Here is a 68,746-nt window from a genome sequence, read left to right as displayed (position 1 = left end):
TTTTTTCTGTCCAAACTATCTTAAAATAATGCATTTTCCACGGAAAATAAAAGGAATAGCCGCCATGTTTTCATTTTGAGAAGCCTGCAGCAAGCAGTCACGTGACCCTTCGTCAGACCAATACAAAAGAATTGGGGGAAAAAACGTGAGCATCTCACAATTTTCAGGGCCAAATTGTGAGATTGTAACGTTTTGCATTGTGGACAAACGTGACTATGTCACAATTTGATGTGAGACTGGGTTGATTATATTCGCATGGCCTGATTTTACATCATATCCTGGTTTTGGTCATATTTGGGGTAAAATGTCTGCACGGACCACAGTTAAACGTGGGTTTTCAGCTCTCTTATTCTAAAATTAAACAGGCTTCTGATCGTCTGTTGGTGCAGCAGCCATATGTTAGGCTCCTCCATGTCTCTTCATGAATCTGCCTTTATTGATTTCTGCACTCGCTGAGTTTTCTCGACATTTAAGAATAGATCCAATGTGTTTTCTACATTCTGCACCTCAACTGCCTCTTAATGGAAGTGCTTGGAGGTGCATATGTGGCAGAAATGAACGTGATATTTATAGACATAATCAGGGAAATTACCTAGATCAAAACAAAATGAGTTGTAACGAACAAAAGAGGAGTGTTAAAATGTGTAACAACAGTATTTTCACATGTGTTCACCAGCTTTGGTATTCTATTAGTCAGGTTCAGCCTCCACTAATTTGGATGCTCTTGCAGTACCAAATGATAAATTCCAAATCCTCGTGTCCACAGATTTGCGGAAGCTTGCAGGCTGTCGATGGAGCCCATCTGCGTCAATGGATGAATAATAATGCAGGTTAAGAGGACAAATTGTTCCACTCATTTAGCTTCTTCCTTGAAGTGGGGTGAGTGTGAAATGTCACAAAGGTATAGGACCACAAAGGCCACCAGTTTAGTTATTATCCTCCTCGTCTGTGTGTATATGACAACTCGGGTTTCTTTGTTCGGTTTGTGGTTTGTTATCGACACGCTTCAGTTTTTACAATAAGGGTCACCTATTTTTAAACATTCACTTTAAAGTTTAAGTGGAACATTCAGGCTAAATTCATAAATGAAAATATATGGTGCCATTTTGGTTTCATTAATCTGTTTTGATCCCCTTATATCAGATATTGTGGCTGTTTTAGTTTTAGCATGCATTCACGTGGCACCGCTGTTCACATCTGAGATAACTGTGAACTCAGTGAAGTGAGATTCAGACCTTACGCTATGCTTCTCCGATCTGTTCTAACACATCCCACTTACCAGCACTGGATAACTGATTCTGTGGAGGGTGTGTGGGCTACAGGTCAACCCATGTCCACCTATACATCAAGACACTTGAGGAATTATTGAAAGGGATGCATGTGCACGACTAAGAACTCGGGATGTGTCTATGGTTTGAGGAACGTCAAAGAAGACTGCACACTGACACACAGGAGTAGTTTATTTAGACGTCCAGTTTAACCCTGTGAACCCCAAAGACTGCTGGCAGGTTTGTAAGGACTGTTGTGTTGTTTTGTTTTTTAAATCCCAAATCACATCATTTGTCAGAGCAAAAACAAAAAAAAGAAGTTTAAAGACAAAGAATCATCAGATTTTCAACTGTCAGAGAGTCCACAAATGCATCATTTGAGATATATGGTTCCATCAGAAAAATATCTTAATCTGAGCTTAAAATAATGAGATTTTAATCTAATAATTTAAGTCTACATTTCTCTGTAAGTATTTAATAAAAAATAAACATGTTCTCAGACTGTGTAAAAAAATAAAATAAAATTCCGTGCTCCTTGGTACACCCTACACAACAAACAATGTAGCGACAAAGAATGTGGGATTTTGTGGCTGAATTGGTGACAGTGATTAGACAGTGTAGATAGGTGACAAGAATGGAAACAAATTTAAAATGCAAGTAGTAAAACATCTGTAACATGTTGAGTCACCTTTGTTTTCAGTTTTGTTAACAGCTGTGGACTCTTGGAAAAAGGTATTTTTTGATTCTTTTTATTTTAATTTATGTAAAAGAAATGATAAGTTTTTTTTGGTTTATGCCATTATTATAGTAACATATTGAACAAAAGACATTTTTGAGTTCTCTGCACTTCTAGTCATACTTGTGCTGTTTCTGTTATTGCTTCTCTTTGTTGTTTCTAATTATTGTTTTTATTGTTGTTATTGCTTATACACACGTGGACAAAATTGTTGGTACCCCTCAGTTAAAGAAGGAAAAACCCACAATTCTCACTGAAATCACTTGAAACTCACAAAAGTAACAATAAATAAAAATTTATTGAAAATTAAATAATCAAAAACAGCCATTACTTTTGAATTGTTGATTAACATAATTATTTAAAAAAACAAACTAATGAAACAGGCCTGGACAAAAATGATGGTACCTCTATAAAAGATTGAAAACTATTTGACCAGAGTGACATGATTAACTCAGGTGTGTCATTTAATTGACATCACAGGTGTTTCCAAACTCATAATCAGTCAGTCTGCCTATTTAAAGGGAGACAAGTAGTCACCCTGCTGTTTGGTGAAAAGGTGTGTACCACACTGAACATGGACAACAGAAAGCGAAGGAGAGAATTGTCCCCGGACATCCGAAAAAAAATTATAGACAAACATCTTAAAGGTAAAGGCTATAAGACCATCTCTAAACAGCTTGAAGTTCCTGTGACAACAGTGGCTCATATTATTCAGAAGTTCAAGACCCACGGGACAGTAGCCAACCTCCCTGGACGTGGCCGCAAGAGGAAAATTGACGACAAATTGAAGAGACGGATCGTTGGAATTGTATCCAAAGAGCCCAGAGCAACCTCCAAAGAAATTAAAGGTGAACTCCAAGGCCAAGGTACATCAGTGTCAGATCGCACCATTCGTCGTTGTTTGAGCCAAAGTGGACTTCATGGGAGACGACCAAGGAGGACACCACTGCTGAAAAAAACTCATAAAAAAGCCAGACTGGAATTTGCAAAAATGCATGTTGACAAGCCACAAAGCTTCTGGGAGAATGTCCTTTGGACAGATGAGACCAAACTGGAGCTTTTTGGTAAGGCACATCAACTCTATGTTCATAGACTCAAAAACCAAGCATACGAAGAAAAGAACACTGTCCCTACGGTGAAACATGGAGGAGGCTCAGTAATGTTTTGGCGCTGCTTTGCTGCATCTGGCACAGGGTGTCTTGAAAGTGTGCAAGGTACGATGAAATCTGAAGACTATCAAGGCATTCTGGAGAGAAATGTGCTGCCTAGTGTCAGAAAGCTTGGTCTCATTCGCAGGTCATGGGTCTTCCAACAGGACAACGATCCAAAACACACAGCCAAAAACACCCAAGAATGGCTGAGAGAAAAGCGTTGGACTATTCTAAAGTGGCCTTCTATGAGCCCAGATCTGAATCCCATTGAACATATGTGGAAGGAGCTGAAACATACCATTTGGAGAAGACACCCATCAAACCTGAGACAACTGGAGCTGTTTGCTCATGAGGAGTGGGCCAAAATACCTGTTGACAGCTGCAGAACGCTCATTGACAAATACAGAAATCGTTTAATTGCAGTGATTGCCTCAAAAGGTTGTGCAACAAAATATTAAGTTATGAGTACCATCATTTTTGTCCAGCCCTATTTCATTAGTTTGTTTTTTTAATAATTATGTTAATCAACAATTCAAAAGTGATGGCTGATTTTGATTATTTAATTTTCAATAAATTTTTATTTATTGTTACTTTTGTGAGTTTCAAGTGATTTCAGTGAGAATTGTGGGTTTTTCCTTCTTTAACTGAGGGGTACCAACAATTTTGTCCACGTGTGTATTACTGTAAACAATGAACCCACAGTGAATAAAAATGTGGAAAAAGCAAATAAAAAGCTCAGAAACTGCTTGAGTTTCAGAATGTTAATAACAGCAGTAACATAAAAATATTACTTGCAACAGTAAACACTCTTAGCTGATAGTTATGTCTTTGCTTTCATGTCCAGTCTGTTGGATTTAACTAAGCTTTTTGTTTTAATTGTGAACAGGTCTCCCTCTTGCAAGACTTGTCTTTATTTCACATGCAGGTAAAATCATTCAAAAAACTTTCAAAGTAAATGTACTGGCCTTTACAGCTACTCAGAAACATCAGAGTGTTCAGTGGAACTACTAGATGAGTCACACTTTCTGTTTTATGTTCAATTAATGCAGAAGCAGAGAGGATGCATGGCAGGATGAGGCCCAGTGTGGTCTGCAGGGCCATGACTCCTTGATCACCCTTCTCTAATTAGTGGATGAGTTTAACAGCGCTGTGAGAGATCAGAGGAGTACGTAGAGAAACAAACAGGAAAGCGTGTGGGTAAAACCAGGTCACATCTCAATGGGGCATATTTCACAACTACAGAAGACAAATCACACGCATGATGTGTTGTTGTTTTGTGCACTGGCCAAAAACATGTGAAACCGCATCAACCGCTGACACAAGTGAAAAACTTTTTGTTTGGCCCTTTGGTCTTAAAAATAAATTTAAACCAAGCTTCTAAAACTGTTGTCACCATGGCCACCACAAAGCGCTGCTTATTCCTTCAATTCAGTGTATTTATATATTGAACATTTATTTAAATTATTATACACACAATAGGAGAAGAAGTAAGCTTTAAAGCTTGCTGTTTTGTTTTTGTTTTTTGTTTTTTTTGGTGTGGGCTAAAACACAGCTATGTCAGCTCTTCTTAGCTTAGTTCCAGCAAACTGTCTGATAGCATCCACCCATTATCTACACACCACTTAATCCTCATTAGGGTCATGGGGGGCTGGAGTCTGTGAGCAGACACCCTGGACAGGTCACCAGTCTATCACAGGGCTACACATAGAGACTGACAATCACACTCACATTCACATCTATAGACAATTAAGAGTTACCAATTAACCTCAACATTTTTTGGACTGTGGAAGCTGGAGAAAACCCACACATGGGAGAACATGCAAACTCCATGCAGAAAGATCCCAGGCCCAGCCCGGGATGCAACATGTTAACCACCGAGCGACTATCTAATAACATATTGAAGAAAAATTAGACTTGATTCACTTGGGAAATTTCATTGCACAACACACATCGTGCTATCTATTTTCCAATCAAAATGACAAAGAGTGGTGTCCTATTTTACCAATACACAACAAAATTATCACTTCTTGTCACTCTTCTCATTCTTCCACTTCTATTACTGCTCATTTTTCTGTTTTTATTTCTTCTGCTCTTCATTCTTCTTAGCCTACTTTTGCCATCTTCTTCTCCTTCTTGTCCTTCTTTTCTTCTTCTGCTGTTTATCCTTCCTCTACTTCTTGTCCTTCTTTTTCTTCTGTGTCTTCTGCTCATTCTTCTTCATCTACTTCTGTGTCTTCTTCCTCTTCTTCTTCCCCTTCCATTAATACATCTTCTGCTTCTTTTCTGCTTTTACTTCTTCTGTATCATATTCTTCTTCTTCCTCTTCTGCATCTTTTTCTCTTGCTTCTTCTTATCCTTCTTCCTCTGCTTGTTGTCCTTCTTTTCTTCTTCTCCTCTCCTTTGCCTGCTTCTTCTCCTTCTTCCTCTTCTATTCTTGCTTCTTCTTCTGCTCCTTATTCTTCTTCTGGGTTCCTTGTAAATACTCTCTTTCCATGGCTGTGTCCGAAATCGCATACTGACGTACTACTCATACTAAATGTGACGTCAAAATAAGTATGTAGTGCGTTCACACTGGATAGTATGAATAGATTGAGTACGTGAGAAATACCCGGATGTATACTATATCCGGAAAAATTTTAAGTATGCGCGGTGACCACACTAGTCATACTCAACCGCCCCATAACGCTTTGCGAGCTATCCACCAAAATGCAAGCCTCCGCGGAATATGTGGCCGGACCGCGGCGATTTTTATTTTATTTTATGTGGTTAAGTAGTCATCCTAATCACCCCACAGATTTGAGAAATAGGCATTTTCTGACCAACGTTTTAAATTTGTCAGACGCCTCACAACGTGCTACTGAATGCTAGCAGCTAGTTGCAGCAGCTCGCTTTGCATACAGAACAAGTAGCAGCTACCTCGAGTAGCCTGCAGCTACAACTGAAACGATTCGCATAATCTGGCTAATAACTGCATGAGGAGTGCCGGCTTGAAATTGCCACATTAATTATGCGACTGTTTGTTAGCATAAAATCGACCTGAAGCCGGCATTCAGCCGAGATATTTGATAGCCGTACTTCCGGTTTTTGTCGTTGGAGGTTTGAAATGCATTATGGGAAACGGAGTAGTATACTACAGTGTGAACGTCGGCATTCTAATCATACTTATAGTACGTAGTATACAGTATATACTCATTGAGAATGTAGTATGTAGTGCGTTAGTATGCCATTTTGGACACAGCCCATGTCTTCTCTTTCTCTGGTGGGCCTCCCCAGCCCTCCCCTGTTCTCGGCCCTGTCCTCCCCTGTTCTCGGCCCTCCCTCCTCGGCTCCGACAGGCGGGTCTGACCTCCTCTTATCCCGCCTCCTGCTCGGCTGCTGCCTTCTCTTTTTCCTAAAACGCTGATGTGTTACTAACTTCAGCCTTCAAGTCTGCAAAAATGTTCAATTTCGGATCTAAACTGCTGCTTCTGTTCCTGCTGGCCTTCCCCTGCGGACTCCTATCCGTCGGTGAGTGTTTTAATTTCACTTTTAACCAGATGTTTTAACTGGTCGCTGTACTTCTGTTACAGTGAAAAAGTTATTAGAGTAACACATTGACGTGGCACAGTCACTCAGCTGGACACACACAAATTTCCTCACCGCTGCTTTTGCTGCTACCACGGAAATACAGATGAATTATTCATTTTTACATTTGCAATAAGTGGAATAAGTTGTAGCTCGTCGCTCTGAAAATGAATGGAAATGAAAACAGCTGCTGGTTTCTGTAAAGTGTAATAATCTCATACGAGTAGTGTACAGTTAAATTTCACTTTCAGAGTGTTGGAGGGTGGTTTGAATTAAAGTTATAAAGTGTTTGGAGGTGAAACACGAAGCTAACGGCCCTCTTTTAGTGGGACACGTCACCATAGATAAGATGGGAACTTATGTTTGGGTTTTCTAGTTTCTCTTCGGCTGTTTTTCCCTGCTGACACATATTAAAATTGATTTTTTTATGACTGCCATTCATTTATAAATTGTTAACAAATTATCCAGTTTGTCTGCAGGCAGAGGAATAACCAGACAACAATCCGAATGAATCAACATGAAGTGCAATGTGTGAAAAATAATTCAGCGTTTTTAAATTGAAATGTCAGACCCAGTAAGCAGATTAATGCACTCAAAGCATCATTTTTACAAAGAAATTTAATTTGCTCATTGATTTGTCTTTGCTTTTGGCCATGGTTGTTTGCTCAATATGTTGAGTTTTCTGAGCGTTGAGTGATGATCTAACACTAGAAGTCTGAATAATAGGTCAGAATATTACAAAATATGTATTATTTGATCGTGTTAAATCCAGTTTTCAGTCATTTTCACAGTTATACCGAGCTCTCCCTCACAAAATAACAATCTATGCCGCTGGTGATATTGACTAAGTTCGCCAAACACCTTAATACAGACATAAATTGATGTATTTCAGTGATTTGCAAAAAGTACGGCCACTAAAAACATTAAGCTAAACCTATTAATGGTTATAATCACCTAATAATGCTAAAAGTTCAAAGATTACCACTTTAACGCCAAGAAACTACCCTTCATTATTACAGTGTCATAATCACTAAAATCCTACATGGTATAATCTTATATTGCAACATCTGAAATATACATTTCCAGCTCCCATATTCACTGCTGTGTCTTCTGACTTTTCAGGCCATGTTTCTGCAGACTCAGACTCTGCTGAGGACACCGTTGATGACCCAGATGCTGCAGTAGATGAGGAGGACGACGACGATGAAGATGTGCTCGTTGAAGAGGACAACGTACAAGCTTCAGTACGTACCGTGTCTGTAATCGTGTAGCAGCACAGAAAAACTGTGATTGCTCTCACAGGTGCTCATGTTAAGGTGTCACGTTATTTTGATCCTCAGGAAGGAGATGAAGAGGACCCGGACGAAGCTGCTGATAAACTGTTAACGTCTCACTCTGATGCCGATACGACCATCATCTTCACGACAGGAGAAGGTTTCTGTAGCTTTTTACAAACTGCAGCCTTCAGCTTCTAAAATGTGTTAAACTAAGAGATTGTTGACAAGCACAAAGTGAATTCAACACTCTGAGCTGCTTCTGTTTTGATGGAGTTCTAATTTAATATGTACGTTGTGTGTTTTTAATTACATGTCTGTCTTATTTATTTGTGTTTGTTGTACATTTAGAGTTTCCTGCAAATGAAATTGTGAGGTTCCTGGTGGGTTTCACCAACAAGGGAAGTCAGGATTTCACTGTTCAGTCACTGGAGGCCTCCTTCCGTTACCCCAAGACTTCCAGTTCTACATTCAGAATGTAAGTGTGATCTGAAGTCGGTGTTTTATCCAGTTTGTCAGTGATGCATTCATTTGGTGCTTTACTTACACTGTGAGATTTGAAAAAGTTCCTCTATTCTTTAATGTCTCAGTGAAAATAAAATTAAAAAATGTTGATGCTGTGACTTCATGAGACAATACCTTTGACATTCTTATAGATGATACAGAGGTTGGAAATAGCTGCACATGTGCGATAAAATCAAAGACACACAAGTAAAATCGCATTTGTTACACTTGTAACAAATGCGATTCTTGCATTTAATTTCTTTCATTTAATTTTCATGAAATCTCAGATTGCCTTTGTCTCACTCAGGTCTTGTTTGTTGCTTTCTTTCCTTTCACTTCACACTATGAATACTACTGAGACCAATTTTCTGTGTCAGGGTCAAAGATAACAGTTATTTATTCATGTTTGTGTTTGTAGTTCACAGCTCTGCCCCTGAACACTGTGGTCCAGCCTCAGGCTCAGGCCTCCTTCGAGTACTCTTTCATCCCAGCTCAGCCCATGGCCGGTCGTCCATTTGGTCTCGTTATCCTCCTCAACTATCTTGACTCTGAGGTAAAACATGTTGAAACCAGAGATTTATCTTTTGTTTGGTTGTTGGAGTTGATGCTTGATGTCTGTTTAGGTAGATTTTTTTATGCTGTGACTGGAGGCTTCTTTTTTTTTCATTTTTTGTTGTCTGTCACATTCTCATAAATGCAAATCTCAGGAATGCCTCAAGATAATTTCTTCAGATTTTCTGTCAACATTCTCTTGAACTCGAGGATGGACTGATTATAATTTGATGGACAAAGATTACTGTCACCTCACTGAATACATTTTTGACTATGCTCTAATTGTGACTAAATTTCAGACACGTGTAAAAGAATAAGATAAAATGTAAATAAAAAAAGGTCAAAAGGTAATTTCAATCCGTTTCATATTGCTCTGCAGAAGTTCTGGCTATAATTCTGCACCTTAACTCAGTAACCGAAGGAGAGATTGTGACCATATTTCACATTTGCTCTGATACTAAAGCCGTGACACTAAATTGGGTTGCCGACCTTGAAACGGAGGTGATTGTGTAGAGCTTCTGTGCTGTCGGTGTTCACGACGTGTGTGAAGCATCAATGTTTTAGAATTTGTAGCTTCTTTGCTGCAACATCCATAGTTGAAGCATCATCTAATGTCACAGATACACCTTCCTTTTCTATCAGAATCAGCTTTATTTTCCTTATATATATATATATATATATATATATATATATATATATAATATCTGTACATATAAATAGACCTCATACCTTTCATTAAGTCTCTTTACTACATATACTCTGAGTCTGAGCACACGTGGATGTAAGCGTACAATGGAACAGTAATTCTAGTTTTGGAGGTGAAACATTGCGTGATGATTTTAGGCAGTAACTGTCAGAAAGACTCTTCACAGCCCATCTAAAATTTTCATGATTCATGAATATTAAAACCTGAAGAAGCCATCGTCAGCAAAGCAGCTTGTCAACAGCTCTGTTGTTTTCCTCATTTTTGTATAATTGGGATTACTGGTGGCACCTTACTGTCGTTATTTCTCCCCGCTGAGCTTTCACTGCGATTTCCACACTATAAACAAGTGTTGAGTCATTTTAAGTTGATAGCTCCTCCAACTTACTGAAAGTTTAAGCTACTTAGAGTATTTGCTAACGATGTTTGCAATTGTTCTACAGGGCAGCGTGTTCCAGACTGCCATCTACAACCAGACAGTCACCATCACTGAGAAAGAGGAAGGACTGGATGGAGAAACGTAAGGATTCCCTCTGCTGAGTCTGTGTTCTATCCCATCTACATACATCCAAAAAATTAAAATGTGATTAAAGCAATTCTCAATATTATTTCACCGCTAAAATGCAATGAAGACTGCAAGCACTAGCGTGTCATCAAAATGCCTAAACCAGAGGAGGCAGTAGGTGGACGTATTGAACCAATTCCTGCGTCTCAGTTCAATATAAATAATGCATAAATCTGATTATTTTGCAAACCATTTATTTATTCGTCACGTCCCTTAAGCTTTTCCAGTTCTCTAAGGCTTCACAATCGCAGCTCTCCCAGACTATCATGGCACATGTAAAAACCTGTAAAAAGAGGTGTGAAATTGGCGCAAAGAGATTAGCTGTCAGGATCGTGCTGCTGGTGCAAGACACACAAACTGTCAGCAGCAAACCAGGCAAGTGGAAGAAAGCGTGTTCCTACCAAAAATCTCAAATTGAGGGGCAAATGTATCAGATTAGTTTTAATGCTGCAGATTTAGCTGAAGATAATACAGAACGATTTGCTGTTTTTAATGCAAGAAATAATTGTGTTTGCAGAGTGTTCCTGTACGTGTTCCTGGTTGGACTGGTGTCCCTGATGCTCTTTGGTATATACCAGGTCCTGGAGTCGAGGACGGTACGTGTTTGTCTTTTCATCTTCTCTGTTTTCATGTGAAGACATTTGGTGCACACATGACCGTGGAGGATGAAATCAGAAATCCTCTTTTGTTGTAGCAGTGCGAATATACAGAAATGTGTATGATGCAAATACAGTGAGATTGTAGCAGGGTAATGGATGACACAGATTAAAAATGAGATGTGTTGCTGACTTCCAACCTGTGTTTTGCAGAAAAAGAGGCTTCCTGTGAAAATAGAGAAGGGCACCGGTGGGATTAGTGATGTGGACATCAGCTGGATTCCTCAGGAGACTCTCAATGTCATGAGTACGTTCATTTTTATCCTCATGAGTAATACAGCTCTGAATCATTTTTACTTGACTCAATATCGCTTTCTTTTTACTGGTTTGATAAGGTGACCTTTTGGTTATGTTGCTGTTATAACTCCAGCAGCCTACAGTATCTGATCTTTGCATCCTGTCTTACAGACAAGGCTTCTCCTAAAACATCTCCAAGGAAACGAACCAAGAGGGCAGCTGGAGCAGATCAGTAAATTTGTCTGTTTCCATCCGTCATCATGCTGTCCATCAGACTCTCAGAGCTCCTCACTACACTTACACAATTCCCATTTTGAAAGGACCAACATTTCTGGAATTCAGTTTTCAGCCCGAGCAGTGAATTTAGGATGTTTGCCAGGATCTCTGCCTCTCAGTCTGATGCTCCTGCTTTATCACGACCACAGAGCGTCCTGGACTCCACTGCTTTTGTTAGAGTGCAGCAAATTTCAACACTAACGGGACTGAACTGTTCATTTTAGGAACCTTTTTTTTTTTATCACTGTGTGTATGAAAGGTGATATAAATATACCAAATAAAATTGGAAGGGATGCGGTACAAACTGCCCTCTAGAAGAGAGCTGAATTTATCCATATCAATGCTGTGAGCTCGTAATTGTATTTGATTTTATTGCTGTTTTTATTTAGAGGTTTGTTGTCTGCATTAATGGGATAAAATGGGATTTAAGACTTCAAACTATTTTATTTTGAGAACGAGACAAATCCCCATCATTTCTATCATCTAAACAACACTGTGCCTTATCTATAAACTGCATTTGTGTTGTTCTTGCAAAGTCTTCATTTTAAAAAAGACAATATTTAATTGAAAACTCTCCCACTGATACCCCCCGCATGTGGCCTGAGGTTTCTAAAGCTTTCGTTTCAAGGAGAAGTTAGTTTCAGAGTGGTGCAATGGCAGCTGCAAGCGCAACAAACATTAAAACAGTGTTCTCTCAACGTTCTGCAGGTTCATTTACCAGATTTTTTTCTCACCTTACTGTTGCAAGAACCTGGTGAAGAATTTGCAGACACTCTACCTGGTGTTAATGGTCTGGCCTTTCAGGTTTTATGCCAGTGTTTGTGATAAAACACCTTTTGTAAAACAATAAAATGGTGAACTAAATGAAAGTTGTCTCATTAGTCGCTCTCATCTGCATTCTCTAGCAGCTCGTGCCTTCTGCAGTAATGTTGATGCAATCTACTGTTTGCAATTAAACATCAATGGATGGTGTCATTTGAGGAAATGTTAACCGATAAATAAATAATCAAGGCTAAGCAACGGTAATCCAGACAGTCATGCAGTGCACAGCAGGTCAGGCTAAATGTAGAAAACAGACTGGAGGCAGATGGAAAGCAGCATAAACTTACCGCAAGCATTTCAGAATTCTTTAATGTTGGTTATGAAATGAGGTTTGCCAAACAATAATATAATAACTCATTGAGAATCTGTCATTCAGTTTGAGAAACAGGTAAAGAGAGTGACTGTTTTGCTTGTAGCCATACTCTAATTGTTTTTGTTATATATTGACCCGAATAATGTTTACAGTGTTTTCAGACTAATAAAACTTTCACTAAATTTTAGTTTCATTGAAATCTAGGGTGCTGAAAAGTCTGTTAAATACAGTAACTTATAGAACAATGTGATAACTTCAGCAGCAGGAGAGAGAATTCAGATTCCTAGTAGAGTTTGTATGTTTTTATCTGAACAAAGCACAAGTTCAATTGCAAAACTCATATATTTGCATAAAGCAAGCAAGAAAAGACGAGCTGATTTGACGACACTTCTTTATATTTTACAGTGTAGTTAGACTAATAAAACTCAAGGTTTAATTAACTAGAGACACAAGTTCCATTAACTAGAAAATGTGCACAACTCATACATTTACATGAAATAAACCAGAAAAGATGAGTTGATTTGACTAAATTAATTGATGATGTTTTACAGTGCACTCAAACTAATAAAACCCATATTAAATTTTAGCTTCAGAAGAATTAAAAGACTGTTAAAGTCAGTAAACCTGTGCAGAACAGCAGTAATATGCTATAATGCTCATATTTATGGTAATAAAGCGCCGAAAATCACTATTAGGCTCAACTCCTGCGGAACACAATGACAGCAGCACACTCCTGTAGCAGCTTCAGATGCTCTGAGACAAGATGTGAGGTCTGTAAAGTCTGTGAAGTGTGTGACTGATGGTCCTGGACCCTCCGTGAAGGTTGCAGGAGCGTTGCGCGGTGGTTGTGCTGTCCGGTGCTGAGGAGGGGAGGATGAGCTCAGCGCCCGCCGGGGGGCAGGTAACGTCAGCAGTCGGCCGGAGCAGGGAAACACTGTGCACACACCTACCAAGTGTTTATCGGCGGCTCAATCACTGATCCACATTAATAATGGGCAGCTAATCAGCTCCGGGTGACTCAGCTCCTGCCTCTTCTTCTCTTCCCGTCTCCGAGCGCCTCGATCGGCAGCATCCCGCGCCCTCCGCCTGGCTTGAAATGGGATGATATGGGATTTTTCATGTCGACGAAGATCGGAGGGATTCTTGCCTTTGCTTTGGGTAAGAGATCTATCTGGAGCTGCTCTCGTTGTTTCTGCTGCGAGCCACTTGGGATGGTTTGACATAGAAAAGCTGTCTCGGATCTTTTCCTCTTCTTAAATTGTGTTTCTGTATCTTCCTGCATCGTAATGTCGATGCTCTGGCTGTAATCTTTATTTATCTCCATGAGTGTTGCATGATGGTTATGAGACCTGTACCACGGCCAAGTGCTTGTAGTACAGCCAGCGACGACAGATACTGGGTGTCTATACTTAGTGTGCAAGCTTTTTGGACATGAAACACTGGGAGGAAAGGAGGGAAAACAGGAATTTATTCATCTATTCTTAAAGTCCACGCATATCTAGTGCTTAATTGGTGCATATTGGCCTCATCCCTCCACGGAATTTTGCAGTTTATTATTGGCATATTTTGTTATTTTAATATCAACCAGAACATTGGACTTCATGTGGAAGAAATGTATGGGCTGCAGTGGTCAAGACTGTTCTCTGAGGTGACATCTGCTTCCCAGCCTGCCGCCTACTGACATCTGTCCAAAGTGAAGTTCAGACGGCAGGACAACAAAGTCTTTACAATCTTTTTTTTTTTGCTTATAATGAAATCAAATAATAAATAAAGCCCATTAATCATATTTTTAATTGATTTTATTGCTCAAAAGTAGCATGATGAGGGTTTAAAGCTTCTATGGGGAGTGTGGAGATGGTCTGAAATCCTACCAGCAGATTGAATTTACCTGTTTTTTGGTGTTGTTTTTTTTTTGCTAAAGCATCAATGACATTTGTTTACTCTGCTTGCACTCTTCCTGTGGATGTGCGGCCAGATTTCCATTAGATGCTGATTTCTCTTTCAAACTTGTCTATTTGTAGTTCATACAGTGAAGAAACCTCTCCCCCTGTCTCTGTCTTGCAGTATTCCTGTCCCTCATGGCGTCAGGAGTCTCTGCTGATGTGAGGTGTGAGAACATTTACAAGGACTTTTCCGACTGTGTCCTGGAGCTGGGCGAGAGCATGGACAACTACCAGGAGAACGTGACCAGCGAGAGGGGAGTGGCAGCGGTGTGCAGGTGATAATAACTTTGGCAGTAGAAAAGAGCATCCATTTGTGCACACAGACTCCCAGGAGAGCTTGTCTTTTTTATCTGAACCAGCCGCCTGGATGGCAAGAATAGAAATATTCACAAAATAAAAACGAAAAGTGATCTATGGGATCGTGCACAAAACTGTATTTCAATTCTGCTGCTGGGTTATGGAATAATGTGTGATTGAGTGCAGCAATAAAGACATGAGATATGCATCTAATAAGAAAAATACTGTAGAGAAAAGAGCAGATGCCACAATCTCAGAGGGAGAATAGAGAAATGAATGGTGCTGAGACACTGAGCCATTGTGCTAAATAATTTATGACTTTCGCTGCAGCAGTAATGAAATTCCGGGGACGTTTTTTGTCATTGTTACTGCACGCACCCTTACAACCCCGGCACACTATATTGAAGACAAAGATTTACACTTAGGCCTTCTGCTGAAAATTGCCCACTTGTAATATCATCTGTGATATTGTTTCACTCTCTGATGCAGTTGCCATGGTAATTAAAGCTCAGTTTGACTTCCTCGAAGCCATCATCTGAGTGATAGATTTTTGGCAAGCGAGTTAATCTACGACAGCCATCGCATGTCCTGCGTGCTGTTGTGGGGATGAATTGCGAGTGAAATGTCAGACGAGGCATTGATCCGATGATCCTGTGTTTGCCACAGCCACTGGGAAGCTTTCCACACATGTGCCCTCACAGCGCTGTCCGACTGTCAGGAGGAAGTCAGCTCCATCTGGGAGACTCTGAGGCAGGACTCCAGGAAGATACGCTTCCAGGGGAGTCTGTTTGATCTGTGCAGCCCCAGCTCCTCTCCCAGCATAAGTTCGCCTCTCGCTGCTCTCACCCTGCCGCTGATGGTGGCCATGACCGGGCCCAGTTGGTCCCCTGCATAGACGGAGAGCGAGGGGTGAGGCGACGGGAGGGGCGAGGAGGCCTTTCCCTTCCGAGATCAAACTTAAAGCCAAGGATTTAAGAGGGACAAATGTTTTGAGGGAATATCTTGACACAGAGCCACGGATGTCTGAGGCAAGCCAATCAATATTTGCTGTGATGAATAATGTTTGAAATCCTCTCCAACACTCTCCAGCTTTTTCTTCCCTTATGGGGAGAAACTGGTGGAGCAGTGGAGAGAAAACTACAGTTCTGATATGTCTTTCCAGGCAGATAAACCCTCCTGTTGTCCTCATTTAAAGGCACCAAAAAATATTGTTTTCTCATCGGAAAAAAATCAAAAAATTCAGCAAAAAAAATCCCCCAAATTTCTGAAAATTTGCGAAACCTTCAGGAAGGAAAATTACAATAATTCCTCAAAAATTTCCCTTAAATGTTTTATTTAAAAAAAACAAATTTGGCACGAAAAGAGTAAAAATCTTCTTTAAAAAAATCCTAAAAATATCTAAAGTGATTAAAGATACGTCAGTAAAGTTTCTAAGAACATTCACATAAAAATCTACCAAAATCCAGCGAAATTCGCTGGATTTTGGTAGATTTTAATGTGAATGTTCTTAAAGAAACATTTTTAACATTTATTTCCACCAAAAAATGTTCAAAGACTTCCCAAAAATGTTGAAAATGTGGACATCAGAAGTTTTCACTGTGAAAATATATATTTTTTGTAACATTTTCAAACTTTAAACTGGGTCAATTTTGACGTACAGGACGACACGAAGGTTAAAGCAAATGCATTTATGGGATTTCAGCTACAATGTGATCAAAGTGTGATCAGTCCATGGCAGACACCTGTGGCTCTGGGTCTCCATACAAGGGGTGGACACACTATCACATGTACCTGCACAGTCGGACACGATCCAGCACAGCCTTCAATGTATACTACCTTAGAGAAGATTTTAATAGTACTTACGGTTTTTATCATTCAGTAGTAGGGTGTTTCCGTTATTGTGTCCACCCCCTGTTCCATGCATTATCTGATTTCATCATGATGGTTCAAGGAATAGTTTGACATTCTGGCGGGCAGGATTTCACATCTGATCAGTGAATATGAAGCTACACTCAGCAGCCAGTCAGCTCAGCCTGGAATGTGGCTCCAAGAAAAATCACAGTTTTACACTTTTGTACAGATATACAGTGTTGATTTGTGAGGTTTAGATGTGCTGGCAGGTCGACTTTGACACCCTCGCTCAGAGTCAGTCCAGCTGTTTCCCCTGTTTCTAGTCTTTTTGTTCGGTTGCTGACTGGAACTTCATATTTAGTGTGCAGACATGAGAGCATCAGGCTGTTACAAGGGTCAAAATGTCAAACTGCTTCTTTAATCAAGAGCTACAGTGTATGTTAGCATCCAAACACTTATTTTAATTTGCAGTGAATTTGTATAAATACGGCCAAGCCATCATTATGTAATCGTCCATCAGAATACAAGAAAACATTAAAGGGGCACTTCACCGAAAACTAACTGAAAATGTTTTTGAAATTTGTTCCTGAAAAACTACCAAATCGGACATTTATCTGACTGAATCAATTGAACCACAACAAAACAATATTTAGACATACTGTTGAGCGAAATGCCCCTTTAATTTTGTTCTAAATGCTATTAAATGTCGTAGTTAAGTGACAATCAAGCAACTTGTATACATCTTTCGATCCCTTTTCCCTTACGACACTTCAGCTCTCTGTGGCTGATGTTGCACGGCTGCTATAAAGACACCAAAAACCGACATCTGATGCCTGCGTCTCACTCAACCCTTGTTTCAGTTCACTCATAGCTCTCTTTAGGTTTCTGACCGGTTTGTGGAAAAAGAAAATCTAAAGTGTGAATGTTCAGTGCTGTGAAAATGTTCATGCTGGATTGCTCCAGTAACATGGAGAACGCTTTGAAAACACAAATCGATGTCATGATGCAGCACAATATATATATGTGTATATATATATATATATATATATATATATATATATATATATATGTCAGGGTAGAGACTGCGATTTGGTAGAGTTGGAGTTTCTACCAGTAGAGATTACGATTGGAGTCTCTACCAGTAGAATTGGAGTTTCTACCAGTAGAGATTGTGATTGGAGTCTCTACCAGTAGAAACTCCAATCCTACCAGTAGAGATGGAACTTTAAACCTGACCCCTGCCCTGACCCCTGACCCTAACCTTAAAAGTCTAACCTTAGCCCTGACAAATCTCTGCTGGTAGGATTGGAGTCTCTACTGGTAGAGACTCCAATCGCAATGTCTACCGGTAGAAACTCCAATTCTACTGGTAGAGGTTGCGATCGCAATCTCTACTGGTAGAAACTCCAATTCTACCAAATCGCAGTCTCTACCCTGACATATATATATATATATATATATATATATATATATATATAAACACACATGATTCTGTTGAACAATTATTACACTTTTTATGCAACATTTAGCTTAAACTGTTGAACTGTATTTGATTATAAAGAGAGGTATCTCTATAATTTAGTGTACCCTCATTGATGTAAAGAGAGTGGACAAATTATTAGAAAAAACCTGTCAATAAAATGCAACAAAACAGATCAACGCCTCTCAAAAACACTTCAGTATTCTGTTGCTATTTGCACCTAATAAATTGGCAAATTTAAAGCGGATTTCAGTTTAGACAAGAATTTTTAATCGCTAACGAAATATGGATTAAATGCAATGCCGAAACAATGGCTAGTTTTTGTAAAATATATGAAACATTTGCATGATTTGTATTTCAATCAAAGATCTACCATTGGATTGCATTATTATTATTATTACATTGACCAATATTCAGATTTCAAACGGTGCTATGTGCTTTTAATCCTACAAAGTGGAGAAACTTAAGCTGTATTTTACCCCAAACCTACAAGCTTCAAAGGCAACAAAAAGAAAGAAAAGCACAGTGAAATCAGTATGAGTGCTGCAGTTTGTGTAACATTTGACTAATTTAACAACTAAGCCAGGTGATTTATCACTAATTGTAAAGATCTTTTATGAAATCATGACAAAAGTCCAAATGTTTTCACTCTCACTACAATAACACTCCCCCCTCGGTTCACAGCACATTATACTAAAGGAGCAATAGCATCTTTTTGTTTTGATTATCATGTGTTTATCTGGTGTTTTTTTTTTTCCAAAACTGTGTCACCATTTGCATATTTCCTTTATACCAACAGTTCTAACAGACATCATCAAAAATGTGGATAATTCCTGTGGTCCTGAATATTTTCTGTCATCTATTTTATCACAAGTGCATGAGAATTTATGTGGCAGTGCTTTAAGAAAATCGGCGGTCTGTTAGTTTTTACTTTGGACAAAATGTACAGTGGTCTTGATCTGTGCATGAAGCTAGGCTAGCTCCTCTGTGTAACCTCCGTTATGCAGATGTATTATCCACACACACCACCTCCTCCTCCCTTGACCCCATTAGCATGTTTGTTGTAGTTGTTTCTGCTTATTTCATCCATTGTGTGTCTGGCGGTGACGATACAAAGACAGCTGTGACGTCCTCAAAGCATGAGCAATACGTACAGTCACTTCTCAGACGGGGACTCTTATCCATTCGTATGCTGGTGAAGAAAGCATGAAAATGATTGTGATCATTACGCCATAACAACCTCCCCTATTGACAGTTTAAACGTGGGAAGAACTCCTGAATGTAAAAACAAGTCCAGTGTCCATGTGGTTTTTCAGTTTACTCATAAAAAGTACACTATTTACAAGACTGTATTAAGCAATATATGGAAATGTGTTTGTAATAATAAAGCACCACGGTTGAAACTTACAGTGTGTGTGCGCATCACCTTCTGCAGAATAAGAGATTGTACAGATCTGCAAATAGTTGGGTGTTTAATCGATGCAATAAGTCCAGTGCTGTACAACTCATTTACTACCGTTTCTGTTTTTAGTCTACCCTGAGGTAAAGTGTTGGTAATGAGGACCGCAACTAGCATTTTGAACTCGTTAGTGCTCTCCCATCTGCTTCTTTCCACCTGGACTCTTCCTGCAGAGGCAGTGGTTGGGAGAAAATGAGTGATCACGGCCTGGGGAGGAAAACCTTTGCAGAAGCGAAGACAAGCTTGCGATGCGTGTCTCATTAGAGGACCTATCTTTGACATCTGAAGCATAATGGCCAATTATTTTTTCACCTACAGTTGCTTGTCCAAGATTTACTTTTTATCTGATCAACATGAGCCAGTCGTGTTTTACTAAACTGCATACGGGTAAAATATCAGAATTCATAGGTTCTGGTGGCAACATTCTAAATGCAAACCTTTTGAAAGGAGGAATGACAAAATACATACACTTTGTTGGTGGCGTTTCTGCACCAGAAACAAATCAGAGAATTTAATGAGAATAATAGGTCCATCTCTCCACTTCTTTGTATTTAAATACATAATAAACATTTTGTTACAGAACAGAAAGGTGGCATCGCATGTGAAATCTGTCAGAGCAGCCATCAGCATAAATAATGACCATGGCTTAGAAAGAGCAGCTGTCAGCTTAAACATATGAATTTGGGGAAAATCTGTCTTTGATTTTCTGAGAATAGATCAATGGACTGATGACAGTCTTGTTAAAATCACAAGTTGGAGAATCTCTCCTCACCTGAACTCACCACTCCTAACTCTGTATTACAGCTGTCAAAGGACACACCCAGGAGGTTATAAAACTCCACTTCTTTTAACCTATAAAGCCCCTTTCCTTCAAACTCTTTGTGAGTTAAAAAAACAACAACAACAGACTATTGAACCTACTTCTGTTGTTCAACTGAATTCACATCTCACCAGTGATTCTTTTGTCTCATGGTTGTTTTGGATTAATAAAATTGAAATGCCAGGACGGTTCAACGACTGTCAGTTCTGGCATTTAGACTAGATCTGTAACTGTGTTAACTCTTTGTGTATTTGTCACCTCCATGTGCACAGGAAAAAAAAACATTCATTTACCATCTATTCATCCTTCCAGCCACAAATATTACCTGAAACAAATAAATTGTTCCAATGCCTTCTTGGATCCTGTGTTTAAATGCGACAAATCAGAGATGATCTTCTTATCCAATTATAACCAAGAGAGGGTGTGACTAAAGGCGTCTCCCTAAACGTTCATCTATTCCTACAAATATCATCCCATAATTATGCACGTGCACCACAGACAAACCCCATTTAAAACAGAACACTGCATATTCCACACCATCAAAGCTGCAGAGGTTTTCATCTTCCATGCACAATACAAGGATGCGCCTTACAGGATCTCTAACAATTTAAAGATAAAAAAGCGGTTTATTTACACAAGAGATTTAAAATCCATCACTAACTGAGGAAGCTGACAGTGTTCCAGAAACCTTCAGTGCTTCACATCTCAGGACTTTTCACGTCGCATCATTTCAAACAGCAATTTTCAGAAGAAGACACAGTCTGCTGTCAGAACACAGCTGGAGGCTGACAGACTGTCCCCTAAGTGGCCAAACTGCACAATACATCAGGACAAAAAGAGACAGAGCCAAACAACGCTAGCTGTGCAATATGCTGTACAAGCTTGACAACAAAGGCATGTAACCAGACCAAAAGTACAAATTTTACTTCAACAATGTGTTGCGAAGCAGAAAACTATTGACTTTTTACCCGAATATTCAGTGTAAGGAGCAAAAGCAAAGGACCAAAGCTGTGAAATGTAACTTTGTCCACAGACTGCAGTGTTATATGTTCAAGTGTTTGTTTGCCGGCACAGCGATGCAAAGAAAAGATAAGAGGAAAAATGCTTTAAAAATACCTTAAATCAAGGGAATGTGATGCTCACGTGAATGTACTGAAATTAAACATAAAAATTTAATTAGTAAGACAAGTATCACATCCATAGTCATTAGGTTTAGAGAAGACTGTACACTGACATTTGCTTTCAAACACGTTAAAACAAGTATCTTAATATGCTACAGAGTTAATACTGTCCAACATTTAGTGGGCAGCTATGAATAAATAGAGTTCATCTGGTGAATCACTTGACAGGAGATGCATGACAGTCCAACATGTATGTTGACAAAAGGTAATGTTCCTTTGTTGTTCCTGTGGAAAAGCCTCCTCAGAAAGTTCCACAAAGGGCTGACCTTCCACAAACTTTCAGCGTGGTGTCAAAGAAAATTCACAGGTTAGATTTGGGTCCAGTATTGACTGGAATCGCCCTGAGCTCAGTCCGCATGCACAAGTACTCGCCAATCACAGCCATCAGCGCCATGCAGGCTACATTGACGAGCCACCAGGACAGGGCGGCTGGAAGATGAGCGTTATAGATCCAGCAGCCGATCATATGGAAAAAGTGCACAGTGACGGTAAAGTCCAGGCACTGCTTCCCCCGGCGGATGAAGAACCACAGACCAAGAGCACTGCAGCAAAAGTGACACAGAAAAGTCGTGTTGTCAGTCATGTCGAGTTTTAGGATATGTTCATGATGCCACACATCAAATCTATAAAATATTTTATGGCCTTTTCAAAAATGTGTAGCCCACTGATATAAATGTTTAGCTTGAAAAGTGTGAATATTTTATCAAGTGCAATATATTAAGAGATCCCACTGCTTTCATTCTTGAATTTCACAAAGGGGATGAATAAAGTATCTATCTATCTATCTGATGTTTGTAGAAGTTCAGAGAAAAGAAGCAAAAGGTTTCTCACCATGTAAGAGAGTTCAAGATGAATGCTATCATCGAGAGTCTGCCTTGCATGGTTGCAAAACCAAGGAGCTGTCAATGCAGAGCAAAAATTTAAATACCACTGTGGTGCACAACAATAAGACACAAAAATGGGTACACAGATAGAATAGGTCAGAACTCACTTCATAGCTGAAGATCTGGTCCAGTGAACGACCACTTTGCACGAGGCTGTCCACTCCGGCCAGCCACAGGCCCAAGAAGCTGTAGTAGATGCACTGCATCAACACAATCTGACACACGATGAGGACCGGGTCCCAGATGTAGCTACGAAAGTGACTAGCCATCTCTGACTGATGTTACAAGTACAGGCCCACAAGGATGTTAAGAACTGGGCCAGACTGTGAGCAGCAGGTCCATCCAGACTGACCTGTGTGTGATCTCAAAATCTGAAATGCAAAAAGTTATGTTAAAAAAAAAAAAGAAGCACTGATTGCTTCAAATCTTGGGTTTTATATCCAAATGTTTAATAGACAGAAACAGAGCGATAATTGTAAGATCGTAGCTTTTAGTACATGCAATACAATTATTACAATTATGGATGTTCCATGAAGCAACCCAGGAAATTAAACAGCAACTACAATGAGCTGTACTGTTGAAAAATGCAGTAAGATGCAATCATTTTTATTTCGTTTTAATTAAGGAGTGATATTTAAAATTTTTAGGATATTTATGTTGGGGGTTTTTAATGTGAAATTAGTTAAAGCAAGACAAATAGTCCTTTCCCTACATAGTCAGCAAATACTAATCATTACTGATGGAACAAGAATGCAATCAATACAACATGTCCTTCTTTTTATCTTTTTAAAGGGGTGAATGTAAACTTTGAAAAAAAAATTGCATAAGCTGGCTCCACAAAGCCTAAAACCCCAGTCAGAGATACCAGGTATCATGGTGGATATCAGCTTTCTTGCTTAACTCAGGATTTTTTTTATCAGGTGTTGTATGTGCTTATGTAAAATGGGGCCTCTGACATGTCATTTAACTTTTCTTCTGCACAAAATGGACCAATGGTTTGCCACCTACTTCAGTAAACAGTAACAGGTTATCGTAATAAAGAGCTGTACAGCACCTAAACATTTGTCACATTCACTAAAAAAGGCAATTTACTGTAAATGATGCAAGAGGTAAATACTGCTAAGAAAGTTTTTAATCATGTACGTTAACGTAATTATTCTAACAACAGTCACTTATTTCTAAGGTGGCAGCTGTGCATTACAGCTACATTTAGTCATGACAGTGAAAAAATAGATTTGGGTCCGACACTGTCCTGTAACTAAAGATTTGTGGAAATCTTTGTGGAGACGTTTTTGGCCAAATCAAAGTGAAATTATTGTGACCGACTGGATATTTTCTGAGACAAATATTAATAGACTAATGCATTTTATAATCTGTGTTCTTAGGTGCAGTACCAGCAGTGTAAAACAGACTTGGCAGTTAATCAGGACAAAACACATGAACATATTAAAGCCTTTTCTGCATCACAAATTAAATGATGTTTACAGGTTGCCTGCTGTAACTGCATGATGTCATTCAGTGGGATTATAAAGGTTTGGAGATAAAAAATCATTCCCTAAGATGAAGATCTGTATGACTCGATCATCTAAATCACAACAAACAAACAAAGACTAGGTGGGTTACTATGTTGTCATGTCACCTGATGTGCTTTAGTGAAACCTACACTTAGCCAGTGTTTATATCTGTTCACTTCTCTCTTACCATCTGTGGCCACAGCTGAACTCCCAATAAAGCTGTTTTAATTTAAATACTGTTTCTGTTGTCAGACAATGGAACCAGCATAAAATAGTGACTGAAACGCTACCTGTTAAGACACGTTGACTGGCAGTCACTTCAGAGCTGTTTCCAAGCTGCCGTTTTGGACTGCTCAACTACTGATTTTAAAACCGTAACGTTGTCTGACTAACTCCCAATACACAAGTTAAAAACATCACTTGTGAATTCTGTAGCATTTGCAATTGTCGCTAGGGAGAAGTTAAACGTGATACAAAGTCCTAGTCTCACAAACTCATTCATGTCTCTGTCAGCTGTTGTGCTGTCAATCACAGAAGCAGAGAGAGTCTTCTTCCTGAAGGGAGTGTGGGCTGCAGCATCTCAGTGGACACAGAGCTGGGTTAAAACCACGTGTCATGCAGTCGTGGTATGAATGGCATTTTGTGCTCTTTTGAGCTGAAGATATAGACAACATAGTCAGACATATTCTGAGAACATGTGAGACTAATTATTTACTGAAATGGGCACAACATGGGACATTTACTGCAAGCCTAAATCTCTGTATGAAGACATGGCTCAACTCGACTCTGAATAAAATAACAACCATCGCCTCCTGCTAGAAATTAATACTGAGCCAGTTCATGAGAAGTACATGGGATGAAACCGTGGAGAAGTGATGGTACCTTGAGTATATGTAGCTACAGTTAAACCCAGAGCAGCACACAGGTAGCTTAGCTGTCCAACAACACACCCTTAAGATAAGCAAAAGCTAAAGTCACACCGCGTAACGCCGTTTGGTTGTAGACTAAACTACTCAAATATCATTGTAACATTTAGCTTATCTACGAATAAAAAGTCCAAAATAGAAGTGATATCAACACTGACGTATCTTTGCAGTTTCGCAGTAAGTTGAAACAACACAGGATGTATCCATCTACAATATTAGCATTATTTTAAAGTGAACCGTTTCCACAAAACACAGACACACATGACACAAACCTGACCAGTAGATGAAAAAGACTTCAGGCTATAGCATAAAAACAGTCCTTTGGATGTTTATGGTGTTTAAAGCTCCGTCTGTCTCAGCTGGGCCTTGTATCATGGATGTATTTAGCGGTGAAGTGGCTAAACTTGTTAACAACACGGAAAACACAGCGCTGACCCGGAAACAAAACTCCACTAGCTTTTCAATGTAAAATACATCCGTACTGCATCACCTGCTAATGTACTTCTTTACAAGAGAATCAAATTTGAAAAACATCATTATTTATCAAAAATATATGCTACCCATTACACACTGGCCGTTGTTCTTAATTGTGAATATAAAGTTAATTTCTTTACGTGAGTATTTTTTATTTTGAAAATATTACGATTTTATTGTCCAGTTGGTTGCAAACGTTTGCAAAAATGAATAAACTTTATTAAATCGACTACATATATGATTTTCATATAGTCTGATTGCATGAACACAGTTATAAAATTACCTGTGATCACCATAACTTTCTCAGTTTTTTTGGCCTGTAGTCTGTCTGCGTTATGGCTTCACACAGAAAACAAAACTAGAGGAACAGACAATCTGGTTGTGAGACTTCACAAAAACAAATAAAAAAAAGGAAATAGGTACAGGGAGATCAGTGACTAACTAAAAATGTTAAGAAACACAGCTGCAGCACTAATCAGGAGACACCACTAATCAGAGCCACAGTGGCTGTCATCCTAAAAGGATGCCACAAACAGCGCACTAGTTATACAATCCAGCTGTGAAAAACAGCGTCAAACAGCTGTGGCCTCGCCATCATCCAGTACAAAACGGATCAAACACTCTATCCTGTTTATTACTTTTCTCCTCCCACTTCCACTTTGGAGCGGACGTTGATCTTCCCTGCAGGGAGGGTAGTAGACTAGTCTTACTACGACCCTTTGTTGGATTTACTGCATACAGTCAGAGTGCAAAGCTCATGTTTGTGTCTACTCTGTTGATCTCGGATGCTGTATTGAGTGTTTGTGCAGCCGTCCACGTATAAAACACCGTACAAATCCACGTTTTTTGTGCAAATACTTTCACTTTCAGTAATACGGTAAGTCCCACTTGTTGACATTCTTGTGGTTTTATTTTTTTTTTCTCAGCCAGTCTGTTCTGCTACCTCGTGTTTTTTGTACAATAATTGGTGCAATTTTACTGAACTTTAATAACACGATTTCACCATAACTTCCCTCCTTGCCACTATGTATAGTCAAGTTTTTTTCTGAGTTGTTAGTGGTTCTGTTAATTTTTAAATAACACTGAAATCATATTACTGGTCTGAGGAAATGAAAGAAAAACGTGATTTGGAGGTATTTTGATGTCATAATTTGGCACACAAGCCTGTTTTTTTTTTTTTAAATAAGGATATACATGTACAGTGCCAGTTTGGACACACCTTCAGATTTAGTGCTTTTATTTATTTTAAACAACAGAAGTAAAATAGAGCTATCCATTGTGTCTTAACTACGTCTGCACAACACAGCTGATGGTCTCAAGCACATGAAGAAATCTAAATGTAAAACATATCCTCGTTTACTTAACACTTTATTGTTTACATTATTCCATATGTGTTTTCATCGGTTTGATGTCTTCAGTATTAATTAAAAATTTAGAAAATAATTAAAATAAATAAAAACCATTGAATAAGAAAGTGTGTCCAAGCTTTTGACTGATAGTGTACAAACTTTTGTTATTGTGCGCCAGATTGGAGAGAAATCTGAAGTTATTTCTGGATATGTTAGCTAATACTTATGTGCTGGTTAAGGTAAGAGCAACATCAAAAATATCTGAAACTAAAGTTAATCTTATCCCAAAGTAGCAGGTTTGTGCAAATAAAAATTACTCATGAGGTACAATCTCTCCAAAGGCTTCTTCTCTTCCGACCCAGAGTGATTTAGTTTTATAATAGCGGTAATAAGAGTTGATGTCCGTTATGATTTAATTTCCCTCTAAATTTATTCACTTGAACATACTTATTGTGTACAAATTACACTGATATTCAATGTATATGTTTTTTTAAAAGAAAGCAGACCTGTTTCTAAGCAGTGTCTTACATTGTTTAAACACCAACACATTAGCCTCTTGTGCTTTTTACAGTGAAAGTTTTGATTTTGCATAATTATTACTGTGCTTCTTAATCCCAAACCTTTAAAAAGCAGTAAAACGTTGTTCTAACGTAACACTATGGAAAGGCAGCGCTGCAACTTTGTCACCAATACTGTAATACTTCTGTGACATTTACTTTCCTCTGATTGCAGGACTTCTACCTTTAGTGTATTTATATAGCAGAAATAATACCTTTATTAAGTTCTTTTACTTTCAGCTTACATAAATACTTGCAGTTTAACTAAATAATCAGTTTTCCCATCACTGAAATTACATATTTCACCCATTCACAAAAATCAGTTTCCAGGTCCCAAGAGAAGTTCTCAGAAAATGAATTTTAATGTGCATTGACAACTTAGCTGGAAAAAACAGATTCAACCAGTTTTGTAAAATACTATTTAAAATTAATTCACGCACATTTTTTAACACCAGTGCTGTGCCGCAAAGTTATGTAGGGCAAAGGTTGTGAAGTTAATTTCTAACACATGAACTAGTCTTAGCCAGAATAATCTTGGCAGCAGAGGGTGGTTCACCTTTGGATCGTTTTCAGGTTTGATACTCAACTTTTCACCTCCGCTCACTGAACAGACAGCGTGTTTTATGCACACTAGTGTTTGATCTTTGCCGATTTGTGTTTACAGGATAGACAGAAACACTATAATGTTGAGAGCAGGTCTGAGTGTGAAAACACTATGGCAGCTCATGGAAATGAAGACGAAAACATGCCTCAAAGTGCACGGGAGGATGGCAGATTTGCAGCACGCCATGGGTGAGACTGTTTGTTTTTTGTTGTGTTGACCCAAGAAAGGAAATCTGTATTAGCTACAAATCAAATATTTGCTTTTCTCCATAACCCCTGTTGTTGCATCAAGTGTGAAATAGTTGTAGAAGCTGTGCAAAACAGAGACGTAGATTTAGGATTAATATTTAAACTATTATGCTTGTCAGTGAATGGATTCCTGAAGTTACTCATGACTGTAAAGATATCACTGCATTACATATCATTTCTCATTGTAGACGGCCATCTCCACAAATATTTTCTTCACCATGTCTCGGTGTGCTTTTGTTTTATCAGTTCTGACAGATTTTTATTTGATACTTGACATAATACACTTTCCTGTGTAATTATCCTTAAAGTATTTTTGTACTGTTCATATATCTTTTTTCTTTACCTGTAGGTGCATTTCGGTGGATGAGCAGCGTCAGACCAGCCCCTGTATTGACTGCCGCTCCTGTTCGGGCTCTTATAGACGAACAGATCAGCATTAAAGGGCGTTTCCTGCCCCCAAACAGTCCCATCACACTGTGCTCACGAATGCACAGTGAAGACGGCGACCTGTGGGAGGCATTTGCCCATTACAACACAGACGCAAGCGGCAGTTTCAGTTGTGAGTAAAAAGCTCTGCAGCACTGCATATTCACTGTCGTAAATGTAATATTTATGTAAACTGTGATGTGTGATGCAATTTAAAGAGATAAGTAAGAACAACTGGCATCATTAAAAGTTGGAAAATGTCAAATTTTACTGTGAGGTAAGAAGTCAACTTTTAACCAATTTACAGCGCAAGGTAACATTTAATGTATTTACTGAGGAGACGTCTTGTAGCAATCATGTTACATTAACCACTCGTTTGAAGGCAGTGTTTCATTTTAATTCTTTTCACTCTGTCTCTTTGTCCCCTCATCAGTGACCAGTGATCGTTCAGTCGGGGGTTCTTATACTGGCTGTGAGCCAATGGGACTCTTCTGGGGTTTGCATCCACCTCCTGGAAGTAGAGAAGGTTTAAGGCAGGTGAAAAAAAACATCTGACAGCTTTAGATAAAGTCTGTACAAGGGTCATTCCACCTCAATTCACCAAATGTCCAGTGCCTGACCCATCTAAAATTTGAATGATTTTTAATTTTTTGTGGTGATTATTGATTGAATCAACCATGTGTAAAATCTGGGATCATAGCTACCTTTTGTTTTTGAGTTAAACATTCTTAAAGAGGCGTGGGGTCATTTCTATTTTTACTGTTTACTTCATGTCAATCTGTGGATCAATGTTTGAAGTGCCATAAACTGAGAAATAGTGAAACTAGAGTCTTGAAATTTTGTAGACTCATTGATATGTATGTGTAGTCTTCAAAGATACAACCCTGCTTTGATAGTATAAGACAAAACCAGTTATATGACGGTGTACGTTTGGTCAAAAAAATATCCATGTCTTTTCTGTTCCAATATTCCAATAACTAGAAAACCTTTATTGTTTACCCTAAGATACAGATTTATTTTCCTGTGATTGACATCAATAGGAAAATCAAAAATGTACAGTATGGTGCCAGTCAGAGGCAATACTTTATGAGAATAAATATATAGAGATTTTTTTGTTGTTGTTGCATTTATGACCAACATTTGAAAATGCATTGAGCAGGTACGATACATGGCACCACTCCAAAAGCAGACCTAACTGGAAAATTTGTATATTCTTGTTACTGGGCTCAAACAAAAATCAAGGTTTTCCAATTCATAGTGCTTCAAATAATTTTATGAAAAGTGATACCATAAGCAATTTGTCAGGTATATGTGTTCTTACTTCTTTTTATATCTTTATCAGGATCTGTTTTAATTCATTGTAACTTTGTTAGCAAAGCGTTAGTCACATAGAAATATTGTCTTTGGAAAGTTGGTAGCAATAATACACGGAATTGAGGTGGAATGACCTGATCCTCATGAAACAAGCCCAACATGTCTACATACTGTAAACCCCAGTGTTGTGGTGCTCGTCTCCAAGCCTTGTTCACCTTCTAATGTACTGATGACACAAACTTGATTCCGTGAAGAATGAGTGGCTTTTGGCTACTCGTCCTGCTCTTCTACTCCATCGTGGTCCAAAAAATAACAAAAATAACACCAGTAAAGTCTATTCAAAAAGGGTCATTGTCCAAACTCACAATTATGAACGAATTCATCAATTTATTTACCTTCTGGAGTTCATCAAACTTAACAAAGAGCAAAGTCTTACCACCAATCTGTCAGCCACGGCATGGTCAAAAACAATTCACCTCTTCTTTGCGCCACACCTGGGGCAATTAGTGTGGCCTTTAAATGCACAGGTAACTAGTCACAGCACCACCTGCTGGTTACCAACTGAAATGGCTCCAACATGTACATTCACAGCTGAACTCAAACAGTCAGGTGGCACTTATGAACCACATGTGTTGTAATTCTTCTACATTTCTCACTATTCTGCACTGAAACCTTGCTGCTACAACCGCAGACTATCCATTGTGTAAATCTCTCTGTGTAAATAGGCCAATGACAGTTTCCTGATTGAAATGTGCCTTCTACAGGCTGAGGAAGAGAAATGTGGAGACTCCGTACACGGTGCACGTCTCCCTGCTGAAGGGCCACGTCTCGCCCAGCGGGGGGCCGATCACTGAGCTGGCAGCTGTTACTACTGAACGCTCATACATGGCTCCAGGAGTGAGGAGAATAGACATTCGTCAAAATGGAATTGTAGGGACTTTATTCTTACCTCCAGGTGAGCGTTTGATGTATTTGTGTAGTGATTTTAAGGTGTCATGGTATTGTGGTGAATAATCATAGTGCACATCGCCTATTGTGCTGATTTTCCTGCAGGTCCAGGGCCGTTTCCAGCTATGCTGGATATGTGGGGAATGGGAGGAGGCCTGAATGAGTACCGCTCTGCCTTGTGTGCATCCAGGGGCTACGCGAGTCTTTCTCTTGCCTACTTCGAGCACAAAGATTTACCTGGACCTCTCAGGGAATTAAATGTTGGCAATGAATATTTTAAGGTAGGACAAGTTAAGCGCTTTACTTTGTCCTGTGTTATTCTTCTTTCTGCAAAATGTACATGTGTTGCTTCAGAACACTTCACACTGCTTTTAATTATTTAATATTTCCCTTAAAATGTCCCATTTATTCTGTTTGGACAGTCAGCATTCCGTCTACTTCAAGATCATCCTCAGATTGTTGCAGAGAGAGTTGGGATTGTTGGTCTTTCCTTTGGAGTCTACCTGACTCTTAACCTTGCCACTCAGCCTGGCATTAATGTAGGTAACAAAGCTCAGTGTCCATCTTCTGGTTTTAAATCCACCATCTGATCATAAAAATATATATAAAAAAATACATCATTATTTCATTTCAAATGATCAGGGGCATTCTGTTCGACCATCTCTAATTCATTTGAAGCTTTTTGTATCATGAAATATGGATATTTAAAATTCCATGTGTGAAATTTTGGATTTATATATACAGGAAATGTTATTTTAGAATATCAAAACTGAGATTGATTATAGAGAAACTGATCTAAAAAAACGATTTTAGATGGCCTGACTAAAACATTAATTACTTACAAAATGATTGACTTGTTTTTCTCTGCAGCCGTCCTGTTTGATTTGTATCAACGGCCCCATGGGACGTTCACACTTTCTGCCAGGTGACAAAGGGTAAATGACTGGTAATTTAAGATGTTGCTTGTGGGGTATTTTTATTGTGGGGTTATTTCTTACATTCATTTCAACCTATCGGGTTTTGTATCACTTGTGATAAGCAAGTACCGAAGTGTGACAGATAAACATTTAATCTTTCATTTGAATCTGTTATTTATTTTGATATTTTGTAAAGGATGTTCTGTTATAACCTGAACTTGATCATTTAAAATGCAGAAAACAATGATTTCTCTGCTATTTTCCTTTTAAAGTGAAGTGAAGTATTGGAACTATGATGAGCGAGGCTATATCGCTTTCAGACAAATCTCCCTTCCTTCTAATATGGCCCCTGAGTACAAAGTGAAGGTGAGAAGGGAGATTCTTCCTCCCAACCACCAACACACAAACACAAAGGCACACACATATGTTGTGGTGTGGTTGTAGCAAAATCCTGATGATGAAACCAAACTCAAATGGTGCCACAACAAAAACCTCAAACATCAGGAAAGATTGTGGAATAAGACCTAACAGAACATAAAATTTATTCTTTACAATTGATTAAAAAACAAGAACAGGGAAAATTTGTCAGTGGGGTCATTCCAGGTGAAATGACCAGATATTCCTTGGGGGTGTTGCTGCACCATTTTCAAATTAGTCCTAAGTTTGCATGCCATTAGACAGTTACAAAAGTACTTTCTATGCAAAATTGTAGGCCTGTAGCTCAAATAGTTTCTGAGTTGTGGGGCTCTGAAATTTTCAGAATTTGGGCTATAAAAAGCCTCGCCAGCATTTTTTTTGCATCTTTAAGTGGTTATTTCTCAGCCTCTAGACATACCAGAGAGCTGTGAGTTGGTAAACAAGGCCTCTGCATGTAGCTAGTGCCCCACAAACATCCCCAGGTGTTTCACTACATTCTGCAGGCCATGGGGGCTTGCTAAAAATGCTAAACATTAAGAAAAACCTACTCATGAGTGGGGTTTGGGACCTTAAAAGTACTAGAAATACTGCACAGAAGTGTTCTAACACCCCTGGGTTCCATTCTACTCAACTTGTGTGATAACTTAGCAAACTGGAGCTTTCTAGGTACCTCAGTTTGGAAAATATGAGCTCCCAAAGTTGGACGAGATTTTTAATTGGCTATTTTTGGTGGCAAAAATCTCAGTGTGTGACAGGTACCAGAGACCCCAAATTTTTCTACAAGACAGTTCCATCTGTCTTCTATCACTGTACAAAAAAGCAGCAGGGTTATATTTGTAGTTACTGAGATATTCTTACTCAAAATGGCATGGGTGATGTCAAAATCATTTTTTGCTTTTCAGTACTTTAAATTGGGATACAAGTATTAGTAGTCATTCCAATGGTAGTATTATGTATGTTTTGTTCTTTTTGAAATGTTAGTTGTTAAAGGTGACTCCCTTCAAAAAGTGTAATGACATGTTGACACCCATTTGCAATGCATACATGTAATTATAACATACACATACAAAGTACATGTACTAACTTGAATTCAGAGAGCTCTGTAGTAGTTTATGGTTGATTAATTTAAAAATAACAACAATAATGTTAAATTTTACAGTATCAGTGCAGTGCGATTAAACATGTTAAATTTAATTGTACAATGTCATGTTTCAAGCAAAAGAACCTATACCTAAGTTATAACTTAGGTATACCTAAGTTATAACTTAGGTATACCTAAGTTATACTATTACACTTTTTGAAGGGAGTCACCTTTAACAACTAACATTTCAAAAAGAACAAAACATACATAATACTACCATTGGAATGACTACTAATACTTGTATCCCAATTTAAAGTACTGAAAAGCAAAAACAATTTTGACATTACCCATGCCATTTTGAGTAAGAATATCTCAGTAACTACAAATATAACCCTGCTGATTTTTTTGTACAGTGATAGAAGACAGATGGAACTGTCTTGTAGAAAAATTTGGGGTCTCTGGTACCTGTCCCACACTGAGATTTTTGCCACCAAAAATAGCCAATTAAAAATCTCGTCCAACTTTGGGAGCTCATATTTTCCAAACTAAGGTACCTAGAAAGCTCCAGTTTGCTAAGTTATCACACAAGTTTGTGTAGAATGGAACCCAGGGGTGTTAGAACACTTCTGTGCAGTATTTCTAGTACTTTTAAGGTCCCAAACCCCACTGTTATACTGTTGCTGGCATTTTCATCTGCCCAGGGACTACAGTTGGAAACTAGCTTTATAGCTAAAACTGGTACATTTACAGAAATGTTGATTAATGTGCACTGTCCCTGTTCAAATAAACTAATAAAATAAAATAAATAAATAAATAAAACTTGTGAGTAGGTATCTCTTAATTTTTAGCATTTTTAGCAAGCCCCATGGCCTGCAGAGTGTAGGGAAACACCTGGGGATGTTTGTGGGGCACTAGCTACATGCAGAGGCCTTGTTTACCAACTCACAGCTCTCTGGTATGTCTAGAGGCTGAGAAATAACCACTTAAAGATGCAAAAAAACGCTGGTGAGGCTTTTTATAGCCCAAATTCTGAAAATTTCAGAGCCCCACAACTCAGAAACTATTTGAGCTACAGGCCTACAATTTTGCATAGAAAGTACTTTTGTAACTGTCTAATGGCATGCAAATTTAGGACTAATTTGAAAATGGTGCCGCAACCACCATCTGGTGAAACCACACGGAATGACCCAGTGCAAGGTAATGAATGATGTGATAAAAAGCCACAAAACAACAGGATTGAATCATTGTTTCATAACGTGTTCATACATTTTTACATCCAAACAGAACTGGTGGAACTTTCTGTTCAGATCAGCTCTTCACATCTCTCCATGTTCACATGTCACAGTGCTGCTAGAAAAGAATGAATCCTTTGCAGAAAAAGGAGCAGCAGTACTTTCGTGCACATTTCATTCATCCATATTCACTTTTTCTGCAGGAATTCAGTCTATCTTTCTAACTGATGTTGCTGATTTGCACAGTTATAAACTCTTGATTTTAAGCAGCTTGCATTAACATCAGTTAAGGCCAATTCATGCTTTCCACATCCGGAAGGATGCAAATGATGTAAATTTGTTATCTACCGAAGTCCACGGACCTACTGTAGTATGAGCACAGCAGAAGGCATGAATTGGCCAATAGCATTAGCATTGTGAACAGTGGCTATAAAGATACAGTATTTGCCATATCAATAAGTTAGCTAACAAGATAAAGCCAAATTAACAGTTGTACTTCCCCTTAATGCCTCATGAAACTCCAGCAGTGGCTAAAGGTTGCTTGCCACAACATAAATGACACTCACTTGACTTATTTTTGCAGATGATGCACACTACCAGTCAAAAGTTTGGACACGCCTTCTCATTCACTGGTTTTTATTTAATTATTTCAAACATTGTAGATTAATACTGAAGACATCAAAACTATGAAAGACTACATGTGGAATTATGTTGTAAACAAAAAAGTAAGTGTCTTCAATATCAATCTACAATGTAGAAAATAATAGAAATCAATAAAAAGCATCGAAAAACCTTTGACTGGTAGTGTGGTTATGTTGTCCATCAAAGTCACTAACATGTTGCTTTTTGAATCCTTAAAATGAGTCAGCATGTGTGTTTGTGAGACTTTTTGCAAGTTAAACACTGGCACTCTTTAAGTCCTTATAGTAATAAAATAGGGTTTAGTATAATTTTTGATGGCAGATTAGCTCAGTGCCTTTCTAATGTCTGCACACAGTGCCACACTGCCCACATTTATACAGCTTATCCCACTAACATGTCTTGTATCATTTTTGTAAACTCTCCCTCAGATGAATCTCTTGTGCTTTTGCAGATGGAGAAAATCAACTGTCCATTGATGTACATAATTGGTGAAGACGACTTGAGTTCTGCAAGCACAGAGAACGCAGACCAGGTAGACTGTTTCATTTAATGTTTTTTCTTTTAAGAATTTATTGGTAAATGCTAATTAAATATTCAGTGTTTTGTTGTACTGTAGCATTGGAACTTTGTCTGGTAATGCATTCCCCTTAGCTATAAATTAGCCTTCTTTTTTTTAAGGTATTAGCCCAATTTTGTGGACTTGCTGTACAGTAGCTGATTGTTTTTACAATGCTAATTTATTGCTCATCAGATAGAGGAGGAGCTGAGGGCTGCAGGTAAATCTCACCTGTTTACCCGTCTGTCATACCCCGGTGCTGGCCACCTGATAGAGCCGCCTTATGCCCCGAATGCCCGTGTAACCATGTGGAGGATCAAGCCAGAGAAAAGTGAGCTTTATCCCAGAACTGCATTTTTAGTTTACCTTAAATACTATTCTTTACTTGATATAGCATTTTAATTCAGAAACCCTTCGCTATGGTATAAAGTATGCTACTCTTTGTTTGTCCTGCAGTGGTAGCTTTGTTTGGAGGTTACGATGCACCGCACGCTGCTGCCCAGGAAGATGCCTGGAGGAAGATTCTCTGTTTTCTAGAGAGCAATCTGAGAGGGTGAATCTCTGGCGAGATGCAAGCTCAGGATAGAAAATATTCCACGTTGTTGTAAAATGTTGCTGATGGTGTTTTTCCTTCCAAAAGATGACACTGGTCAGACTGGGCCTGCTGGTTCAGCTGAGTGCTGTTAGCTGGGTTTGGTTTCAGGTGCATCACGTCAGCAACACTATTCTTCCTTCCTAAATGAATTCTGTGGCTCTTTAAGCATTGTAATCATTAATCTTATTACTAGGACAAATATTTCCAGTCCGTCAAAATCTCATCACCTTATTCATAGACACAAATCACTCAGACCCACTTCAAAAATGCAGACACTCTGTTTCTGTGATCCTCATGTTTTTAATGTGTAATCAGTCTATTTATCATGCTGGACTGGGATGAAGAGGTCGTGGCACGCTGAGGTGACCATGGCGATGAGGGCGATAAACTCTTTGAAGTCGATCTCCAGATCTCCATTCTGGTCCAGATCAGCAAAGAGCTCGTCCAGAGTTTCATTCTCTTGGATATTCTGTTCAGTAGGAAAATTGAGTGAAAGTCAGTCGTGTGCAGGAAAAAAACGGACAATCCTTGTACCAAGACTAGAAGTCCGTAGCAACACTAGTGACTCCATGAGGCTGAAATGCTCATTACAGGAATGTGGAGATGAAGAAATGTTATGTTGTTCTTTTGTACTTTTGATGTATTTGAGTCGGTGTGGCGATAGTCAAAATCAGTGTAAGCAAGAAGCAAATAAAGCCATCTATAGCTTAAATCAGATTCAGTCATTTTTCTGTGTTTGACAAGCGTAAAGCTACAATTTATCATTAGATGTCTGTGAATTATCGTGTCAAATTTCCTGCTGTTTTTTTCTGAACATCTCAACTACATCACATTAAAGTAAACACAGCAATGACAGACTAGCTGGGAGTTCATTATCTACAGGGTGTTTTCATGAGTTACTACAAGAATTATTCTGTTGAGTGCTGGCTTAAACATACCAACTTTTAGATCAGTAACTTACCATTATGAAATGATTCATCTCATTGTTGATAAGCTCTTTAAGCTCTGCTTTTCTCAGCTTGCCCTTGAGACCGGAGTATTTGTGGAAAACTCGAACAATAGAGACCATCCCACTCTCCAGGTCTGACATCGGTTCCTTTGAGGCCCGCTAGGAGCAATTTTTGAGTCATATATTTTACCCCCATACAAGAATGTTGCCATAGAACTACTTTTTCTGTATGTTTTTTCTTCATTATTTCCATGTATCCATGCATTAGTAGCTTGTCGTTCTGTATTATTATCATTTAAATTGCAAGTAACACAAAAATGTGCCTTTTATCCGGAGCATTTAGTCTTTCTTACCTCCATCTGTAGAAGTTCCTCTGCCTAGTAAGGAGCCTTAGAGAAACTGGAGGCTCATGTAGCAGTGTGTTGTGTTGTCCGCCTCGCCCTTATTACTGTGAACTCAAAGATTTATTGATCAACCGCATGAAAGCTGCTCATCTGCCCTTTACTACGTAATGCACAACTAATGGATCAGTGGTCAGAGCTTTGACCGAACACCATCTGCTCTTAAAAGTGTGTGATTTCTCTCTCTCTCTTTCTCTTTCTCTTTCTCTCTCTCTCTCTCTCTCTCTCTCTCTGTGGGTGAGGATAACAATTGTGAGTTTCCGTATGTTCTCAGGTCGAGTCTTGTTTATCTGTCAATGTCTAGACAATTCAGTGTACCGTCTCTTGTCAACAACAACTGTTATAGATAAGCTGCAAATTATGGAAAAAAATGCAGTACAATGTTTCCATCTGATGAATTTCATTTCTACCATTTGTGTCAATAATATTTAAGCTTGTGAAATAAAACAGCATTTTTTTTATTATTCTGTTCCTTTATTATAAAATTACATAATGCACACACTAATGCAAGCAATTAAAGTCAATTTTGGCCATAAAATGGCTACAAAACACATTTCATGGAGCTCATGTTTTACAACTTAATATTACCCTGAATAGCTCTCAACACAGCATTTGTGGTCTCGATGTGTCTCCTAACAGGAAGAGATAGGAGGGATGGCCAGGCCTGATCTGTAGCTTCACTTTTAAAGAGCTTTGAAGAGTTAAAACACATCCGACATGTAGTGCATTATAGCAGGAATGTGGTCATAATCTAACTTCCACCAGAGCAGGATGTACTTTAAATGTCAGATACACAGTACATCTCTGCACTCTCCATGGGATGTTTATTCGAAGAAGTCATTCTTTAGATATGATTAGTGCGACTTTATTATATTATTTCTGTAGTGGAAATGTGCAGCAGCCATTTCCTGCTAGTGATTTGCCACCCTTTTAGCTTCTGGAAGAAGAGACAGACTTACTCCACTTTATTCACATTATAAACACAGAGATTTTGGGAGGACGGAAACAATTTGACCCTTTAAAAGCGATTTAACAGAAAAATAAAGTCTAAGCGATCTGTGTCATCTTCAAACTATTTAAGGTCATAAAAAGTGATGTGGTCCTCAGTTGTAAAATATTTCACTATGTTTTTCTCTCTTGTTTAACACATAATATTACTTGTTGACGTGTCGTATCAGAAAGTAGCGAGATGAGAAGGATTCTAATGTGCTGAGGAGATGACAGAAGGTGGTGTAGTTACAGTTTATTCAATGTGAGAGGAGGAGAAGGATGATGATCAGCATTCAAAAGACATATTCTTCTCCTCTTCCTTTTGTTATAGAATTAACTTTTGTTACTTTTCTTACATTTAAATAACACTTCTGCACATTCTGCCATTATCAATGCATTATTTGTGTTGTTGTAATTATTATAATATTATTATTGTTGTAGTTAGAGTTTGTGCAGGTGTGATACTTTTTTTTATAAAGTTTTACAACACATTGTAAAACATATAGTACTAAGCACATGAGCTTTATTTCTGGGTTAAACCTGTTTGCCTTGTAAATTGTGGTTTTAGTAAAATATCTCAAATCATCAGTTAGATGTTAGATCAGTTAGATCCTCAGTTAGATGTTGATTAAGATGATTAGATTGGTAAAATAAAACACAGGTTGTGTACACAAAATGATGTGTATTTCTTCTGATTATGCATGTCTGGTTCCTATTTTATTTCATCTACTTCCCATTTTGCACATATCCGGCCTCCTTTGCACATGGTGTCTTTTCAATTTGGTTTTGTTACATATGTATGTTCATTTTATTATTTAATGTGATATTTTATTACTTACTTCCTGTTGCACCGTCCAGTGGAAGTGGAAGCATTTTTGTTATGCCATGTATGATGACAATAAATCTATTCTGTTAATGTGGACATTTTTATTTCATTTTATTTTTACAGCGGTAGTCCCTTTTTTTATGGTCAACATGTAAATTATTATCTTTTTCTGTGATTTTACTAGATAGATATGCTTTTTTTTTTTTTAAAAAAACTGGGCACATTTTGCAAAGAGTATGCATTTGATGTTTAGTCTGTTTTCAGGTCGCTGAGGTGCTGGAGTCTGGGCGCCAGTGTGGTTTCTCTCTCCCAGTCCTCCCTGTGGCTGCTGCCATGTTGTGTTTTGTTTGGTTCGGCTGCTGCACCTCACAACACGATGACCCTCTACCCACTGCTGCACCTCTAATGTCACTGATTAAACACACTCTGTGCACATTATTGCATGAGTTAATTAATACACTTTTGTTAACATTTTGCACTTTGTCATGGAACAACTGGAGTCTCATCCTTTCAGCAACTACTGCTGACCCTCAGTCTTGTGTTTGTCTGTGCAGAAGATGATCCACGCAAGGCGCTGTGATCTGAAAGCACAAGTGGTCATCCAAAGGTTGAAATGTGTTACCAACCTCATCCACAGTGATGTCTTAGACAGGACTGCTTCTCTCGATGGACAAGAGCTGCAACAATGATTTTATTGCTCTGTTAGTTCTACTATATGCACCTTCTTTTAATATGCAGCACCTTTGATTTAAATACTAAACCTGCATACATGTTTACAAACTACCGCATCTTGTGTGTACATGTATTACTACCATTACATTTGTGTATATGTTTAGCAATGTGTTGTTAATACACCAAATCAGCTGTTCTTACAACAAGAAGCTAAATCACTGTTTTCATTATTTGTTATTTACTATATTTCTTTATTAATACATTTGTAACTGTACTTTAAAAGACATAAACTGTTGTCTAATTGTGTGAGTGCACCAACAGGCTCCATCTATCTAGCTCTCTTTTCAACTGTTAAATTAATCAGAAACTACTCTGACAGTCAATTAACTGGTTAAATAAGAAAAAAAAACTACATTCTCTGAGATCATCTTCCTAAATTTAAATACTGTCTAGTTTGTTTTTGTATTCTGTACTTTAATAAAAAAAAAAAACACTTATCCTATGTTCACTCAGAATTCATGGGTGTCACCATTACAATTTCCCTTGACTGTTTACATATGACAGTAGTACAGTATTACAGTATTGCTAAGATTTTTTTTATCGTATCTCATTTTATTTGTTTCAGTTATGTAAAGGGAGTTCGCAAAATAAGAATTTCATCACTCATTGTGTTTCTGCCGTGTGTATGACAATAAAGTTCTTGAATTTTGAATTTCCGACCGGAGCTGTTGTACCTGAACGCACCACTCGCCGCGTCTCTCGTCCGTACCTTGACGATCCTCCGCGCCGTGCCGTGTGCAGTTGCGCGGCTGTCCGAACCTTGTATCCGTCGGCCTAGATGTGAGAGGAGCGGCCGCCCTTCCTACGGTGGAAACTGACGTAAAGAAACCAGAGCAGGCAGTTCCCAGCGTTAATTAAGAGCTTTAATACCAACATTTTTTAGTGGACGTTCTCGTCATTTCTCGCCGCTGTCTCACTCGGTTATCGGCGTTTTGGTGTCGGCAGCTCTGACGGAGAAGAACAGCCACCGAGAGGCACCGACGAGAGGAAAATAAAAGCAGAGAGTAAACCTGGTTGGGTAAGGCTTTACTCATTTCCACTCTGCTTTTCCTTATCGCACGTTTACATTCCTTTGCTACATTATGTGACCTCAGAAATGCTAAGCTAAAAGCTCAGCAACCTGGCAGCAGCAGTGTAGCACAGTGTAAGTGTGAAGTTACAGGTCAAAACATCGAAAACAACAATTAGTAAATAAATAAACACTATTTAGGTTTCTTTAAGGCCTGTGTTTCCATCCTAGGAGACTACATAGAGGCTGTAATGTTGTCTAACATTACTAATAGCTCTAAAAAGTGTGTAGGAGGCACACTGAACACACCTTATTGTGCTTTTTTTGTTTGTTTTTTTTCTCCCACTACTTTGTGATTGTAGCATCAGACACAGTTTTGCACCCTTTCTCGGTGTTAATTTAAAAGTAGCTGAACTGAAATGGAGCACACTATGTGAGATGAAGCTCTCATGCAAAGAGCTGAAGCCTCATTCCTCCCTCTCACACTTCTTTTTTCAGAAATGCCCTGTTTTCATTTGGAGCCTATAATTAGCTCAGCATGTGTGACCTCCCTCATCTCCTTTTTTCTCTCTCTCATGCACACAGTTTCCATCTCCAACCTCTGTGCTCTCTTTTTCTTTTTTTTTGTTCTTCAGGCATGGCTGATCTGCTGAGGCTGCTGCTCCGGGTGGCTGAGAAAGCTGCTAACGTGGCCCGGGTCTGCAGGCAGGAGGCTCCCCTCTTCCAGCTCCTCGTCCAGGAGAAGACCGGAGACGACAAGAACAAGAAGTTTGTGCAGGACTTCAAGACGCTGGCCGATGTGGTGATTCAGGAGGTGATCCGGCACGACGTTGGCGCTCAGGTAGGAGTCGGTCGTTGTGAATGGACCAGAGTTGGGTTGTGTGTTGAATTTTAATTGTCACGTGTTTTTATTTTTATGTGCAGTTCCCTGAGATGGCCGGCTTCATTCATGGAGAGGAGTCTAACAAGTTTGAGAACGGGCTCGGTAATTACTTAATAATACATTTAACACACTAAACTTTACAGTAAGCTTTTGCTCTGGAGCGAATTCACTGGCAGTATCTGTCGTTCACACTAGATTGGGCAGCACGAAAAGTGATGTGAAATACGGAGTAACGCACTGATAGATTACAAAAGGCTGCATCTAAACCAACAGCAGCAACTCTGTCCACGTGTGCTGACAATCAGACTACTACTTCTGTACCTACAGCTGTGATGTAGCTCAAAATTCACCCTGAGGACAGCCGTTATGTAACAAATTACTGTTTCTAATACTGTAGATTAGAAACTGATTCTGTGTGACAGTTCACCTGACCTGCTGTTAGATCCTGGTCCACCCACTCTTTGTGTTGGCGATAATTAGAATTCTTCAGTGGAGACACTGGCAGCAACAAAACACTCCTAACAACGCCTAATGTACAGTTGTATATAAAGAAAATCCAGATTACATTAATTGTTGGTGATGAATCGGAGCCGTTAGTGTCTGTTTTTATCGCAGTGAAGTTTTCTTTTTATGGACATTCCAGTTTGTCATCGATGTGAAGTGATTGAGAGAGGTGTTTTGTGATTTTTGACAGCAGTGTGTCTTTTACGCTCTGTGATGTTTTCGATGTAATATTGGTGCTGAAATGTGGAAGAAGTCTTCCCCAAATCATTTCACACAACTTGAAGTCCCTTTGCTTGTATGCTTGTTAGTGTGACGACATGCAGTTCAGACTTGTGTTGGAAGTAAATGGTAATATCACTGACTGCCATCGCTGCAGAAAAGTGAGCGGGATGAGCATTGATACGTTAAGCTGAATGTCTGAAGGGCTTAAAAGAGACAACATCTTTCTGAGCGCTGCTGTGGTCGTCACTGAGCAGCTTTACTGGACTAAGGCAACTTGTTACGATCCAACCTCTGGTAACCAGAGTGTTAATGGCTAAATTAGATGAATTTATTGTTTAGTGGTGAATGGAACATCAAAGTGATAATAAAGAACACAAGCCTGGTGACTGTTGCTAAATCAAAGAAGAGAATAAAACCAAATGAAGGATAGCAGAGTTTCCAAGCTTATTTAAATGCAAACAAAACAACTAAACTCCCTAGCCAAGCATAAGTACATCAGCAACACCCACCACCAGTAACAAAAACCACACACACACACACACACACACACACACACACACACACACACACACACACACACACACACACACACACACACACACACACACACACACACACACACACACACACACACACCTAGAGCCTCAGGCTCCACACCAAAGTAGCAGCCGCCAACAGAAGCCCAAAGTGTCTGCGGTACCCACCACATGTACCTACAGACCAAAACACATCACAATACAAACCAACAATGTAACACTGAGCGGCGCCAGGGCAGACTGGTCACAGGCACCAGCCACCCAGACTAAACATGGCGACAGATATATAGTCTGCTGGGTGGTAATGGCTGTGTCTGGTTGGTTAAAGGTGGAGGGGAGCTGGAGGGTGGCCCAATCAGGAAGGTTGGGAGGCGGGGGGAACAGGGCTGCAGTGCAGGTCATTAACTCTGGAGTCATTAGTTGGAATGACTGGCAGCTGGGGTTCCAGAGAGACTCTGAAAAGAAAACCTCCACAGCTGAATCCACACATGCAATCTCCCCCATACAAAAGGCCCAGCAGAAAACCACCCAGAAACCATGCAGCACACTGATACCTGTGGCCGTAACATGACTGCAGTGGTGGTAGTAAGTTGGAGCCTGTTTCCACATTTATTTTGAGATGGAAGTCTCAGATGCACTGTGTCAACAATGCATTTGTCTCCATGTATGCTCAGCTGGCTGCTCAAAATGCAAAGAATGTGGTGATAGTTGTTGGCTGTGGGAAAACAGAAGCTTTAATATGTTTAAGAAATGCGACTATCTGTCATTAACTTCAGCCAGTCTGTAAAACTGGGCTGTACTTGGCTCTTCCAGTGTTAAGATACAGCATCTTTTGAAGAGCTTATTGCAAGATTAAATGATGGTAGAGGTAAATTCTACCAGGTTTGGTCTCACTTCCTCCATTTTATTCAATATGAACTGTCTAGTGGCCCATAAATATTATTATTATCATCAATCATTACTCGATCTAAATGCCACCCCTCTTATTTATTTTGTTGTAGATGTTGTTTATTTGCTTTTTTTTTGTTACTAGTGTATTTTTGTTGTAGCAAAATGTTAGCATTACCTGGTAAATTGCTGTTGTATGTGTTGTTGTGGTTGTTTCAGAATTGAAAATTCAATAAAAACTTTTATTACTAAAAGAAATAGGACTATCCAAGATTAAATATGTGATAATGTGCTTGTCGCCTGTTGCTCGCTAGTTGATATTCCAGGCTCTGGCAGCTTTTATAACTCAGTTGTATATTTCCCACCTCAAACAGTCAACAGTGACAATTTACCCACGATTCATTTCTTTTAGTTTACAAACAGGCATAACTTTTTCAAAAATCAGATAAATCTTGCTGCAAAAATAAAGTAGAACAAAGCAAATTTGTGGATGTTGTACACTTGTGAACATTTGGGGAACTCATAGGTCCTTTGCTCCCATTAGCAGCCGCCTCGATCATGTTGCTTCAAAGTCAAGATTAGTTTAACTCATTATCTGCCCATTTCACATCACCAATGTTTACTTTGTCATCTCTTTATATCACAGAATTTCCTCCATGGAATCTGGTTGCCACTAATAATCAGTCCACCTTTAATAGACTAAATACTATCAGAGCTAAAAAATACACTTGGCTTGATAATCTGCATTCGACTCTGTTGGAACATAAAGCCAGCGCATTAATGTGTCACTGTCCAAATGTTTGCTCCTCGCCGCACCTTGCACTGTATAAATATTTAAAGTAGTTTGTTGTACCGTTATCAAAGCCTCTCTGTGTCACCAGGAGAAAGTGTGACGGTCACAGTTTGCAGTACGGAGGAGGAAACGGCAGCGCTACTGTCCACGGTGCTCGACGGCGACCACACGGCAGCCTCCCTGCTGGCTCGAGCCATCCACCAAGACCCGGCCACCATCGACACCAGCACCGACGGTCTCACGGTTCCCCTCAGCCCCTCTGAGCTCGGCATCTGGATCGACCCCATAGGTGAACGGCTCGGTGTTAATGCAGAATCCAGTCCAACCGCGCTGAACGTTAACAGCTCAGCTCAGTTCGTGTTTATTGTCCTTTTTTGTTTTTATTAAGACGCCACCAGCCAGTACATAGAGGGCAGAGAGGAGGTTCTGGAGGAGGGCCACTTGTCTCCTTCAGGTCTGCACTGTGCGTTGGTTCTGATCGGGGTTTACCTCCGGAGCACCGGCGAGCCTGTCATGGGCGTCATCAACCAGCCATTCAACAGCAAAGATCCAGCAGGAGGAGGGTGAGTTCATCAACCAGAAACCAACCAGGCAAAGTGTGATCACTAAAGTTCGCCACAGAAACATTTCTTCTTCTATTGTCTTATGCATTCAGCTGTCAGTCACTGCACTTGTATGCACCTCGATGCACTTTTGTTTTTAAAACAATCTTATAGGGGCACCCGGATAAGCTGTGATCCTGATGCAGTGGTCATGGCCATAGTCATGTCTTTTCCTCACTTTTCTGCCCATGTTTCCTGTCTTCTCTCCCCACTGTCCTATACATAATAAAGGCAAAAAGGACAAAAAATAACTTCAAAAAACAGTCTCATATCTTGAATTATTGACACTGCATCAGACTTCCTCTATTAAGTCTAAGTGTTTTTAGGTGTGGCTGCATTAAAAAAGAAAATCATTTCCCCATATTTCTTAAGTTTAACGAGGCTCATTTACAAGTTAGTTTCTCTAGCAGATTATCCACAGTTGAGCCTCTTGATTAACAAGCAAACATTGATTTCACATTCTGTTTTACCTCGAGCTACTGCTGGCTTTACGCTAATCTGATGGCTTTCTGTTCAGATTTGTCTTCAGAAAGGTCAACAGTGTCTCTAATGAATGTGTGCTGTATGTACCTTCTTTTTTTCTTCTTTTCTTCTGGATCCCTTTGTCTTTGCCTTACGTGGCCAGAAGTTAGACTGTGAGCCTTCAAAGCTTTTTGCATTGAGATTGAAGGAGGACATTTGCTGAATGATGAGACTGACCAGATACCCTACATGTCAGATCAATCAAACTGTGTTTAGGCAATGGTGAGACTCCTGGATGAAACGCCCAAACCTTGAGAACAGCTATTTAAACAAGGTCTTACTTTTGCATTTCACTTTAAATTCACTCAGATTTTGCTGGCAGCTGACAGACGGTTTTCAAGCTTGGAATTTAGAAGATAAGAACAGTGGCAGCTCGGGGATTAGTCTTTCACACAACTTCATGTCAGTGTTTTAGTGAAGCTAAGGTGTCTTTTGCTTTCCTCTGAAGCAAAATATTTTAAACTTACCACATTTTTTTGCGTTCTCAGGTGGAGGGGAAAGCATTTCTGGGGCGTGTCCTGCGGCAGCATCAATGTCTGCTCAGTATCCAGACCAAAGGATGGGGCTGGACGAGGGCTGTCGGTGGTGCTGAGCTCCAGTGAGAAGCAGGTGGTGAAGGAAGCCCTGACCTCGCTGTGCGGCCCTGATAAGCTGGTCTACGCCTCCGGAGCCGGCTACAAGATCCTGTGTGTCATTCAGGGCCTGGCCGACGCTTACGTCCTCTCAGAGGGAAGCACCTTCAAGTGGGACTCCTGCGCTCCTCACGCCCTGCTCCGAGCCCTCGGAGGGGGAGTCGTGGACTTGAGTAAGACTCTGCAGTCCAACGTTGGGCCACAGGACCACAAGATGGAACTGACCTATCACCAGCCGTACACTGAGTGCAAAGGAGCGGACCGCTGGGCGAATCATGGTGGCCTGGTGGCTTATCGAGACTGTTCCCAGCTGTGCAGCATCATCGGGGCTCTGAAAGGCAAACTGTAGGTGAAGGAAGAGTAGATTTAGTCAGCACGAGCTGAAGCATTTATCGTCACATCTACGGTCGTTTTCATGTTTTCTATATTAGTCGAGAAAGAAGAGCTGGGAGTAGAGGACGAAATATTTTAATCATAATTGCTTTTGTCGTATTTTTAACCAGATATATATGCAAGTGTACAAAGTGGATATCAGGTCTGGGCCAAATAATGTTTGCAAATACTGTTTGGTCTGTAGCCAAAGCTGGAGATGTTTCAGCGGCTGAGAGCTAAAGAAAACCTGAATTAGTCTGAATTATTTTGTACAAGACAAAAAAGACTGCCATGAATCTGGAAAAGTTATCAGGATCTAGGATGACACTATTTATTCCAAAAGCAAACTAATGTGAAAGGTACAGCCTTTTCCTTTTTTGAAAGGGAAGAAAACTTAAAATGGGGATTTTAGTTAATCAAACAGTTATGATTTTTGGGAAGATTGTGTTTCTCTTTAGTTCCTCATCAATGTAACAATAGTGCTACATAAACGTGCAGTTCAGGTTCCAAACAGTGTCATCAGTTCATGAAATTCTGTAAATGTATACACTTTGAGTGCAGGACATGATTGCACATACCACAGGGGAAACTATGCTCTGAATAGTGGATCTCTGGTTCGGATCCTGGCTGGGTATCAAATGCCAGTCGTAACTCCATCTTCTGTCTCTTCACCATCCTCCAAAGCACTGATCAGATTAATGAACCTCCCACACAGGACGGTGCAGATGAGGTATGAGCAATTTAAATGTGACATTCCAGTCTGCTGGCTACCTCCTAGAAGGTGAAACTAACTAAACTTTATTTGCAAAAGGCATTTAGCTCAGACCTGTTAACCATTTATTGTGTGTTGAAGAGATTTTCAACAGTTTTGCTCCATTTTGCGTACAGAGTTTATCATAGTCTATAGGAGCTAGAGTGCTCACTGCTGGACAGCTGAGGAACACTTCACTGCTAGAGGAGAGCTAATGTGGCATCACAAGAGTGCTTCTGACTGATCCACAAGATTGTCTTAAAGGAGTCTAAATTGTCGTTTACTATTTTCCACCTTATAAAAGTCTTTAATAGGTGAAGTGAGTGAATCAGACTCAGATAGAGGAATGTGCAGGAATCTGCACCTCTCTGAAACAACTCCTTGTAAGGAGCAGAGGGATACACGTGCCCTGCCCTCTTTTCATGGCCATAGTTAGTTAGTTAAAGGTCAGAGAGTGGAAAAGCCATATGAGGTAAAACAGTGACACAGAGAGTCCTTTTCACTGTGGGTTTACAGTGAAATGAAATATTAAGCCAGTTTGAAGGATGGGACCTCTGCATGCTCCCAGCTGCTCTGAGGGCTTATTGAGATGTTTGCAGTGTGGACCTGTGTAACCTTACTCCAATGTGTCTGTTTACACTGTACATGTTTAAAATGGTTTAACTTTGATATGCATCCTAATAGAGAAGTCATTTATGTGTAATGGGTAGAAAACAGAACACACATTGTGCATATAGGAAATCATCTTTATTTTGAAAACCAGAGAAAGCAGGGGAAAGAAACCCAACAGTGATATTTTATAACTGTTTGCCAGCCAGGGAACTCGCCTCCTAATTCCCTACAAAAAACCCTGATGATTGTCAGATATTTTTTGCAATACTTCTGCATATTCTGTTAAAAAACTTGAAACAAAAAAAATCTGAAGTGTTGGCTCTTTCATTGACTTCTTGGACTTTGAACTGCTACCTTTAACATGCAGCACTGCACATTCTCAAGTCAAGGACAATGTGTGGAAGATAATGCATTATGTTTGACAATGGTCACACCTGTGTCCAATTTCCTAAACAGGGACTGAAGCAGGTCTTTAAAATAATGTATTTTGATCTGAAAATATGGATTAATTGAAGTTATTTTGTCATACAAACATTTTAAATGTAATCCTGCCCAACTGGGACAAAAAATGTTGGTCTTCTAACTCTGATTTGGCTATAATAATAATTTTTACATTTAAAAACTTTTTTTTTTTAACCAGAATAAGCTAAATTCAGGACTAGTTTTACATTTATAACTCATTTAATTTGAAGGATTTTGAGGTCATTTTTGCTCACTAATTCAGTCCATGTCTGGGAAACTGGTCAAATACATGACAGAAACTATTTGACACATGAAGAGAAACATGGCAAACGTATTGTCCTGCCTAAATAACCTTTAACAGTATTTCTAATGAGGGCTCCTTTCAAGCTTCTAGACAAAATCCACACAGTGCATTCCAGTGCCATAATATAGTTCCCATACTTTCTCCAGAGTGCCATGGTTGTGCAATCAAATAGTGTTTTTTTTTTTTTTTTTTTTAAATTTGTCACTCATTAAACATTCAGATTCTACCAACAAAATCTCTTAATTTGCAAGTGAGCTGTTAGCTTAGCGAGCTACACCTCCTACTCAGCTGCAGCTGGAGGAGTCTGCTTAGGTTAAATCACCGATGACTGTTCAAAATCCCTCTGATGTTATTACAGTGGTGGGTGGACAAATTAACAAAAGAAAAAAAACAATGAACATGGTACTCATCATGTTTAACTGTCAATATTTAAGAAAAAAAGCCTCTCAAATGCCTCATCACTCATAATTGCCATATCACTACACTTTCACAATCTTCATGTCAGATGTAAACAATAACAGCTCTGTGTTTCTCATTTAGCTATGGTGAAAATTAAAGCAGAATTTCTATGCGCAAACCATGTCAACAAACTAAACTGCAAAATACAACCAGTTTTCATTTTTCTGACCCTTTCATATTGTTACATACAGTAATGCCGGGTAGATGAAGAGAAAATCAGCCGTTTAGATTTTGATTCCATTTTCTGTGAACCAGTGGCCTTAAAATCTGAACTGTGTCCCAGAGTAACCAGAAGAAAACACCAGTTTATAGTACACGACTGCAATATGGTCGGATCATAAACTTATTTAATTGCAACCTGTCAGGAGCCACAGAGATGACAACACATACTGAAACAAAAGGACAGGAGAAAGATCATTTTTGGATGTAATAACCAGGGTGGCTGGAATCAAATCTGATTTTTTTTTTTTTTTTTTTTTTTAACTGACTTGCCCTGAGCTGAGTGACAGTCACAGGTCACAGCCATGGCTTTTAACATGCAAAAATGGCACTGAACAAGTAGGATCCTTGATGAAAATGTTGTGAAAGTTCAGATGACTGGAACAGTTTTCAGTAGCTGCCTGAACAATCATGCAAACTGACTATGTTGCAGCAGCAACTTATATATATTATATATTTGTTTTACTATATTCCTATTCAACCAAGGGTTACAGTATAGAATCGAGGTGGGTTCAACCCTGTGCAATATCACTGAAATGACCGCAAACCGTATCACCTTACATTAACTGTATTATTCCTAAGTTGACAAGCAGAGTATTTCTTCCTAGGAACAATTAAAACAAATACTTTAGAAACACTATATTGAAAATACTGGTTAAACTAAAAGTCAGCAGCAGCAGTAATCAGGAGGTACTGAAGAAGCCACGATACTACTACTAACAGCTGTAGTGAGTTTCCTACAATGATGCCACAGACTGCACTACTTAAACAACCTAGTTCTGAAGAACAGATGAGCAGGTGTTTCAGATTTGGCACAGAGGTTGTATATGAAGTTTCTGTGACAGCTCAGACAGTACAAAGGACACTACAGAACGCCAACCTCTGTGGATGGCGTCCAAGAGAAGCACCTTCACTTGCTCTTCGGCACAAAACTGCTAGAAACCTGGTAAATGCTGGGAGCACATTCTTTGGTCAGATGAGACCAAGATAAATTTGTTCGTCTCAGGTTTGGTCTAACACGTGTAGTCAGGACTCCCACAGTGGATGCATGGTCCTGACACTGCAGCACGGAGGTGGGAGTGTGATGATGTGGGGCTGCACGAGTGGAGAAAGTGTTGGGAGGATGACATTTGTAGATGGCTCCATTAATGTCTGTATGTATATTAAATTACTGGCTGACAGGATGATTAATTATTTCAGCATGATAGCGTTCCAAAGCGCTCTGCTCAAAGCACACAAGAGTTACTGAAGAATGACAAAGTGAGCACAACAACTTGGCCAAGAATGTGGTCTGGCTTTGGGGTGTTGTAAGTCAAAAGGTAGACAAACACAACCCTTCTAGCAAAGAAAAACATCGCTGAAGAATGTCAGAGCATCCCTCCAGAAATTTGTGCAACACTGGTGTCCTCCATGTCGAGGGGGTTTGAGTCTGTCATCGAAAATAAAGGCGATCATACAAAGTAGTGAAAAAAATAAAAGATATGAATCTCAGTACTGACATGAACTGAGGTATGAGGGGCCAGTATCTGTAATATAGTAAATCTAAACTACTTAGTTTTATATTTGACAAAGGACTAAATACCCTACTGTTCAACTTAGAAATAGTTCAGTTATAGTAAGGTGATACAATTTAGAGTACGCCGATATTTAAGTGATATTGCACAGAGTCGTACACACTTCTGGTGTAAACTGCATCCCTAAAATCAAAATAAAATAACAGTGATGATTTAAAAAAACAATACAAATGAGACGGCACTGTGTCTTTACATACTGGTCAGGCTTGTGTCCATAGTTAAAAATCATCTACATTTAAGATTCAAGCAGCTATCAAATGTATGTTTTGTTCTGGTAATATCCTTGCACGTTCCTTAAAAATGTAATAAACAATTTAAGTTTCCTCTCTGGATTCTGAAAAAACAAAGGTTTATGATCACTAATTTGGATTGGCCTGTCTGAGATGATTTCTGAATAGAGTGTCCTTAATTTATGTTGCCCTTAATGAGAAACCCAGTTTTGAATGAGTGCTTTTAATGTATGGAGAGATTCTCTGATAGTGGTCACACAAATAGAAGTGACGGCCACATTTCATGACCAAATTACAACCTTGACAAGATGTTTTCCTTCTTAGTGGCCATGTTGCATCTACATATTGCCTTTTTATGACTAGAAATCCCCATAATACATTTTAATTATTCAAAGGAAGTCTCTCTCCTGATTTCACAATGCAAATAACTTGTTTGTATTCTCTTTGTTTGTGTGCATGCAACCATAGAAGCACACCATGCCTTGTGAATATGCCTTGAATAGGGGGGAAAAAGGACACTTTTGGCTACTTTCCCAACATAATACTAAATGAAATCTTTAACATTTGTGGCTATGTAGAGAATTTATTACACTGAAATAAAAAAACACTCTTTATTTCAGTGAATAATACATCATGATTTAGTTAATTTAGTTCAGATGTATTGGATTTGACTGATTTGGATTCATTCTTGAAAAATGGTGGGCGAGGCGCAGATGCAAAAGTAGATTCACATGCCACTACTAACAGTAACACTGACAGCGTGAAGCTGCCCAGATCATTATCTTCATTTCTCGATTGCAGCAATCCGTAAATCACATTCCCACTGACTGTAACCCTCAACCGTCACTCTGCCTGGAGCCAATGTCTTGATCTAACCTTATATAAAGCATTAACAACAGAAGTGAGAGAATTAAAGTGTTAGAATGAAGTGACTAAATCATGCTATGAAGGATTTGGCAGGAAATTGTGAAAAGAAAAATGTGTCATTACAGCATCCCGATGAGGATTTCAATGCCAAGGCTACAGTCGTCTTTAAGACCAACAAAAAAAAAAAAAAAAAAAGGTGAAACGAGAGGTAAAGCACCATCGCTGCCACCTCTTCAGCTCTCCTTCAATACTTGTATTCAGTCCACAGGCTCTTCTTCATAATCCGGTCTTTCTCTGCTCTGGCTGATCTGACCGCGGCTTTTTAGACCCATGAATATTCTCCAGGTCAGATCTTGGCATGCCAACAGGCAGGCGAGAGACAAACATGGCCATTATTCATTGTCCCTGTGTTGCTATTTTGATATACTAACAAGTCAACAGACTTCACCTCTGGAAGGGTTTGCGAACCTTCTTCCTCCGTCTGGGGGGTTTGCCACTTTCAGCCCACGTCTCACTGGACTCTGGCCGCTGACCGCCTGGCATGTAGAAACCTGTTTGACCCGTGGGAGGGGAGAACGGAGGTGCTCCGGCACCAGGCGGGTGATGAGGCGGACCTGAGGGGAAGAAGCCTCCGTTGGCAGACATGTCGTTTGGCGGTCCTCCCTTGAAGATTCGATTGAAGAAATCCTGCAAATCAGCGGGGTTGGTTGGACCTGTGGCCTGCTCTGAGGGCGTCCTAAAAAGAAAGTTGGAAAGTTCAGAGATTATTTGCCGAGTAACATTCTGCTTTTACAGATGGTCCTGTAGCAAGGGAATGTGAGTGCAACAAACTGGGCTAATTAGGCATACAACAGTTTATTTCACAATTATTTAAAATTATGTAAAGTATATATTAACAAAGAGTAGAAATGCTCCATGTTTGTTTTTGATCAAATCATTATCCCTAAAAGACACAACACAAGGGGGAGCTCCTCCAATACCAGACACAACAAGATACCAGTAAAAACATATTTATGTAATGCAGGTGGCAAATGATGGGAGGCGTAATAAAAAACAAGTTTCTATATTTACATGTTTACAAACAATGTATTTTTTCTCATAAGGATATGTGCTAATTTACAGTTTCAAATACTGCAATATGATATAAAAGTTCATACTTGCAGACCACCAAATATCTAAAAGAAAAACTATGAAGTCTGTCACTGGTTTGCTACTATGGCAGAAATACCAGATGAATAAATACACTGAGAATAACATCTAAGGCTAAAGTAAGGCCTAAATGTGGAAGAGCAGGTTGAAATAGTAAATGGAGCCACAACAACAACTCAAATATGAGGGAAAGAAAACGGTAACAGGAGCACTTCAGGTGTTCCTGAGAGCCCATTTCTGTCCATATTGTGTCCAGATCTTCACCTACAGGAACCTACCTGTGCCGTGTGGCGTTGCTGTTGTTCTTTGAACCAAACGAGATGTGATATGGTACACGGTGGGTGTCAGGAGAAATGCCTATTCTTTGGCAACCTGCCCACTCTGAAACATGACAGTATCACAGCAGGTCACATGACTGACAGGAATAAAGTACAATGAAAACACACTGAAGCTTTTCTTGAACCTGTGGGAGCATCAAGAGGAACATTTACTGATAATGAATGAGCTCATGCAAACTACAGGATGAATTACTGGTTTGTTACCGATGAGCGGGACACAGAACATTTAAATAAAAGCCGGCGTTCACCTGTAATATCGTACACCTTCCCGTCCATACATGCAAAGTAAGTGATGCGAAGGCCCAACATGCTGGACTCGGCCCACAGGTCCCCCTCCTCAGCGCTATGGCAACGGTTGCATTCAGCACAGAACCGGGCCTCGGCAGGTTCACGATCCATCTCGAATCGCCTGCACACACACACACACACAGGTCACGAAGGAAATACAACAGCAGTGAAAGTCAACTACACAAGACATAACTCAGCTAGAGAATGTAAAATACTTCATGTTCATCTAGAGACTGAGGAATGGCACTGATAACGCTATGTGACGATGATAGTGTCAGGCGTGTAGTGGCATACTTGTGCTTTCCTTCACACTTGGTGCACATCATGGTGTTCATGGCTTCCTTCAGGTCATCCTGCAGTTTGGTGAGAAACTCGTTCATGGACTTCGAGAGCTCAGTTGCTGCCATGCGCTTCCTGCGTGGGAACGGAACAGACTGGTTGGTGATACACGATAACAGGCGATAACTCGATGTGATTACCGCATTTTCTGGGTACTCACAACTCATACTCTCGTCGTGTCTCTGGGTTACTGACAATATCCCAGGCAGCCCTCAGTACTTTGAACGCCTCTCCAGCTCGTGGGTGTTTATTCTTGTCTGGATGGACCTGAAAGAGAACCGGCAGAAAAAGGTTGCATGAGCAAAGAAATACCCTGAATTATTTATTAGTCATTACTGCAGGCATCTAACAGAAAAAATTAAGCACATAGCACTTCTGATTTTTGAACATGCACCGTACACACCTGGACAGCCAGCTGTCTGTAGGCCTTCTTCAGCTCGGTTTCAGTGGCGTGCACTTCTACACCAAGTACTGTAAAGGGGTCAAGCTCATCCTCTGGTACCTCAGCCAACGCCAGCAGCCTCTCCAGCTCCTGGCCTGGCAGACCTTTCCCTGTTCTGCCGGGAGACTCAGGTGTGGATGGTGGGGCGTGGCCATCCCTCCTGAACAGGCTTTGGGCTCTTTCCAACAAGGAAACCACCCTCTTCCAAAACCTTGACTCTTGAAAAGCAGTCCAATAGCGTTTTCCCCTCTCTCCACCAACACGGACCAACACACCCTTTGCCCATTGGGAACCCAGAATAGCCAATGCACAGAAAAGTCTGAAACAAGATAAGGCAGCTGTCTTCATCCACTTCACTGATCTAACTATTCTATCCAGCAGGTCCGCTCCTGTGCATTTCGTCCATTTTAGAATTCGACTAGCATCTGCTTTCATTCCTGGTATATCAGTGATCTTTGCAAGGAGCTGCTGCCCAAAGTTGTAAAGTTTCACAACTCCAGTCTCAACTCCAACTCCACAATTGTGAGTTAATGTCACAATAATCTCAATCATCATATGGATGCACGAGATGCACCACAAGCTCAGAGACTCTGACAGCATCTCCTTGAAAGCTAAGACAAGCTGGTTGCCTGTCCGCCTGCGGCTGCGGTTCTGCTGATGGTGATGATGGTTACGTCTGCGGGTCTGCTTGTGCCGACCACCGCTTGACATCACATTGCCTTTTTGAATGGAGGAAAAAGCGCTCTGATTGCCCTGCTCTAAAACTGATCCACCGCTTTTCAGTTTGAACCGCCGCCCACTGGCCATGTTCCTCCAGCCAGACTCCCCATTCATCTGCTGCTCCTTCGCAGCTTCATCCTCTTCTTGATTTATAACCTGCGAGTTCTCGTCATCTGCCGTCTTGTCATTGTCAAACCCATCTGAAACCTCCTCGGTGTCCTCTTTGGCCTCCATGGATCCACAATACTCTGCTTCGCCAATTCCAGAGTCTTGCGGAGTGGCTGGGTTTGGGGTTTCCTGAGATTTAAGATAGGCTGTTTTGTCCTCCTGCTCGCAGTCATCGTCAGTCTCTCTGGCCTCCCACTGACCAGAATTGGTCACTGAGGCAGAAATACCATCAGTCATCTCCTCGTCAGTGTCTGCAACATCCTTCTCCTTCTCTGCTGCTTCTCTCTCCATGTTCCTCACAGCTGTTTGATTAAATCGCTGCAAAACTGGAATCTCATGGGAGAGGTCTTCCTAAATCCATAATCTGTGGCAACATGTTCCCCAGAATCTCATTGAAAAGTGAGACTGGGGCATTCCTAAGGGTCAGGCCTAGGTCCACCATATCAGCTGCCACTTGTATGTGTCAAAAGGCTTTCACGCAGCTCACATGGTGCATTGTGTCACCTGAAAAGCAACAGATTTAGGTACGGATCAGCAGTCGTTCACATCACAGGACAGTTTCACACCTTCCAAAACCTAAAATGGACACAAACTTGAAGGAAAATTGAGAGCAGTAGGGATTTTGCTGTACTGTTTACACCTAGGTAGCCATTCACATAATATTTCTGGTTGTATTAGACCTGCTTGAAACAGAACAGTGTTTACGAGGCATGCTTTTCCCAAGAATAGTCAAAAACAGGCATTTAATCTAGACATTTTATCTGTAAAACTGTATTTCCCAACAGTATATCTCAGTGTAAATTGATATCACTGTTTAACATTACAGTCATGCTAAAGAGGTAGATGTGCAGCAGACTATAAAAGGTTTATCCACAACACACATCTCCAAAGAACAGTAGAGCTAATGAGCAATTACTTGATTAGTCGGCCAATCAGAAATGACTGACAATTTCTATAATACATAATTATTTGTCTAGCACCACTGACCGTTCTCAAACTTCTCACGTGTAAGAAAATATATATTTTCTCTGTTGTACACAACATTGCAAACGAAATATCTGTGGGTGTTGAATGGTTGATCAGACAAAAGAAAACATCAGGAGATGCTGTATCGAGCTTCAGGAAATTTAAGCACTGGACTATCATTCAAAAACATAACTGATATGTTAATAAGGACATAAGCAGTTAGTTGCAGCCCTGTGAACAATTAACTTACAATAACTGGGGGCAAACGAACAACTGCGATTAACCAGAGATCTTTATGTTTTGACAGAAGAGTTCAGTCTAACCGGATAACAGCAATGTTTTGTAGAGACTTCCCTCAAATGAAAGAATAAACCACAAGCGAATGAGTAATGTCATTCATTAATGGTTAACTTACATGTAATGCAGCTACATGACTTCATTGTCCAGTCGGTGCAGAAGTTAATTAGAGAGACATTCAAGCTAGCTTTAACCTGTGTAAATGTGCAACACAGATTATATTCAATCACACTGCTTTGTTGTTTGCTAACTGTTAGCTCAAGAGGAACACGGTGCATCTAACCCCGAGCTGAAATGACCAAACGTTTGACCTTTAACAGCAGACAAAAACCGGAAAACAGCTCTCACAGTGATCTGGTTGCCTGTCAAAGCTCATGTTCACTGTATTAAAAAACAGCAGTTGTTTAAACGGTGGCTAATGTTAGCAGGCAGACTGGCTGTTAGCATGAGGAAGCAGCCAAGCAGGATGACAGACAGGCGCTACAGGGGCTAAAATTAGCTTGCCACTGCCTGGCTAACTTGACAATATTTCGACTAAATAAGGTCTCAGACGAGGTTAATCGACGACACAGCAGGTAACTATTAACGCCTTCGGCTAGCAAACGGCTAACCCAGGAGCTAACTGTTAGCTAATAACAGTCTCGAGCTGGACTAGCTAATATTAACGGCTGTCTCCCCTTCCTGTGGGATCTGACGAGCAGGCTAAGACGTGTTTTGGACGCCGGACGAGTTCAGTAAGTAGGCAGATATTTCAGCGTTTTGCATATAAACAAACTAGATGTCATATATACCTCTCAGATATTTGTGTAACCTTGTTTGTTAACTGACAGCCAAGTGCCCGTGTTGTTTTTTTAAGCCACTTCTTCTTCTTCTGCTCCTTTCCCTACTTTCTTCCAGTTTCTTCTTCCTCCTCCTGCTCCTTCGCTGCTTCCTGACAGTCAGCACACAACAAAGGGACACTACTGCCATCTAATGTTACTGTTTATACTCTTAGTAAAAAATCTAGCGTTTTGTCTCAGCCATTCTTTTATACATTTCAGAAACTAAGAAACAATGGCTCCGACAGTGTATAACAGAAGTGACTACAACCCTGTGCAATATCGCTTCAGTGTCAAATGATTTAAAATTGTATCACCTTACAGTTAAACTAAAGATAAACAGTTTGTTATTAGATTTATTATATTTAAAAAGGAGGATGCCAGTGTTGCAGAAAGTTCTGAAAAGATGTTCTGCCATTCTTCAGAAACATTTCTTTTCAGTTGTTCTTTGCTGAATGACCTGTGCTGCTCTACCTTTCTTATTAAAATACTCCAAAGCTATTTTATGAGATTCAAGTAAGGCGACAAACTTGACCAGGTCATAGTTTTACTTCACTTTGGATAGCTGTCATGCTGCAATATTCCTCTTCTGTCAAGCTTTTGCCGACTGGAAATCTTCTTGTCAGCCACTATAAATGTCATCTCCCCGACACCTTTTGCACTCATTCAGCCCCATATTGTCACACTCCTACCTCAGTGTTTCACTGTCAGGACCATGTATTCAATGGGGTAGTTCTGACCTGGTTCATGCCAAACATGCTGGACTCCATCTGATGCACAAAAAGAATGTGTTGTCAATATTTATGTTCTTTTGCAAAGTTTCGTGTAGTAGTTTTATGTCAAAGTGCAAGCAGTCATCTTGTAATGACCAGCGTGTGAAGAAACTGGCATCATATCATATCCTTCACAGTGTCTGACCTGTTACAAAAATTCTGATTTTTACTGACAGACGCTGTACCAAACCTAGAGCACTTTCCCATCTTTTTTTCAGAGCTAAATTGTGAGAGTAGGAGGCTGACCACTTTGGCTCTGATTAGTGGTACTAGTTCAAGACATCCTAATTACTGCTGCAACTGTATTTTGATTTGTTTTTAGCTGGGGGGGGGGGGGGGGGGGGGGGGGTTCCTGTGTCCTTTCCCATCTCTGTAAAGCCACACAACACAATTTTTAAATTCCTTTGGTAGTTCTTTTCCATGTGAACCCAGAAGAGACAACCCATAGGATTAAAACTGAGAGAGTGCTGGTGTTTACAGGGAATTTTCATTCAATTATTCAACAATTGAACACAATCACAGGTTTATTCACTTGTTGCTCTTAGTTTCTACTTTAGGGCCTGCACTTTTGATATAGTGTTTCAAAAGTTTTGTTTTTGATTGCTCATTAGAGAAAGTACTGTACTTGACAAAATTATGCAATAATTGAGAGGTATTACAATTTGGAATCATTTGACCTTCAAGTGCTGTCCCACATGGGTGCTTTCACTTCTGTTGTCTTCTGTATATGACACTCATTAGACCCAGACAGCCTCACAAAAGGCCAGACAACTCGATGACCTACTCAGGGCCATTTTCTTAAACTCCACGTTTTTTGTGTTTTGTTACATCCATGTGGTCTTGTAGTGAGAGAGCACACACAACAAATTATTGAGCGGCTCATGCCTCTTTATAAAATATAAAAGTGCATGCTGTAGTCTGTTTGGTTGTTGATCCTGAATGTGTATGAGTAGGTAACTGAGCCTACTGTACCACCAACATGGACTTATTGTTGGTGATGTTTTAATCCTAATTGTGCGAATTGGCCCTTTAAATGTGCAAATAAATGTTATACCAGCATTTATAAAGTGCAGGAGTTTCACCTGTAGCCCACTCTCAGAATAATTTACGACCACCCACCTCCTACGTGAAATAAGGGGGGAGGGGGGGGGGGGCAGAAAAATCCACATCTGTCACATCAGTTCATTGTTCTCTGCGTCAGTCTATACAGTGTTGGTGTGCTGACTACTTGTTTGGGGGGGTCTTCAACATGGTAAAACTCTGGGAACCCCCCGAAGCTTGTGCATAAAGGACTAATCTTGAAGACGCACAGGGTTAATTTCGAGCCCCCACCACCACCACCCACATCTCCAATTTGAAAGCCGCCTCTCTACCGGGAGAGGAAGGCTCTTTTTCGGTCAGATGGCGTGCTGCAGTCCGCCCCCGTCATTCTCCAGCCCACACAGACAGCAAAAAGGCAGCCAGCAACCAATACGGTGCGCCGGAGGAGGATTTCTGCCAGTGATTTCAGACGAGGTACGATACGCAAAGGGGATTTACTACGCCAATCTGCGCCGGGGAAGCTGTCGGCAGTAGGTAAGACTGTAGGAACCCAACAGGATAATAACTGCGATTTGTCTCTGAACGGGGTGTTCTCCTCTAACATCTGGCTCAGGAATAGTTGCCTCCAGTCGATGGCTTTCTTATTTGAACTAGAGCCTGTAATTCAAGTGATTGTACTGCATTTAAAGTCCGCACTAAACGCCGTTTTGTCTGAGTGCTCAAGTGAAATTAGTTTCTTTATTTCTCTGTCAGTTTCACTCCGGGAATACCGACCCCTGACATCGGTGGTTGGAGAGACACCTTTGCGTAATTACGCCGGTTTCCTCTCTACACATCCGTCTGCCTGAACAAGGTAAGAGTGGTTTATGTACACTCATCAATTTAGTCATACTAAGGCTTGCGTGAGAAATATACCGATTTTTTTTTTGTAAATGGAGAAACCTATTATGCTCCAACGCATGCATAAACTTCCCTGTGGACTCAATTTGTATCATAGACTGTGTAGTTCTTATTATTTCATCATCATGCATTAGGAAACAGGTATACTAGGTGTGGTCCAGATGGCAAAATCTTTATCTAAGTAAATAACTGTACAGGATTTCTCCACCTGCAGGTTCATGTGTTTCCTTTCTCCTGCCTAAACTTTCCAGTGCTGTGTGCCATGTCTCTGCCACGCACTCTTGGGGAGTTGCAGCTGTACCGGGTGCTGCAGAGGGCCAACCTGCTGGCCTATTATGAAACCTTTATCCAGCAGGGTGGCGACGACGTGCAGCAGCTCTGCGAGGCAGCGGAGGAGGAGTTCCTGGAGATCATGGCACTAGTTGGCATGGCCACCAAGCCACTGCATGTGCGTAGGCTGCAAAAAGCCCTCCGAGACTGGGCGGCGAACCCTGCCCTTTTCAGCCAGCCTGTGGCTAACGTCCCTCTGGGAGGCATTCCGCTGTTCAAAGTTGATGGGACCAGCCCAAGTGGATCAGCAGGTGGGCCCAGGAAGTCTGTGAGTAATGGGCAGCCGGGGTCCCCCTGTGAAAGAGAGGATCGGGCGTGTCTTACCCCAATGCACAGTGGGAGTCCAAGAAGCCCCTGCTCTCAGGCCTCTCCACAGCCACCAGACACACACTACAGGGAAAAGCTGTCACCCATGGACCCACACTGGCTCAGCCCAGAGCCGGATGGGAACGGCAATCTGACTTCTGCATCTGGAATAGAGGAGGAGCCGCCGAGCCCGCCGCTGCTGTCCACATGTCCTCCTGGTCCCTCCACATCTCCGAGCCCCTCTGCATCTTTTGCCCCGACGACTCTGTCAGCCTGGCCAGGAGGGCAGCTGGACGGGGAGACGGCGAGGGCAGTGGTGGAGAGCGTGGATAGGCTCCTCAGGACCCTGCCCAGGTCAGACCCCGCGGAGGTGAAAACTCTGCTGAGGATGAACAAGAAGATGGCAAAGACTGTGGGGCACATCTTCAGAATGGGGTCCCAGGATGTGAACAAGGAAGAGGAGATCCGGAAATACAGTCTCATTTATGGACGCTTTGACTCCAAGAGGAGAGAAGGCAAGCAGCTCACACACCATGAGGTAAAAGCATCAAAGGCAAGAGCAGAGATGATTCATACCCACAATGACCTGTTGGTAAAAGTTCGGATTGTGAACCAGACGGCAGGCTTTAATCATAAGTCAGCAGAAAAAAAACATTTTCAAAGAAAGATGAGCAATTTCTTTGTCATTTTCACTGTTTCCATCCCTCCTTCATTGAGTGTTTGTCATCCTCAGTTGATCATCAATGAAGCTGCAGCCCAGTTCTGCATGCGCGACAATGCCCTTCTGCTGAGACGGGTGGAGCTCTTTTCTTTGGCTCGGCAGGTGGCGAGAAAATGTGCCTACACCTCCACTCTGAAGCATGCAAGGTGAGTGGCAAACAATGACCAGCACACCTCACACCTGCCTCTGTGTCAAGACCAACACTGTTTAAGCTGTCATACAGATTCAGTGTGTCACATGGAACCACATGTGAAATAAATATGAATGAAGTCATTTTGTAGCTTGTGTTTAGCGTATTCCACATATACCAGGTGATTTCTATTAGTCATCTGCCCACCAGTGCATTCACTTTTAGAATGAACCCGGTTCAGATCACAGAGGGAATTAAACTCCAACCTCTGCAGTTTTAGTTTAATGAGCTTTGGAGCCACGCAGCAAAACACAAATACCTGATGTATCCATTAACCTGCACAAAACATTATCATGTTTTCTCATTAAGGCAAACATGAGAAAATGTTTTAACGTAATGCCTCAAAATGAGTCAGTAACAGGAAATAGCAATCCATTGTTTTTCTAATTATAATATCAGATGTTAATTATCTTAATATATTAGATTTCATTAGTATTTCATATGTCTATGTTCAATGGTTTTGAGAAAATGCTCAATAGGATTATTTAGATGATTAAAAATACACCAAAAACATGAATGTGGAGAGAAAAGTTCACCTTTTGGTCATTATCACAATCATATATGTGCATCTGACACCCTCATATTTCAAATTTAAATCTTAATAATTCTTATTAACATTAAGTTTAGTGGCAAACTAGTGAAATAACTTAAACTATGACCCAGATCAAGTTGAATAAAAGCTGTCTTGAGTGTGACTTTGTTTCAGTTTTATAACATTGTTCTTGATTTGATGAATTAGTTTACTCCTCCGGGTCTTTGTCTTTGCCTGGAGTGAGAGAACCTGCATCCTGATTTTAAAATTTTTCTTCTTTTTTTTTGTTTTTTTGCAAGTTGTTCAAAAGCAGTGTCAAAGGTCAAGTGTACATTTTCGCACTCAGCTGCCTCCATTGTTTTCCTCCTGCAGGACAAATGCAGATGAGAACAACATACTGTCCCTGAAGAGAGCGAGACATGAGGCGAGTGCTGCTGCCACCACTTAATAAACCTCATCTGGCCAAAGTTCAGGTCATCAGTCAGTTATTTAAAACAGTTCATCAGCCCTGAACTGACAGTGTGCTTGTGTGCATTGCTTTAGGTAATCGTGCCTGAGAGTGTGTCATCGCTTCTCGGAGTGGAGGGATCTGAGGGCTTGACTCAAAAGGCAGATGATGACAGCTTGTCTGCAGAAAGCCTGGACAGTGTATCGCACGGTAAAAACTTTCAGATTGTTGTCATAATAAAATAATAAAATAAAGATTTTTTTTGCTCTGAGCTCTGAAAGTGTCTACATTAGATCTACTCCAGACTGTTCCCTGCCTGTTTCTGTGAAAACAAAGTGTTCGAAGACGTCATTTAAACCCAGATCTGTCTGTCATGTTAGACATGGGCTCACAGTGCAACCAGTCCCCATCCCCCCGTCCCCACAGCGACACCTCCAACCCGGCCAGCTGGAGTCGCCATCTCATACAGCAAACGCTAATGGACGAAGGGCTGCGATTGGCTCGGATGGTGTCACATGACCGGGCGGGAAAGATCAGCCTAGGGTCAGATGGAGCTCACTCCACAGGTGACTTCTCAAATAATGATTTACCAGTACTATGTGCTTTATAATGGATAAAATAAAAGTATATTTTGGGATGTTTGCCAATTTCTGTGCAGGTTAAAGGAATAATATGGGAAATATTCACATTCATGCAGAGGATTAGATCATATCTGTGTGGAAATATGAAGTAACAGGCAGTAGACTGTTAGTGAAGCAATGTTTAAGTACTAGCACTAATAAATTTAGCAGTTAGCATTTCTTTATTAAGTCCTTAGAAAAACCCAAATTTGTCTATTGTACTTTTCTGCCCAAACATTTCTAGGTTCATTTTTACACTTGTCTTTGTAGACATTAAACAAATGAGATATAGCATGTTAATTAGTGAACTTTGGAGGTGCTGGTAGTTGGATTTTGGTACCTTTGAACAGAAGCAGACTAGCTGTTGCCACCTGCATCCAGTTTTTATGATGAGCTAAGGCAAGCAAAGGGGCTGATGGAATGAGTTTATATTAAGACATGAGAGTGAAACTGTTTTGAATGAAGTCGCTGCAAAATAAGCAAATAAGCATATTACCCAAAATGCCCAACTGCTGCTTGGAGTTGGAAGTAGACATAAGGATCACGGAGAGGGAGATGATGTTGGGGTTGAATGGAAAATGACAGACAGAGAGACTCCCTGACCTCTCCTAACAATGAATATTTTATAGCTCTACAGTTTGAACCCTAGTGAGTCACATTCTCTCCGAGGTGACGCCTCCCACCATGCACAGCTGAACTTCAGCAGACTGTAAATTAGAGAGGATACAAGTCAGAAGGGGAAACAGAAGGAGGTGGAGAGTGATATGTAGAGAGGAAAAGAGTGAGAGGAGGAGGGGAGAGAGAGGAGGAGATGGGGTGTTACACTGTTATAGCACTTCTTTAATACCCTGTTACTGTAGCGGGGTTTTTTTCTATTTCTGATGCATCACAGCTTCGTGCAAAAAAAAAGAAAGATAAAGAAGAAAAAAAGCAAGTGATCTGGGCAAGTTAGTCGTTCTGGGCTGTGATAGCCAGTCGAAAGAGATGAAGCGAGGAGAAGGAAGCCAGCAAAGACATGAGGGGGCGGGGAGGGAGGGGAGGGGGGGGGGGGTAGGAAGTACTCTGTGGGCGGCAGAGTCGGACCCCCTCCTCTCGGCAGCGACTGACGTCAGAGTGTGTTAGGTGCGTGGGCTGAAGGGCGGGATGGATGGGGCGTGGGGGCGAAGGAGTGGGAGGTAATTGGAGGGGCGTTGCATTGACTCACCAAGCGACAGTGTACAAAAATAAAACCTGTGGGCAGGGAAATGGCACAGTCTTTTTATACATCTTTCTCCCTCTACTAAAAGGACTGCGGAAATAACAAAAAAAAAAAGAAAGACATATGTTTCATCTCTGGCGTCGCTCTCTCCCTCACTTTGTGATGCCTTTTTTCTCTTTCTATCTCTATCTCTATCTCTCACTCATCCAAGTTTCCTCCCGGCGTCTCACTCATTAATCAGACTTTTCTCTCACTTCCTCTCAGCGTCACTGTTGTTCTGCCATAACTTATTTTTCCCTTGACGTTTTATCTTGTCAGGACGTTGGTTCACATGCAGCATGTTAACACAGACATGAAATCATCAAGCTGATGAATCTAACCACTTGTTTTCTTACAGATATGTAACTGAAGATGTGCTATTAATATCTGCTTTTTCACAAATAGGATTGTTCATATTTGCTACATATTGTTAAAACCTGTGAACACAGGAACAAATAAACATATTAATAGCCAATAAATGAATACATTTTTGACTCGTGAACACAAAAGAAACAAACATTAAGACACTGCTTTGAAATGTTATATGCAGAGGTGGGAAGAGTACACAAAGTCCTTTACAAATTGTGTTTATTCACGGCTCCAATGATGCACATGAGTGTAATTGTTCCAATGCAAATACACAGTAAACATCAACTTTTTCTTGATTTCTTTTCTGCCTTGCTCACTTGATTTGCTGACTTCATCACTGCCTTATCAGCAGCCAAGAAATCATTAAACTCTGCAATACTGGAGACAGTTTGTTATTCAACAGCTTGGGCTGGTCATATAAACCATGATGATTTCACTCCATGTGGGAGAGTTTCTTGCTGAATTCCCCAAACTATTATTCAAAGATTCTAAAACACTAGTTGCATCTTGATTACTCTGCTTCCTGACTGGTATTCATCTCAGTATAATAGCTCTCTGGTTCATCACTGCAAAGATATTTACTGTTAATTTGTCATTAAGCAACAGCATTAAATGAAACTGGATTTTATAGTGTTGCTAAATTGATCCAGTCATGGCCCAGCAACCAGCTGCTTTAGTCTGGAATTGCTTTTAGTGCTAACTGCTCTTTATGTCCTTCTCATTGGTTCGCTTACTAATATCTGTTCTTTAAATGACTCCTAAATTCCTTTGTCCATCAGGTCTTATCTTCAAATTTGTGTCTCTCCACAGACCATGACAGTAAAGTGGAGAGGCAGAGCTCAATAACAGCAATCAGGAGCAGTAGCCCTTGCATCACCAAAGATGACTCCAACCATCGGGGGAAATGAAACCCTCACTGGGTTATCAGGGAACTTGTGCTCGGTCCTGCCAGAGAACTCCAGTCAGACATCTGACGGAGAAAAGACTCTTTCTGACTACAAAATCAATACATTAAATGTGAGAATTTACCAGCGACTGATACCATGAATCTGCAGCGGCTTCTAAACCCTCAAGTTGTGAACGAAGATCAAAATGTTCTCTTTTGATTTTTATATTCAGTAAATACATAAGGGAGACACTGTTTTGTATGATTGTTTGATCACGCGGACCACATGTCCAGCAGATTTTAGCTAACAGAGGAAAAAATGACTGATTTCTGTTGTTGTGAGCGTTGCCTTGTGGTGGAAGTGCCACCTGCTTCAGACTAAATAGACTCAACACAGCAGGGGGCACTGCAACTTTGGAAACTGATTTGTTCAAGTTCCTCCACACAGAGCAGCAGGCTGTAGTTACGTAGAGGAAATGTGTTTGTAGTAGAGAGATTTTCATCGACAGTTACAGTGTAATGACAGCGTGGTTACGTCCTGTGACGCTCCTCATCCTCAGGAAACACATGGATGTTCTGGTTTAGACAGAAGTCAGCGTGGTAAAATGGGACAAAGTCAGACATGAGTGATGTTTGTGTAGTTTTTTTTTTTAAAAAAAGCATTTTTGGCATGTATTGATCTAGATTTCCGCGAGCATGCGCACAAACACCAACATCAGGGTCAGAGGCCTTTTTTTGTCCTTTGCTGCATCATCTAATCTGTTAGATCTGAACCAGGCTGAGCTCTCTGCGATGTAAAGCCGTCGGTCTTCATCATCAACTCGCTCACATCTTTCTGTTGCACAAATGGTTGATGTGGTGTTTATATGAGATAATATTTCAGGCTTCTGCTAGAGCCACTTCATTATCTTTGATTATGTGAAAATGTACTCAGAACACCTTTTTCTAAACTGACTGGACTGAATAGACGGTGGTTCAGGGGCAGCTACAGTGTCTTGCTCAAGGGCCCTTCAGCAGGGAGGATGTTTGCTGACTTCTTCTCTCATGTTTAAAGTCGTGCACTAAAGTTGCCACTGTCCGCCCTTTGAGAAACCTGCATTCAAAACTACACTGCAAGATTTAGAGTTGTAAGAAATGTTTCAAAAATCATTTACCAGGCTATTTTCAGAAATCTGGTAATTACTGTAGATTTGTGATGGGATTTTATAGGTGTACTAACAAACTTACATTATGACGGTGTGTCTTTGGGAAGATATTTCTGTAGTCTTGGATTAACAAATTGAACCTTGCGTCACTTTTTAGAAATGGTTCTTTTGTCCTTTAAGATGTATAGTAACTCGACTAATCTCTCTTTTGTAAAAAGTAACAAAAACACAAGTTTGCAGAAAGAAATCCCATGGTGCTTGACTTTCGATACAGCAGCTCCCATATGTTTGGTTGACCTGTTTGGCCCTCAGAAAGATGTGTATTCAGATGGCTCATGTTGATAAAAATGTTATGATTTTTTTATTCTAACCACAGAGTATGTCGGTGAGGTAGCTTGCTGTGCATCAGTTACACCTGCCTGTCTCTTGAGCATTAGTAACCTCCTCAGTTTATTATGTTGCAAAACAGATTATTTATTTTGTTACATCTCAATAAATGTTATTTTACTGATTAAAGCTACGGCATGTTGCATTGTTTTCCACAAAGAATCCGTTTTTTTGTTTTTTGTTTTTTTGTTTCTACTTTTCTTGGCAGCTCCGATGTGTGGAAGAGGCTGCAGGAGCTGCGTCACACAGCCAGCAACACCTCTGCTGTCGTCTTGTTTGTTGCACTGACGCTGTGCATCGAGCCTCGAATGCTGGCATGACTCAACTGTACCAGTGATGTCATCAGTGCTCATCTGCACTGTCGATTTTCAGACACCAGAAGACACGAAGACAGAAACCAGATCTGATAACGCTTCAAAGAGTCTGAAAGACATAAATGACTTCATTTCATGACTGTACACAGAATCACAAAGGTTAGCATACAGTGTGTTAAAACACTGTTAGAACAAACCAACACTGTTAAGCATCGCTGTCCAAGTGACATTTGGTACGTTAACGTTCTCAGAGGATGATTTGTAAAAACAAATGTCAGTCCTGACTTCTCATCGAGTGCCATCAGATCAGACTAGAATTATCTGCTCGTGTTTGTGAGCCTCCACCA

The 68,746-nt window shown here is 40.2% G+C and overlaps 8 protein-coding genes and 1 long non-coding RNA gene across 12 annotated transcripts; 6 read left to right on the top strand and 3 right to left on the bottom strand.

The window, feature by feature from the left end:
• The first annotated feature begins 6,493 nt into the window (after positions 1-6,493).
• On the top strand, positions 6,494-12,355 carry LOC110968711 (translocon-associated protein subunit alpha-like). The gene is given in 10 exon segments (XM_022218665.2): positions 6,494-6,662; positions 7,842-7,963; positions 8,060-8,153; positions 8,345-8,443; positions 8,446-8,471; positions 8,916-9,050; positions 10,196-10,272; positions 10,835-10,913; positions 11,127-11,220; positions 11,382-12,355. Coding segments are annotated over 10 exon segments (861 nt in total). The 5' UTR covers positions 6,494-6,592; the 3' UTR covers positions 11,447-12,355.
• Positions 12,356-13,351: 996 nt separating this feature from the next.
• LOC110968713 (neuritin-like) lies at positions 13,352-19,599 on the top strand. Its single transcript, XM_022218666.2, has 3 exons — positions 13,352-13,779; positions 14,686-14,839; positions 15,528-19,599. Exons 1-3 carry the CDS (start codon positions 13,728-13,730, stop codon positions 15,754-15,756), a joined length of 435 nt encoding a protein of 144 aa, XP_022074358.1. The 5' UTR covers positions 13,352-13,727; the 3' UTR covers positions 15,757-19,599.
• A 522-nt stretch (positions 19,600-20,121) lies between these two features.
• On the bottom strand, positions 20,122-25,405 carry sys1 (SYS1 golgi trafficking protein). The gene is made up of 4 exons (XM_022218663.2): positions 25,249-25,405; positions 22,644-22,907; positions 22,484-22,551; positions 20,122-22,194 (listed from the first exon to the last, which is right to left on the bottom strand). Exons 2-4 carry the CDS (start codon positions 22,803-22,805, stop codon positions 21,954-21,956), a joined length of 471 nt encoding a protein of 156 aa, XP_022074355.1. The 5' UTR covers positions 22,806-22,907; positions 25,249-25,405; the 3' UTR covers positions 20,122-21,953.
• A 713-nt stretch (positions 25,406-26,118) lies between these two features.
• Positions 26,119-37,048, top strand: LOC110968714 (peroxisomal succinyl-coenzyme A thioesterase-like). The gene is made up of 12 exons (XM_022218667.2): positions 26,119-26,327; positions 28,021-28,148; positions 28,558-28,767; positions 29,068-29,167; positions 30,713-30,903; positions 31,002-31,177; positions 31,319-31,435; positions 31,767-31,831; positions 32,086-32,179; positions 35,637-35,717; positions 35,937-36,072; positions 36,198-37,048. Exons 2-12 carry the CDS (start codon positions 28,040-28,042, stop codon positions 36,296-36,298), a joined length of 1,380 nt encoding a protein of 459 aa, XP_022074359.2. The 5' UTR covers positions 26,119-26,327; positions 28,021-28,039; the 3' UTR covers positions 36,299-37,048.
• Positions 36,615-37,832, bottom strand: LOC110968715 (protein S100-B-like). Its single transcript, XM_022218668.2, has 3 exons — positions 37,639-37,832; positions 37,298-37,444; positions 36,615-36,805 (listed from the first exon to the last, which is right to left on the bottom strand). The coding sequence occupies exons 1-3, from the start codon at positions 37,642-37,644 to the stop codon at positions 36,653-36,655; spliced, it is 306 nt and encodes a 101-aa protein (XP_022074360.2). The 5' UTR covers positions 37,645-37,832; the 3' UTR covers positions 36,615-36,652.
• A 3,120-nt stretch (positions 37,833-40,952) lies between these two features.
• Positions 40,953-48,617, top strand: inpp1 (inositol polyphosphate-1-phosphatase). Its single transcript, XM_022218675.2, has 6 exons — positions 40,953-41,252; positions 41,879-42,084; positions 42,168-42,228; positions 45,158-45,358; positions 45,458-45,632; positions 46,682-48,617. The coding sequence occupies exons 2-6, from the start codon at positions 41,881-41,883 to the stop codon at positions 47,172-47,174; spliced, it is 1,134 nt and encodes a 377-aa protein (XP_022074367.2). The 5' UTR covers positions 40,953-41,252; positions 41,879-41,880; the 3' UTR covers positions 47,175-48,617.
• A 63-nt stretch (positions 48,618-48,680) lies between these two features.
• On the bottom strand, positions 48,681-58,313 carry dnajc14 (DnaJ (Hsp40) homolog, subfamily C, member 14). 3 transcript variants are annotated; one of them, XM_051947774.1, is made up of 8 exons: positions 58,174-58,290; positions 57,501-57,576; positions 55,193-56,623; positions 54,950-55,056; positions 54,745-54,864; positions 54,411-54,571; positions 54,103-54,205; positions 48,681-53,411 (listed from the first exon to the last, which is right to left on the bottom strand). In XM_051947774.1, the coding sequence occupies exons 3-8, from the start codon at positions 56,408-56,410 to the stop codon at positions 53,120-53,122; spliced, it is 2,001 nt and encodes a 666-aa protein (XP_051803734.1). In that variant the 5' UTR covers positions 56,411-56,623; positions 57,501-57,576; positions 58,174-58,290; the 3' UTR covers positions 48,681-53,119. The 3 variants fall into 3 exon arrangements, with proteins under 3 accessions (XP_051803734.1, XP_022074365.1, XP_051803735.1); XM_022218673.2 differs by lacking the exon at positions 57,501-57,576 and having other exon boundaries at positions 58,174-58,313; XM_051947775.1 differs by lacking the exons at positions 48,681-53,411; positions 54,103-54,205; positions 57,501-57,576 and having other exon boundaries at positions 54,221-54,571; positions 58,174-58,312.
• LOC127533899 (uncharacterized) lies at positions 57,770-58,852 on the top strand. Its single transcript, XR_007941781.1, has 2 exons — positions 57,770-58,116; positions 58,280-58,852. It is a non-coding gene; the product is annotated as an uncharacterized LOC127533899 (long non-coding RNA).
• A 1,317-nt stretch (positions 58,853-60,169) lies between these two features.
• On the top strand, positions 60,170-68,218 carry nab2 (NGFI-A binding protein 2 (EGR1 binding protein 2)). 2 transcript variants are annotated; one of them, XM_022218670.2, is made up of 8 exons: positions 60,170-60,548; positions 60,768-60,867; positions 61,166-62,088; positions 62,284-62,417; positions 63,366-63,417; positions 63,537-63,651; positions 63,822-64,007; positions 66,478-68,218. In XM_022218670.2, exons 3-8 carry the CDS (start codon positions 61,177-61,179, stop codon positions 66,573-66,575), a joined length of 1,497 nt encoding a protein of 498 aa, XP_022074362.1. In that variant the 5' UTR covers positions 60,170-60,548; positions 60,768-60,867; positions 61,166-61,176; the 3' UTR covers positions 66,576-68,218. The 2 variants fall into 2 exon arrangements, with proteins under 2 accessions (XP_022074362.1, XP_022074363.1); XM_022218671.2 differs by having other exon boundaries at positions 61,129-62,088.
• Positions 68,219-68,746: the final 528 nt, after the last annotated feature.

The sequence above is a fragment of the Acanthochromis polyacanthus genome, chromosome 5 (genome assembly GCF_021347895.1).
Source record: "Acanthochromis polyacanthus isolate Apoly-LR-REF ecotype Palm Island chromosome 5, KAUST_Apoly_ChrSc, whole genome shotgun sequence".
Lineage (NCBI taxonomy): Eukaryota > Metazoa > Chordata > Actinopteri > Pomacentridae > Acanthochromis > Acanthochromis polyacanthus.
Note: the sequence above shows the minus strand (reverse complement) of the source record. Positions and strands in the feature narration are given on the sequence as shown.

What these genes read in the sequence shown, in the direction of transcription:
- LOC110968713 (XM_022218666.2), top strand. Translation starts at nt 13,728, where the DNA reads ATGGGATTTTTCATGTCGACGAAGATCGGAGGGATTCTTGCCTTTGCT. An exon ending in GATTCTTGCCTTTGCTTTGG is followed by an intron (nt 13,780 to 14,685) that starts GTAAGAGATCTA and finishes TCTGTCTTGCAG; the next exon opens with TATTCCTGTCCCTCATGGCG. An exon ending in GGAGTGGCAGCGGTGTGCAG is followed by an intron (nt 14,840 to 15,527) that starts GTGATAATAACT and finishes TGTTTGCCACAG; the next exon opens with CCACTGGGAAGCTTTCCACA.
- sys1 (XM_022218663.2), bottom strand. Translation starts at nt 22,805, where the DNA reads ATGGCTAGTCACTTTCGTAGCTACATCTGGGACCCGGTCCTCATCGTG. An exon ending in ACCAGATCTTCAGCTATGAA is followed by an intron (nt 22,552 to 22,643) that starts GTGAGTTCTGAC and finishes CTGCATTGACAG; the next exon opens with CTCCTTGGTTTTGCAACCAT. An exon ending in ATCTTGAACTCTCTTACATG is followed by an intron (nt 22,195 to 22,483) that starts GTGAGAAACCTT and finishes CTTTTGCTGCAG; the next exon opens with TGCTCTTGGTCTGTGGTTCT.
- LOC110968714 (XM_022218667.2), top strand. Translation starts at nt 28,040, where the DNA reads ATGTTGAGAGCAGGTCTGAGTGTGAAAACACTATGGCAGCTCATGGAA. An exon ending in CGCAAGCGGCAGTTTCAGTT is followed by an intron (nt 28,768 to 29,067) that starts GTGAGTAAAAAG and finishes TCCCCTCATCAG; the next exon opens with TGACCAGTGATCGTTCAGTC. An exon ending in CCCCTGAGTACAAAGTGAAG is followed by an intron (nt 32,180 to 35,636) that starts GTGAGAAGGGAG and finishes GTGCTTTTGCAG; the next exon opens with ATGGAGAAAATCAACTGTCC.
- LOC110968715 (XM_022218668.2), bottom strand. An exon ending in AGATGAATCATTTCATAATG is followed by an intron (nt 36,806 to 37,297) that starts GTAAGTTACTGA and finishes CCTACTGAACAG; the next exon opens with AATATCCAAGAGAATGAAAC.
- inpp1 (XM_022218675.2), top strand. Translation starts at nt 41,881, where the DNA reads ATGGCTGATCTGCTGAGGCTGCTGCTCCGGGTGGCTGAGAAAGCTGCT. An exon ending in GGCACGACGTTGGCGCTCAG is followed by an intron (nt 42,085 to 42,167) that starts GTAGGAGTCGGT and finishes TTTTATGTGCAG; the next exon opens with TTCCCTGAGATGGCCGGCTT. An exon ending in CAAGTTTGAGAACGGGCTCG is followed by an intron (nt 42,229 to 45,157) that starts GTAATTACTTAA and finishes CTGTGTCACCAG; the next exon opens with GAGAAAGTGTGACGGTCACA.
- dnajc14 (XM_022218673.2), bottom strand. Translation starts at nt 56,410, where the DNA reads ATGGAGAGAGAAGCAGCAGAGAAGGAGAAGGATGTTGCAGACACTGAC. An exon ending in AAGTGTGAAGGAAAGCACAA is followed by an intron (nt 54,572 to 54,744) that starts GTATGCCACTAC and finishes GTGTGTGTGCAG; the next exon opens with GCGATTCGAGATGGATCGTG. An exon ending in GAAGGTGTACGATATTACAG is followed by an intron (nt 54,206 to 54,410) that starts GTGAACGCCGGC and finishes GTCATGTTTCAG; the next exon opens with AGTGGGCAGGTTGCCAAAGA.
- nab2 (XM_022218670.2), top strand. Translation starts at nt 61,177, where the DNA reads ATGTCTCTGCCACGCACTCTTGGGGAGTTGCAGCTGTACCGGGTGCTG. An exon ending in TGAAGAGAGCGAGACATGAG is followed by an intron (nt 63,418 to 63,536) that starts GCGAGTGCTGCT and finishes GCATTGCTTTAG; the next exon opens with GTAATCGTGCCTGAGAGTGT. An exon ending in AGATGGAGCTCACTCCACAG is followed by an intron (nt 64,008 to 66,477) that starts GTGACTTCTCAA and finishes GTCTCTCCACAG; the next exon opens with ACCATGACAGTAAAGTGGAG.